Source organism: Mytilus trossulus, chromosome 5 (genome assembly GCF_036588685.1).
Source record: "Mytilus trossulus isolate FHL-02 chromosome 5, PNRI_Mtr1.1.1.hap1, whole genome shotgun sequence".
NCBI classification, from domain to species: Eukaryota; Metazoa; Mollusca; class Bivalvia; order Mytilida; family Mytilidae; genus Mytilus; species Mytilus trossulus.
The window spans coordinates 60,178,475-60,250,563 of record NC_086377.1 but is presented as its reverse complement, the minus strand read 5'-3'; the positions used below and the strand labels follow the sequence as shown (position 1 = coordinate 60,250,563).

At 33.4% G+C, this 72,089-nt stretch overlaps 5 protein-coding genes across 6 annotated transcripts in view; all 5 read right to left on the bottom strand.

Moving 5' to 3' along the window:
• LOC134718993 (uncharacterized) overlaps positions 1 to 5,572 on the bottom strand; it is a 10,171-nt gene extending 4,599 nt beyond the window's left edge. Inside the window, exon 1 of the mRNA XM_063581888.1 lies at positions 5,299 to 5,572. Coding sequence (XP_063437958.1) covers positions 5,299 to 5,388 — 90 coding nt within the window. The 5' untranslated portion in view covers positions 5,389 to 5,572. The remainder of the gene's footprint in view (positions 1 to 5,298) is intronic.
• Positions 5,573 to 11,040: 5,468 nt separating this feature from the next.
• Positions 11,041 to 12,863, bottom strand: LOC134718995 (serine protease inhibitor Cvsi-2-like). The gene is made up of 3 exons (XM_063581891.1): positions 12,810 to 12,863; positions 11,740 to 11,862; positions 11,041 to 11,153 (listed from the first exon to the last, which is right to left on the bottom strand). The coding sequence occupies exons 1-3, from the start codon at positions 12,844 to 12,846 to the stop codon at positions 11,041 to 11,043; spliced, it is 273 nt and encodes a 90-aa protein (XP_063437961.1). The 5' UTR covers positions 12,847 to 12,863.
• A 30,341-nt stretch (positions 12,864 to 43,204) lies between these two features.
• LOC134718133 (zinc finger protein 83-like) lies at positions 43,205 to 43,936 on the bottom strand. The gene has a single exon (XM_063580625.1). It carries the CDS (start codon positions 43,934 to 43,936, stop codon positions 43,205 to 43,207), a length of 732 nt encoding a protein of 243 aa, XP_063436695.1.
• Positions 43,937 to 46,641: 2,705 nt separating this feature from the next.
• Positions 46,642 to 59,273, bottom strand: LOC134718994 (zinc finger protein OZF-like). Of its 2 annotated transcripts, none has more exons than XM_063581889.1 (2): positions 58,995 to 59,273; positions 46,642 to 50,453 (listed from the first exon to the last, which is right to left on the bottom strand). In XM_063581889.1, the coding sequence occupies exon 2, from the start codon at positions 50,418 to 50,420 to the stop codon at positions 49,209 to 49,211; it is 1,212 nt and encodes a 403-aa protein (XP_063437959.1). In that variant the 5' UTR covers positions 50,421 to 50,453; positions 58,995 to 59,273; the 3' UTR covers positions 46,642 to 49,208. The 2 variants fall into 2 exon arrangements, with proteins under 2 accessions (XP_063437959.1, XP_063437960.1); XM_063581890.1 differs by having other exon boundaries at positions 59,128 to 59,273.
• On the bottom strand, positions 56,246 to 62,815 carry LOC134718132 (zinc finger protein 91-like). The gene is made up of 2 exons (XM_063580624.1): positions 62,090 to 62,815; positions 56,246 to 58,327 (listed from the first exon to the last, which is right to left on the bottom strand). The coding sequence occupies exons 1-2, from the start codon at positions 62,789 to 62,791 to the stop codon at positions 56,687 to 56,689; spliced, it is 2,343 nt and encodes a 780-aa protein (XP_063436694.1). The 5' UTR covers positions 62,792 to 62,815; the 3' UTR covers positions 56,246 to 56,686.
• Positions 62,816 to 72,089: the final 9,274 nt, after the last annotated feature.

Sequence of the window (72,089 nt, the reverse complement as noted above, 5' to 3'; positions counted from 1 at the left end):
AAAATATGCTATCAGCTTTGGGAAATTCGTTGCTAGCTACTGGTGTCTGCATGACCATCAATTCATCCATTTAAATTTTCAATTAAAAAAAAATAGTGCGTAATAATTTTGCTTTTGATGCAACTGTTTACTTAAACTAACTAAACTTTTGTTGAAAAAGAACTTTTGACAATAAATTTGAACCGTTATGGACCAACATTTATTTGTCCACGAATTTTCATTAACAATTGAGGACTAATGCGCTTAAAAGTACTATATACATATTTCAAATTTCCAATTTCTTTTTAGAATTAGCCATACATATTTATGATAAAAGTATATTTGATGATGAGGCCCCTCATGGGGGGGGGGGGGGTCCTAGTAATCACATAATCACCATTTTTTTTGCCAATATAATCACATAATCATTAAATATTTGCTTATCTTTAGTAATCAAATAATCATAAACTAAAAATACAGTCCTAGGTAATCAAATAATCATGAAATATTTGGCTTAATAATCAAATAATCATTAAAAAAAAACGGCCAAGTAATCACATAATCAAAAAAACCATGAGGGCCCTCGATGATAGCGTTTTGGTCCCTCAATCCGTATGGGCTGAAATCCCACCAACCTCAAGACTTACCAACCATGCACATGGAACATGTACAGAGGCATTCCACAAAAAATACAACGAATTACAATCAACTGTTTCATTGATCCCATCCTTTAAATAATGTCGGTGTTTAAGGACAATATAGTGAAGTTATAAGCTACTTCATAGTTACATTAGCATTAAATTGAGAAGTACCAATTTGTCCTAAGTAATGCTAACAGCAGCGAAGTCTCAATTTCAAATGTTAAGGTGGTCGGTAAGATATATTCGTTTAGTGACCTAATACGGTATATATTCAATGGGTCAGTAAATTTCATATGGGTGTGAGAGCAAATATACCGTATTAGGTCACTAGCACACTATGTAACTAATATTATTTTTTCAAAGTGTTCTATAAAAAATGACTTAAAATTACTCTAACTCTGCAAGTGTAAACTACCAGTCCCAAGCCCGAATATAGGAGGAGGCAAGACAATTTTTCTTTTAATTTACGCAATCGAATATTTTTGTTTAGGCGCAAATGATTCTAAGTCATTTTAAAACAAGTGGCGCACATGTAGCATTGTATAAAAAAAGTTGTAGCGAATTTGCTTCCGTTTAACTAAAGGTATAATGTTTTTATAAGCTGTGAAAGTGAAAAAAAAGTAGCTCAATAGATATGGATTTTGAATTGATGGCCTGATCGATACCTTAATATGTGAGCATGCTATCCTGTGTGAAAAATGTAATTATAATCAATTTCAACTTCATATAAAAAAGAAGATGTGGTATGAGTGCCCTCCCCCAACCTGGGACAGTGGTATAACAGTAAAACATAAGAACGAACTATAAAATCAGTTGAAAAAGGCTTAACTCATCACATGGATAAAAACACAAATACTACAAATACAAGTGGATGTGGACGGGTACTTGTACATCCTAACAACAAAAAGACACTACGTACTGATCTGAGAGTACTCGCACACTGACAGCTAGTTAAAAGGCACAAGCATCTAGTTAATACAGTGAAACCTGATTAAACCGAACCCTGAATAAACCGGAAACCTGTCTAATCCAAACGTGTTCTGAAGACAAATCATATCACATTTTATGCATTGTGAACCTGATGAAACCGAATACCTGCAAAAACCGAGCAAAATCTCAAGTCCCGAAAGGGTTTGGTTTAGTCAAATTTCACTGTATTTACCGAATACTTATAGTGGGTGTATCATGAGTAATCACATTTCAACTTGTTTATTTGTTTATTTTTTTTCTACTAGTTCAGACAATATTTTCTGAGACTATCGAAGGTAAAAAGACAATAAAACAACGAATATTATATATATAGTATGACGAAAAAATGGAGTTATTTAAAAATCATGGATAAAACAATGTTGTCAACCTGAAAATCAATTAAGGCTATGAATAATTCATAATTATTTGTTTGTCAACAAGTGCAATATAATTGTGTAAACAAATAAATATAAGAACTCCGTACAGTGATCTGTAGTTTTTTCAAACCTTTAACCTTAAGTCGGTGGCGGAAAGTTGTCTCATTGGCAATCATACTTTTTCTTTTTTTCAATGTAGCTTGTAAATTATGAACTTCGTACAGTGACCTGTAGTTTTTTTTAAACCCTTAACCTTTAATCGGCGGCGGATAGTTGTCTCATTGGCAATTATACTACATTTTTTTTCAATATAACTTGTAAATCAAGAACTTTGTCTAACAATGTTAAAAGTTGAAGGTTGGACAAAAAGTTAACTACCGTTGTGTAGTGGAAAATATAATACTGCATTATCCACATTTACACATAAGCAAAAAGTTCAAATTTTGGCAATTTAACCAGAAAAGACAACAATGTACAGAAATATTTCAATTTTTCCTCACATATAATAATTTCTAATTTGTTATAATCAACCATTACCATAATTGTTACTTGTTAAAAGTCCAGTGGCACATATTTCATGTATATACAAAATTTGTTACCTATATAGGTATTTTTTAGAGACAAGTGTCTGTGGCTTGTGTTTTAAATGTATTGCTTGTTCTTGTTTTTTTAGTTTAAACATATTTATTTATAGTGGATTGGGAAACAAGTTTTGCAACTTATATTAATCCCTTTCCACTTTGCGGGTGCGAGTGCTGCCTTGTAGCGGCATTAGACTACTCTTTTTCGAAATCTACAAGGGTGTCTTTAACGTGCAAGATATATGGCTCTCTCTTAACACGGGTTAGCCATTTATCGTCCCCGTCCGACGGACTATCATCGTTTCCTCAAGACCATACTCGCGAATGGTGTGCGGCAAGTATAAAAAAAGTCGGAATCAATCAAAATTGCCTTTGTTCGATACACTCAAGTCAAGGTGTCTGATGTTGAAATAAATCAATCCATGTTGATACATCTTGTGATCAATTTATTTAGCAATCGTCAATGGCAGTCAGCAGGACTTAAGAACATCAGTTGTTCGACCTGTTAGTCAAAAGCGTTTTGTTAAAATATACTTTTTCACTTTTTGGTCTTTTGGAAAATGTTGTTTATGCTATATTTAGACCCCTCTTTAACGAAAGGAGTAGGTCCAGTAAGACCCCTTTTTGACCCCAAAGTATAGCAGTTTTACAAAATTGTTAAAATGTAAACTTTTAGTTATTTATTGGAAAGTAGAATGCTTCTGCTACATAAATATGGGCTGTTTTTGACAATACAATGCACATATATCGGGTAGTAGCATCATTAGGTCATGCTAAATTACTAAAATCTTCACAATTTTAGCATTTTAGTTAAATTTTAGACGGTTTCCGTCTTAAATGAAAGTAGCCGCATTTGTGTTCATTCTTAATATTGAAATGTAAGTTGTATTTGATGATAATACATAACATATATAAAGTTTGAGAATGAACACGGATGCAGCCACATTCATTTTTGACAAAAAACATCTGAAAAGTGAAATTTTTGGCATATTTGATGGATTTTTCATATTTAAGCTTGGATCGGAGCGTTTTTTATGACTAAATCAGTTAAAATCTTCCACATGAACTAATTGAATCAACTGAAATAGACACTTAAGTGTTTAAAAAGGGTCCAAAATCTTTCGTCAGATGAACCTAAAATTTGAGACCAAAATCGGGCCCCCTTACCGGACCTACTCCTTTGTTTTACATGCAAATGTATAAAAATTACGGTTTTTATCCAACGCAATCATAGGTTTGAACGTTGTTTTCAATTTAGACTTGTTTTTTGTTAATTTATATATACATGTATGTAGTTCAACTTGACGGCTGCATTATGGACCGTACGCTGACCTAAAGTTGCAGAAATCTGTGCTGGATAGCTTTGTCTCTATGGTAATCATATTTCATCTTCATATCTTTATTTTGTCAATAAAATAATTAGAAATATGATGCACCATGATAACAAAAAATTATTTAAAGAAAGTTATTTTACAATGTCATTTGGACACGAAAGTTTAAAATTATGAATGATGCTTTTTTACAACTTTGTTCATCCCTGTACTGAGTAAACTTTAAAGTTTGTCCATTTTAGATAGATTTGTTATATATTTGTTTACATGGAAACAAATTTTTTATCTGAATATGATAATTTCATAATATATTTATGTTTCACTTGTCTAGACTATGTCGCTATTTATATACACGTGATTTTATTTTAAAAAAAAACATAACCCGGAAAATATGCTGCCGTTTTGTGTGTATTTGTTGTTCTTTATTTGTGTTCTCATTAGAGACATGTGTCTAAATTCAATAAATATTTTGAACACATGCTGTCGATTGGTTTTTAATTTCTTTAATTGCGGTATGTATTTACGACTATCGGCTTTTCATGTGCTTAAAAGTTAAAAACGAAAGCAAACACACCACATCCCTGAAGAACACCATTTTCATTTTTAGGCTGACTGCTACTTTTATAATGTTCCGGATGACATTATTGATATGATACCAAATTTCTTTGCTAAAAGTTTTAGATTCTGTGTGTTCTTTTTATTCCTATTTATCTTACGATTATAACATCTCATAACTTTATAAAAAGCAATGCAAAAAAAGTTTAAAAAAAACCCGGGCACAATCTTCTATAATGCTGTAAGCGTTTTAATCTATGCACTTTGATAAATCTTGATAATCCGTACGTCGATAAGATTTATCTAGTTTGATTTACCGCTTTCTTCATTCGGAACAATGAACTCTGTGCTTTTCATTAAATTCTAAGTATGTTAAAAATCTACCACTTAATCCTACTGACTCCCAATATTTATGCATTGTTGATAGTTAATTTGAAAATTAGAAAATGCTCGGTAAACCTAAAAATTTCGAGTTGTCAGTGGCTACACATTATTCTTTGCGTGGAAGTTTCTTTATTTAATAAACGATCTTTTGCATTGATTTGATTTATATATTTTGTTTTTGACGAAGTGATCGCTCAGAAGTACTTTTGTATTTTTCAGACAAATCTGGTTGGATGTACCACTGCTTTTTTTGTGCTTTATTCGATAACACAAGATTATAACCAGTATAATATAAATGCTAATAAACTCTCAATTTTTTAGTATATATAATTATTTTTTTGGTTATATGAAATTTTTAGGAAGTTCCTGTTGAATGTTAATTTTGAAAAGCGCTTCATGCAGACGCATGAAATTTATAACGTGTTTTCATTTTTTCGTGTAACGTCTGCTAAATCTGAATCTAAATATAAAAATAACTTACCTTTGCGACATAAAGTGACTGTGAAAACTCACACAACTGGAGTAGAAAAAAACAACAAATTACAAAACCGAAAATATGATTTAAATCCATATCTCTACGTCTTGACCACGGACCAAGTGTTGACCTGACGTCAGATGAGGACAAAATGGACCAGAATGTCCACACTCAGTTCGTGACAAAATGTGTCACCTTCAACAGTCTAACTAGTAATACAGTTTTACCAATTAGCAATAACTCTGGACAGTTTACATTCACTTTGACCCATTTACGTGTACTGTTGTAAAATAATCAAGTGGGCACATGTCGGAAGCCATATAACAAAAGACGCATAAATGACAAATGAGAAAAATATCGAAATATAATTATAACGTCCATCAATGATCATTCCTGTTTTCTTTTTAATATTTGTTTTATTGATCTAATAAGATGGTCTGCATGGGGTCCTTCATTTTTTTATTTAATGTTTTAGAACCATGTTCTCTAATCTCTATCCCTTATATTTTAATACTTCCCTTATTTCTTTAATTTTTGTTTTCTTTTTTCTTTTTTTTTCTATTCTTTATATTTCAATGATTAATTCTTTTTTTATTTTTAATATTTCTTTTATTGTCTGAAAAGGTGGTCTGGATTTGGTCCTTTATTTTTTTGGATCTATTTTCTCTATTCTTTATATCCATGATTTCTCTTTTCATTATTAATATAACTGATTTTGTCTTTTCTTTAATAGTTTTGATTGACATGCATATTCTTTATAATTATTTGAATGCACGTTCCTATTTTATTTTCAACATTTCTTTTAATTGTCTGAATGAGGGTGTAGATAGGGCCCTTTTTTGTATGTTTTTTTTTTAAACTTTTTTTTTTTATCTATTCTTCATTTATTTTGATTGTCGTTCTCTATTCTTTATATCTTAATATTTCTTTTTTCTTTTGGCCTAATAAGAGATTTTAATTGGGTCCTTCCTGTATGTGTTGTTTAATATTTGAAACCATTTTCTTTATTTGAATAAATTGTTATTCTCGTTTTCTTTATTTTAATATTAGTCCATTTTTCTCTATTATGATTTTAGCCCATTTTACTGCTGCAATATTTGCCCATTATTCTTTATACTGTAACCCAAACCAGACCCTCACATTTGTCCATCAGTGACCATTCCTTTTTTTTATTTTTGATATTTCTTTTATTGGTCTTATGACCACTGAATGTACTTCTATCAAAAATTTATGATCAACATATTGAATATTACATACAACTTCTATTTATGCTTAATAATGATGATATTCAATTTTACCCTTCTAAGTATAATTATTATTAAAAAGAAAAAGTGTTATATACTATTCAAATTTGCGCGTTCATGATTAAGTTAAACACAATAAGGTGCATAAAAAGTAAAATCTGAACGGCGCTTTGGGTGCATTCAGTTTAGGTAGTGTTAACTTTCATAAAAAAATAATATAAGGACCTACATACATTATACATGTATGATCTACGGTTCCACAGCCAAACCAATACCAGATGCCAATTCAAAGCCATGTCATGTGGTCTCTGGTAAAGAATTGTCTCATTGACATCTTATTTTTATACATATCTGTGGTTTTGTAAAACTCATTTGGTATATAGACAGATCGATGTGTTTGTTAAGAGGCATTATACATATAATACATGTGTCCATTTTATGAGTTTTAGGTACATGTATGCCGGTTCGATAAGGTGACAGAGGTTATCACAGAGGTCACATTAGTTGTAAATTAATAATAAACTGTAATAATGTTGACAGGAAATCAAATTCAGGTGTTTCCGGTATTAATGCATGTTATATATTTCGTTAGTTACACATACATGTATGTTGACGGTATAATTTGATCTGACCGAGGATACGAATCGATCGTAAGAAAGAAAAACACCGAGGTAAGTGTTCCGAATGTATATTAGATATGCATCGATCTATTTATATATCGTGTTTCTAATATAAAAAAATCGAACTGGTCTGAGCTGGTTTATTTTTATGAGACATCATGCAACAAGCCTCCAAAAACCAAACCGCCAAATGAATGTTAATTAATTTACAGTAACTATTTGTATATCTTGAGGTCATATCTTGCCTTTTCTTATACCTGATTTTTTGGTGTAATTACTCTAATAATTTACTTCAATGAACTTTACATATTTAGAGATCTGAGACTAAATACGTAAGGTGCAGTGCTGTCGGTTTGTTTTACAAATGTTTCGTGGTTATTCGACGATGCAATGAAAGTTATTCAGGAAAAAATTAATCTTCTCTACCATCACAAATAACGTTTTTGCTAGGATGCAAGGAACTTTTTCGCAAGGTTACTTAAAATTTGTCCTATATCTTGAGACCATGATTAAAATTTCTCACAATTAAATTGCGTTCATTTATAAAGTTGGATACTCTTGTTTTTTTTTACTTCTTATCAGATACTCCGTTATTTTTAATTCTCTAGTTTTATCAATATAATGTCAATAATGTTTTGCCAGCTATTTCCTTTATGATTTTATAACGTATAATAACACATTTAGTTTGAATAAGAAAAGTGCAATAATAAAATCTGGGAACAGTATATCTGCATCATTTTTCTTGTAAAAGTCAATACATATGTTCCTGGTTAAAAGTATTAAGAATTTAGAGAAAATCATTCCCAATCAAATTTTCAATTAATTAAAACAAAATCAAGGACGCGACCCTGTAGTTTTTTTTCTACTTTTAATATAAAAAAGAAGATGTGGTATGATTGCCAATGAGACAACTATCCACAAGAGACCAAATGACAAAGAAATTAACAACTATGTGTCAACGTACGACCTTCAACAATGAACAAATCCCAGTACCACATAGTTAGCTATAAAATGCCTCGCAATGACAATGTAAAACAATTCGAACGAGAAAAGTAACGACCTAATATATGCACAAAAAAAATGAACGAAAAACAAATATGTAACACACAAACAAACGACAACCACTGAATTACAGGCTGAGACTTGGGACAGGCACATACATAAGAATATGGCGGGGTTAAAAATGTTAGCGGGATCCTAACTCTCCACTAACCTGGTAAAGTGATATATAAGAGGGACGAAATATACCAAAGGGACAGTCAAACTCATAAATCTGAAACAAACTGACAACGCCATGGCTAAAAATGAAAAAAAAGACAAACAGAAAAACAATAGTACACATGACACATATTAAGTAATAGAAAACTAAAGAATAAACAACACGAACCCCACCAAAAACTATGGGTGATCTCAGGTGCTCCGGAAGGGTAAGCAGATTCTGCTCCACACGTGGCACCCGTCGTGTTGCTTATGTGATTACAAATCCGGTAAATAGTCTTATTCGGTATAACAGTACAACATAAGAACGAACTATAAAAATCAGTTGAAAAAGGCTTAACTCATCAGATGGATAAAATATAAATACTTCAAACACAAGTGGCCGGGTAACTTTTTAAGTTCTGCTATTTATATATACTATTATTTAAAAACAGTAGTTTCAGTATTTGATGAGACTGTTATTAAAGTGAGAGGGTTAGCGCTATAGAACCAGGTTTATGAAATTAATCTCCCATTTTCTACATTTGAAAATGCCTGTACCAAGTCAGGAATATGACAGTTCTTGTCCATTCGTTCTTGATGTGTTTGTTATTTGATTTTGCCATGTGATTATGGACTTTCCGAATTGATTTTCCTCTGAGTTCAGTATTTTTGTGATTTTACTTTTTTCAAAAGCCACTAGTTATCCTAAGTCAGAGAAGCCAACATTCTTAAGGGAGTTTGCTTCTTAGTTTCAAAAAAATAAACTTTTCAAAACACTAGTATATATGAATAGGGTTTCAATAAAGGAATTATAAGAGCCAAAAATTTATAGGTCAATGTGCTTGTTTTCGAGATATTGGCCATTGCAATTTTTGCGGGAAAATGTTCTCTCTTGACTTTTCTTTGCTTTATCATTGACAAGTTTAAGTTGTTAAAAACTTTTAAAAAATAATTAAAATTTTACATATGGCTTATCATAATACATAATCGACCCGGGTCACGAGGGAAGGGCATAACAGTTCATGGTTAAAATATCACAGAGCGTGAAGGTACGATTGTGTTGGAGTCTTTTTCAAGAGGGGAAAATACAGCATAAAGGAGCTGCACCTACAATCAGCCACTGAAGTGAACGTAAATACGAAATTTGAATACTATCTTTAGAGTCTGCTGGCTGAAGAGATGCTTTAAGACTTGAAAAGGAGAGAGATCGGGAACGAAATCTGCTGAAATACCTTTGCAATTAATTTGGGTGCATTGCCATAATATATCACCATACATTGGTGTTTTGCCGATACTAAAGCGACCACTTTTTCGGTAAAATTAGGAAACAGAATACTATTAACTCTGAAATATTCGCAACGTTACTTTTAGAAACTTTCATACTACATTTCGTATTTCGTACAGTTTCGAAGGTTTATTAACATACTGCCATAGCTTCTGGTATATCAAGCTGGACGGTTCAGTGGGCTCTAAACTTTAAGTTTCTTGATTTGGGCCAATGTCCTGAGCGGACATATAGTTGTTTGTTTGAACACCAATCTAGACGTGTTTGTTTACATCCAATACCACCAAACGGCTTTTTTTAGCTTCTTGCAATCAATGTCCTGAGCGGGCATAGATGTTTGTACACACCCAACTAGACGTGTTTGTATATTTATACACTCCATACAACGAAACGACTTTTATAGCATTCTTGTTATCAATGTCCTAAGCGGGCATTGTTGTTTATTGACGCACCAAAATAGACTTGTTTGTGTATTTATAATTCCAATCAAACGGCTGTATACCATTCCTATAATGGAAATGTGTCAATTGAATTCTTAAAGTACTTATTAACATGATTAATGTACGTAAGCGTTTTAACAAAGTAAAACTATAAGAGCATTTGTGTGGCGCTAATACGCTTCCATACTAATCACCGCCATATTTTTGAAATTTTTCGGTGTTTTATACAGGATTTGATAGATAAAAACGAGAAACTGTTGCTTAAATAGTTGTTGTGAAAATCGCGTTATAAGTTACAGTAAATTAAAGATAGACATTTTGAGACGACCATTTTTTTTAGTGTGAACAGTGAAACCTTATTAATCTGCACGGAGCATTCGAATTCATTATGTTTTGATAGGGTTCGTGTAGACTGATACGTATTTCTCAAATCGTTTGTTTTGTTGAATGATGACGGCCATCCCTATTGCGCAGGTTATTGATAACCTTTGTATTAGCTACCATTTTTAGTAAAAAATCCGACTTGAAGTAAAACGATTTTTGAATTGAATATGAATATGATGTTGATCGAATCGAGAATTATATTGAAAACAAAATATATTTTTCATAAAATGGAGAATGGAAATGGAAAATGTGTCAAGGAGACAACAACCCGACCATAGAGCAGACAACAGCCGAAAGCCACAAATGGGTCGATTTTTAATGCAGCTAGAAAATCCCGCACCTGGAGGTGTCTATCAGCTGGCCCCTAAACACGTAAGTATTCTTGTTTAGTGATAATGGACGCCATACTAATTTCCAAATTGTACACAAGAAACTTAAATTAGAATAATACAAGACTAACAAAGGCCAGAGTCTCCTGACTTGGGACAGGCACAAAAATGCGGCGGGGTTAAACATGTCATACTAAACTTCGAAATATACACAAGAAAACAAAAAACATTTACATGGCAATAGTTTTATTGACCATGACCAATAGGATGGTGTAGACAGAGACATTTGTATTCAAAGCAATGTCCATGGCCGCCATTGACGCAGTCATCCTGTTTACAGTCTTCAAAGTCGCTACATGCTGAAATAAAGAACATTAAAAAATATGCTATATCTGTATGTCTAACTTCTGCCAATAAAGGCACACCTCCACTTATTGGGAGTAATAATATGGTTATCCTCCACCAAGAATATATATATACACGGATTATTTATTGAAAAATTAAATTGGCAATAACCCGTGCTTATAAATAATGATACTAAAAGGGACACAGAAAAGCAAAAACAAAAAACAAACTTACAAATCTGATGTTCAAAAGTTGTCGTTTGTTGATGTGGTTCATAGGTGTTTCTTGTTTCTCGTTTTTTATATTTAGATAAGACCGTTGGTTTTCCCATTTGAATGGTTTTACACTTAGGCTAGTAAATTTTTGGGGCCCTTAAGATATTTACAGCTTGTTGTTCGGAGTGAGCCAAGGCTCCGTGTTGAAGACAGTATCGTGACCTAAAATCACGATAATGGTTTACTTTTATAAATTGTGACTTGGATGCAGAGTTGTCTCATTGGCACTCATACCACATTCTCCTACTAATTTCATCCCACATAACAGTCATTCTTATTTACAAAACAAAGACCGAAACCTCATTTATACGTTAAAACAACCTACCATTGCCGAAATATTCCACACAGGCACATGTTCCAAACAAGCAAGTAGTATTATGTGTATGTGCACATCTTGTTGTTTTACAATCTGTCGGAGCACCACAATGCTCACCTGTAACAGTTACAGCTGAAAACAGAAATTATAGAACGTAAATCATTTTGACATGTTCAGAGTTGTTAAGTAATTAATGGTTTTTGTTTATTTGTCATTTGATCAAGTTAAGCTATTTCAATTGACATGTTATAGATCTTTATAAAGTGTCCCCAGTCAGGAATCCCTTAGTTCAGTGGTTCTCGTTTGTTGATGTGGTGTATGAGTGTTTCTCATTTCTCGTTTTTTTATATATATTAGTCCGTTGTTTTTCCTATTTGAATGTTGTTGGTTTTTGTTGTTGTTTTTGTTTTGTAGCCCTTCATAGCTTGTTGTTCGTTGTGAGCAAAGGCTCTGCTTTGGAGGCCGTATTTTGACCGATAATGGTTAACTTTTATGAATTGTGACTTGAGTTGAGAGTTGTCTTAATAGATCTATTCTGAGACCACTATACACTGTGAACAAACTAAATTTCGCGAGCGATTTATTTTCGCGACTAGAAAAAGTACGCGAATTTAAATCGTTGCGAATATGTAAAGGTTTAAGCATGGATCTTTCCTTATATAACTACATCAAGTTAATTAGAAAATCGCGAAATTGAATTGCCGCGAAAAGGACTCGAAAAAGCTAAACGTGAAATAAAGTATCCGCGAAAATAAGTTGATTTACAGTATATAGTCTCAGCTCTATTGAACATTTGATAAGCTGGCTGTTGACAGTAAGCAAGTATGAATTTCAACATCAGCTCAAATGTTTTTAAAAAAGAACAGCCTAATACGAATTGTGGGATTCCTAGCCCCCTTATTTTAACGTTTGCAAAATGGTGAATTCAGTTATTCAACACTTGTTAACCCATTTTGCGTCATTAAATAAAATAAGATTTTTTAGTTTTACATTATCATTTGCAACACTAATACAATGTACATTCAATTTTATATGTTATAATTTTGATGTGTATGTACTCTGCCGTTTAGAAAACTTACCAAATAAACTGCACAATAAAATTATTTTGATGTCCATTTTGTCTTTGTCTGAAGTGTATTGAACTTTACTGATAAGTTTTGAAATGTGTTTCAAGGGCACAAGATTGAAATTTTCTCTTGGAGATAGTGTCTTATTTTAGAAGTTTAATCTTTAAGGCTAAACGGTGCAGTATTGTCTTGATTTAAACATGCGCGGAATTGTTGTTTAACGGGGTGTTTCAAATAATAAGGAGCTTGAGGAGGACCTTATTTTGACAATACCATTTACCTACAAAAGATCATTTTTCTTTCTCATTTAGACTGTAACATGAAGTGTATTATATTTGTAAAAAAAAAATACTTGAGATCTACATGTATAGTACCTACTTTTTGCGTTTTAATGGCAATAATTTCTTTAAATGTATAACTTATTTAGTGTAATAATGAGGATATACAGACAGTTGTGTAGCTTGCGCAATGATTATTTGGGATGCACAATGCAGCTTCAGATCCAGTATTTTGAAAAGAAACGTTTAACCGATCATGCATTATTTAACTCTTTGACGCTAACGTAGCAATTTCTTAACATTAGTCAAAGCTTTCAAAGATGGCTGATTCTCCATAGGGAGCAACAATTTAACGTCAAGAGGATGGGCGGAGTGATTATGTTTTTTTGTTTGAGTCAAACACATTTATTTACCTTTTCAGGTGTAACACCACTAATTCAGGCCCGGCCAGAAAGCACATACCAGAAAGTAGTACATATTTAACACAAAATAGTTCCTACGCATGAGTGTAACTTTCAAAATATGTAGAATATTTAGGTATTTTTGGTATCAAATGAAAGCTGAAGTTTTGAATATGAAAAAAACTGCACTAAATTTTAAAAAGAGGGTACATTTTGTCTGTTTGTCAGATCTGAAGTACCTGTTTTGGTACATCTGAAGTTCCGGGAACCAGTTCTTTCTTATATGCCATGCAAGGTATGTTGATTTTTTTCAGTACAAGACACCATAAAGTGTTGCTTTGAAATGCAATGATTGCCACTTTATTTGAACTTAAAATAAAAGAGGTGTGCCTGCTTGAAACGGAGGAATTTAACATAGAAAGCAATGGGACCACGAATTAGTGGTGTACTTCCTTCAACGCTATTAATCAAACTATTTTGTTTAAAATCTAACACTATAAAGTATGAAAAAACTTGGATTCATTTTTTTTTGGTCCTCTGCTTGAACAAAATATTTTCCCGACAATTTGGGAATCAGGGGCCGGTTTCTCTGAACGAGTAAATTCTTTGAACACGCAATTAACAAATTATTTATTATTTTAAAGAACTGACAAAATCTATGGATTTTTCTTTCTTTCCCCTGATCATGATATGAAGAAATACGTTATATGTAGTGTTAGAATATTTGTTCAGCGAAAAACTATACCCACTCTTTTTCAGAGTTAGATCTTCCCTTATTTCCCAATTATTGACAGTGATTTGAGATACTGACTAAGAAGTCATTTAGAGTTATCCCTCTTGGTATAGTATTAAAAACATAGTTTACATTTATCATATTTTATGTAGATGTACACATGACAAAAAAAAGTCATATTATTGTTTGTAAATTGGACAATACTGTTGCTTTTTAAAGAGTTAAACTTTACAATGATTCATCTTCGCTAGGCTGAGAGAAGGGGACTGGTCGCAACCCTTGGCGAGCGAAGATGACATATATTGTGCTTTTCTACATTGAATAATTGCTTCCCGCCTTTATAATGATCAGTAAGTGAATGTATGATGTATGTTACATGGTATGTCAGTCGAACAAGGTCAGTAAGGGAACGACCCTTTAACTTATAAAAGGAGATACATGTACATGCTTTTTTTTCCATTGAGATTTTTTTCTGTTTCATGGAAGCATCAAATTATTTATGTTTTAATTGAAGCTCAGAAAACTAAACATGAAATTCAAAGGTAAATAATTGTTTTTTTAGAGGTTAGAAATCAGAATATTTTTGTTATATAAAAAGCATAACACATCCATCCATTCAGTGTAATCCCTCTGGTATCTTTCGTCCCTCTTTTTCTCCTTCTTTAAATAGAATAATTACATAAAATTTATTTCACCAATTCAAAAGTCATATTCAACACCTAAGAAATTTACTGACTAAATGAAATATAAAGTTAAAGTCAAAGTAATAATATTATACTGATTGCTTTTCATACATGAAATATATCCTTGTTGTTTGAAAACACTACTTCTCGAATACACTCGTATGTATATATATATTTTTTACATTATTTACACGAGATCACTTCAGGGATTATTGTGCCCTATACACACTTGTGATCTACTCGCACACAAAATCCTTAAATTGTGCTGGTGATTGTACTACTCTTCCAGACTGTGTTATTATCTGTGTTTCTTTCGCATTTTCGACTTCTGAATAATTATACCCCCGCTTTAAAAAAAAAGGGGGGGGGGGGGTAATACTGTTTTACCTCTGTCTGTCTTTCCGTCAGTTCGTCTGTCCGTCCGCATTTTCTCAGAAACTACAATACAAGGATTTCTGAAATTTGGTTTCAGGGTTTATCTAAGTCAGCTATACCGTGTGATGTGTTTTCAGATTGATCACTTGACAACTTCCTGTTTACCGAACACTTGTATGATTTTTAAAACACATGATAGCCAAGTTGAAAATTTTCGTCACTTTTTTTCTCAGGAACTACAATACAAGGATTTCTGAAATTTGGTTTCAGGATTTATATAAGTCAGATATACCGTGTGATGCGTTTTCAGATTCATCACTCGACAACTTCCTGTTTACCGAACACTTGCATATTTTAACACTATTAATATTATCCACTTGCGGCGGGGTATCATCAGTGAGCAGTAGCTCGCAGTTTCACTTGTTTTCACAATGGTCTTGATTGGGTTTTTTTTCTCCTTGTTCAAATTCGTAATTGTCTCTTTTAATTTCTGTGTGTTCATTATTATCATCTTCTAGTGTGTGTATAAGTTGGCGACGATTTTTACGTATGGTTCGTGCTCCAACATCAACTTCGTACGATCTGATTGTCCCTTTCTTCCACTCGTTTGTTGAATTTTGATGGTTGTATTCTTACGGTTTCTCCTTTTTTAACGTTGGCGAATCGTTTGCTCTTTGATTGTAATAGAGCTGTTGCTTTTGTTTTTGTTTCGTTAATTCTATTTGTACCTTATTCGGGACAACCACTGTCGGTCTCAGAATACTTATATCAATTCACACGAAATACCAAGTATTTCATTGTCAAAAGTAGGAATTGATCTAATGAAATTTCAAAGTAAGAATTATCTAGTGATAGTAGACTTAAAAACTTTAAAAATGCGATTCTTATGGTGGTATTTTTCTGAATAGGCAATGGAGTTATAGGCGGCATAGGCAAATGAAGTGATAGGCGGATCCAGGGGGGGGGGGGGGGGCTGGGTGGGGAAAATGTGGTTGATTATATAGGGAATCATTGAAGCATGACTGGAGCCCCCCCTTAGGTCAGTCAGCCCCCCTTAGGAAAAGTTCTGGATCCGCCACTGAATGGAGCTACCATATAATTTTAGGCGGGCTAGGAAGAAAAATATTGTTCTGCATTTCTTTTAGTTGTACTCTCTGTCAAGCCTTTTTATTTTCCCACCTACTCGGTCTTACTCTCCCCATACAACTAAATTTTATATGGAAGCTTCCTTAGATTTGAACGAAATGTACAAGTCTTGCTTCTGTTGTTAACAATTAACATCGAAGTATATATAATAAAGTATGGCCTTGAAATTAAACCGAAGTTACAGGACAAAGGTTTTACATCATACGGAACTATAGGTATTTATAACTAACGATTGGAAATCTAGAACCAACAAAAAAAACGATGTATTCTTTATTATATCTGTAGCGATATCGTTGTCAAACATAACTTTAACGCTTTAATATATATATCTAAGGATTCTAAAATAGCTCGATCGTACATATAACCAAATACAACAAAACATAATGTACATTTACATGTATGTTCAAAACAATAAACGAATAAAATATGATATACAGTAAAAAACGGCATTGATATGATCGGCAATCACTAAATCACAGTGTCCTTTAATGTTATGTATGCGATGTTTTCTTATGTAAATTTTTGAATAATAATTCATAGAAAAACGTATAACTCATCACTTTTTGGCACACACGGAAAGAATGAATTATTTTGATCGAAGCTCATTTTTCTAAATAATTTAAAGAAAAGGCATAATGCGGGGTTCACACATTGCCGATTATTGCTCCCGTTTGAGATCAGACCACATTACGACACGAAAAGTGAAAAAGTCGGATTAGTATCCTCAATTATCTGGAATGTCCTATCATTGTCTGAACGCAGTCGTTTTAGTTCGTAACAGATTCCTACGGGTCGGGAAGGTTCCGAATAGTTCGGCAAAGCACTCCGACAGTTAGGTGCGTCCCGTAACATTCGGGGCAACTCAGCAGATTTTGTCTAGTCGGATTACTATCGTGGCTATGTCGTGACAGATTCTGCTGTATCGGATCGAATTCCGAACAATGTCTTGTGTATTCTGGACGGTTACCTGTGGAACGGGAATGATTTGGAGTAATTTTTCATAGCTGTTTTTCTGCCGATTGAGTCCAGATTGCATCCAGATCTTGTCGATTGCGAACCGTTTTTTGCCGAAACCGTTCCGAACAGTCCCGTTATTAAGACGAAATTCGTCAATGATACCCATGTCCAAGTCCCGACAATTACAGAATACAATACGACTGAGACCAGACAAAGCCGTTTGCAATGCGATATAGCGGATCAAGATAGGATTACGTTCCGACAGTATCTGATCATCCCGAATATGACGACAGTTTACGAACGGATAACTTCCGTCAGCGTCGGTTCACTGTCTGGTCACTGTCTGATCTTTGTCGGATTACATTCGGTAGAGTCGGGACGCTGTCGTGACAGACTCGGTCGAATTTTACCTGGCGAAAAATAGAAATCGGATTAGAATCTGATTCAGAACGGGATTATCGGGACTAATTTGCTTAGAAACGGTTGAATATCGACGCTTCCTGAACACTATCTGATTGTTGTCGTGATCAAATTATTTGTTTGGCAAATTTTAATTTAAATTTGAATTTCCATCCACGATTCACAGGATCTTGATCAGACTTTTTTTTTTTTTAATCGGGAATGGTCCTGTCAAGGACGGTAGTAAAAATCGTGAATGTGTGACCCCAGCTTAACTAATAATTTTTTGGCACAAAGTCGTGTGATATTCGGGTAATTATACATTGTCGGAGTTTTCCCTTAAGATAAATGTGCAATTATTCGTTTAATAGACACGCTAAGAACATTTTCTTTCGGAATACCATTTTGTAATGAATTTAATTCTCTCTCGTTAAGACGTCTCGTGTCATTATTTCTAAGTCTCGTGTCATTATTTCTAAATCTTGTAATTTATTACACAACTAGTGAATGTCAGGATAGATATTTTAAGATATAATTAGACCGATCTATATGAAAGTGTTGAGATTTGAAAATGTGCGATGCCTAAGGTTAGAAAGGAACAATTTAGAATTGCCTTTTTTTCATTCAAAATCATGATCATCAGTTATTTTAAGCTTGCTGATATTGGAATTTACGTTAATTTACTACAATATAATTCATGTCTAAATATCTAAACTTAAATAATTTTACGCTATGATGCATATTCATTTAGCGCTGACTATCTACTCATTCTTAGAACGAATTTCCTCAATTGTATACGGTAAATTCAGAAATTATTGAAATTTTTGCAGGATGGATATTTCAAGATATAATAAGACCGATCTATATGATAGTATTGAGATTTGAAAATGTGTGTTGTCTAAGGAACAATTTGGAAAGGTCGGCTTGCTCTTTTTTTCACAAAACATCTATCGACTAATACTTAAAGCTTGCTTATATTGGAATTTTTATTTTTTGTTTGTCAATAAAGAATTTTGATAAATGTAGTTAAAAATATTTCCAAATTTCAGTTTTGCGTCATTTTTTAAAAACAATGTAATGTGGTTACAAAATTTAAATATACGACATATATGGACATGTATAACATACATCTAAAATGTGGACGAGTTCCAATGATACTACAGTGAAACCTCACTAAACCGAACCCTTTCGGGACTTGAGATTTTATTCGGTTTTGGCTTATGTTCGGTTTCATAAGGTTCACAATGCATAAATTGTGATATGATTGGTCTTCAGAACAAGTTTGGATTAGACAGGTTTCCGGTTTATTCAGGGTTCGGTTTAATAAGGTTTCACTGTACTTCCAACCAGAGACCAAATGACGTAGAAGTTAACAATTATAGGGTAACGTACAGCCTTCAACAATGATCAAAACTAATGCCACATAGCAAGCTATTAAAGGTCATGAATTTTAAGAACAAAATTAATTCAATTCAATTCAATTCAATATTTTATTTAAGTCTCATCTCTCAATAATATATATTACAACATTACATTAAATGTAAAAATATATAAATATAAAAAGAGAGCCATTCTGTACAGAATTACAAGAGACTATAACATTAAAAATTATATAAAGAATTCATCTATTATAAAACATATTGACATTAACATTATTTACAGTATAAAACATTTCTACGTCTATTTAAAATAAGATTACAGGCTTTGGAACAGCTACGAATCATATAATCATCTGTAAATAAAAAACACTAATTTCTGTTTATCATCAAAAGACATAAAATCACTTTTAAAATGTATTGCTTCATCAAATAAGTTTTTTTTTCTAAAATCGTCATATAAAGGACGCGATAAAATAACATGGTTTTTCATCTTCTTAAATATCCATACAATTATCACAGACTCGATCTTTTAAAATAAATTTTTGAAATGTCCCCGTTTCTATTCTAAGTGGCGCTACACCACATCGGAATTTGGCAAAATAATTTTATTCCCTTATTCCGTTTCAAAACTGTTCTTAAATAGATTATATGTACGAAGTTTGTTACCACCTTTACCAGATAAAGCTTTCTCTGATTGTAAATTGCCTTGCCACTGTTCGACATATTTATTAAACATTTTAGACGTAAAAAGTAAAATCACAAAAATACTGAACTCAGAGGAAAATCAATTAGGAAAGTCCATAATCACATGGCAAAATCAAATAACAAAACGCATCAAAAACGAATGGACAAGAACTGTCATATTCCTGACTTGGTACAGGCATTTTCAAATGTAGAAAATGGTGGATTAAACCTGGTTCTTTAGCGCTAATCCTCTCACTTTAATAACAGTCTCATCAAATTCCGTTATATTTACATGATGCGTTAATTAAACGGGCCCAATTAAACAGTCACAATTAATAAAATAGTCAAAATATGGGTACATCAGTCATCATCGTATATCAATTTTTAAAGGGGACAATTTAACCGAACACCGTGACAAACATCTTCTATCTACGAACACATTAATTGATTTGAGTGTCTGACGTCAGAAAATTTTATACGTCACATAAATTTGTCGTTCACTGTGCGTACAAACAGTTTTAAAATTTACATAGGCAATGTAAGCATACAAGGTTAAAAAATCAAAAGTATGTTAGAATAAATTACAGAAATAGACCGATATTCAAACTAGTCCAAAAGTTATAGGTAGAATTTATGAGAATCCAAAAATAGTTAATACCACTACCACTGTGACGCGTTGAATGATTTTGACGTTTGTGGTTCAACGTATATAGTAATTCATACTAGTAATAGAAATATATCATAATGACATATAATAGACCAATATAATACTGACTGGATCTTTTAAATTACAGAGTCACGTAATAAGAACAGTATTGAGAACTGAGGTACTATCAACATAATCTGTAATGATACACAAATGTTCTGCATTATAATTAGAAAATGTTTTCCTTACATAAAAATTCCAATTTTTTATACACTTATGTTTTTTACTCATAATGTCTGCCCATATGATTTTTTTCTGTTTAAACGATCAGAGCTCATATTGTTCAAACGGCACCATAGTTGAATTAAGCATTGCCATTGTTTTTGAAGGATAGGTATCCACCCCATAGCATCTGCAACTGCAGCATTTGGAGAATATTCACCCACTCCAAGAAAAAACATGCAAGCTCTATTATGGATGGCAGTTTTAAAAGAAAAGTGTTTACAAACCCAAATACCAGCACCATATTCAACAGTTGGAAGCAACAAACTCTCATATAATTTTGAAAAGACATTATGAGTAACACCACCTAAGATTTTGCACTTTTTTATAACAAGGCCAAGTGCTCTATTTGTAGAAGCTGCAACAGCTTTAGCAGTTACATTACAATCTAAAAATTCACTTTTAAAAACTAAACCTAAATATGTATAAGTAGTAGAATATTCAATGATATCATTCTCCCATTTAAATTCAACATGTCACTTATCAACGGAAGGTGTTCTAACAAACATAAAACAGTTTGAACAACAAAACTAATGGACCGGGGTCTGTTTTTTGTATACAAAAGAAAAAGAATAGATAGGAGATACAGTAACATTGAAACGACAGGAACTGAATTTCGGATTTTCCGATCAGGCTCGAATCTAGGATGTGATTAATGCTAGTTGGGGTGCTCCTGACTGCGGAGTTGAAAGGCATACATATATATTTTGACAAACAAAATATCTTTTCAAACGGTCGATTTTGACTATAAATAATAAATAAATATATATTTTATTAAAGTGTCACATATTGATTGACAATATTTACAAATCACAGTATACAATAAAACAATCAATACCCAGTCATAAATTTGACTTATGAGACACTTGTTATATACATTATTAATATAGTTTAACGGTAAAATTCATAAAATTATCATCAAAAAAGTTAAAACGTGTTTATGCGTTTAAAAGCATATATACTTGAGCATAAAATAAAATCCGAAATGAATGTTGTTAAAAAAAGAAGTATGGAAATAAGTTAAAAAGAATAAAATATATATTCTAAGTTTTAAAATAATTTCATCTAAAGATTAACGATTATATATTTAATTATCTTATAAAAAAATTAATCGCAGTGACTTTAAAATCATAAAATAGACTTTTACAACTAGTATGTTATAAGTAATAATTAAGAAAATATTTTTCGTCTCATTAAACTCTTATGTAAACATTTGCTTAAACATTTTTGAATATCAGAACATTTCATTATTTCAACAAGTTTGACATCATCATTTAACATTGAGAAGTTGTCAATATATTTTGAACATTCGAACAACAATTCAAACCTAATGTCATCATATAAGGAACATTGCAAAAGAAAATGTTTTTCAAATTCAACACTATTTAAGGAACAAAATTTACAAAGTCTATTTTCTAAAGCTGTAGGCGGCCTGGTGTACCTGCAGTCTCGATGGCTAACGGGAGCGAGCCGGCGCGGAACAAGGCTAAAGTACGTCTGTACGAGCGTGGTATAATATTTGGAGAACGTATGTCTCGGCAAAATTGTTAGTTTTAAATAACCTGTACGTTCGAAGTTTGTTGCCATTTTGATGTCCACGATCATTGAATAGTTCACTTTGCCATTCGGTATTGTCTAAAACCTTTATTACATTGTCATGTATTCAGATGTTTTAAACAATCGATTTAATCCATTTGGTCTAGACATTGTTATGTTTTCAGATGTTTCAATTAATCGATTTAAACGATTAAGACTAGACATCGTATTGTAGTAGTTCATCAGGATAACAGCGACCAACACTAAACAAAGCAACTAATTAAGTGTCTATGAATAGTTTTACTGTCAACCTGTCTATACTTAAGAACTTACAATAATCTGTAATATGACAAAGCTAGCGTAACTTGTCTATCAAAAAGAATATAATCTGTATTAACGCAATTTTAAATATCATTGTATGAAAATGAACTGTCTGTGTTGTGAAAAACATTATTATCCTTGTCATCCTTACATCAATGCAGCAACCAAGTACAGCAAAACAAGAACATCTCATCAATGCACATGAGAACAAACACAATTATTGCAATAGCTCAGTCTCGTAATTTAATGGCTGTAGAATAACAATATTATTTTAATAGAGCTTCTTTTTCTAAAATCGTTGACGTGCGCCATTTGTAGTATGAAGCAATTCTGCTTTTCATACAAATTGTACTTTGGTAACCATTTTGCATCCAAATAAAACTACAAAAAGAAGAATTCAATTCTTAACAGATGTACTACATACTATTAGCTAATGAAAAAGTAGACAAATTAAACCCCTAAAGGGAAATTATTTGCGAGAACGGTGTCAGTAGGCCTATATGGAGCAAGGACTATAAGAGCATTACGTGTATACCTAGTAACCTTTTGTTATTTGTATATTCTGACCAATAAATAATAACTACCAAACCACTGAAAGGTAGACAAATTAGACAAAACAGTAGACAAATTAGACAAAACAGTAGACAAGTTAGACCCCAAAAGGGAAATTATTAACGGGAACGGTGTTAGCAGGCCTACATATGTCAAGGTCTGTAAGTGCATCATGTGTGTACCTCGTGACCTTTTCTAACAGATATACTACCTAACCCCTGAAAGTTGGACAAATTGTGGAAAAAAGAATATTTACGAGAACGTGAGTATATCATTAATGACAGAACGTATATTGTTAACATTTACCATGTTTACGTTAACTCCATTAGGGAACATTTCTGTAGAAAGCCACGTGTTCGTATTTCCCTAGATACAAAGAAATGCGACATTCATTACAAAAAAAATCAACTTTGTTCTGTAGCTAATTTGTCTTGTTTGTTTTGATGATAAGCACAATCTGTTTATAAATCTTTTTACCTAGAGACAATCAATATTATTGACAGGAACTCAGTCCAAAATGTGATATATAGGGTAATTAAAGCTGGGAACAGTACATCAATATAAATTTCCTTGATTTAAGCAATAAATGGTAATCAGGTTGGATTGATTTCCTTTTTTGTACTTTGTACCTTAATTTTTTTTTATTAAAGTAGAAAAAATTATTTTGAAGAGGTCTATTGATTTGTAAACTATTCCGATTGAGGGACTTAATGATGTTCGAGCCTGTGTGCTTTTTTTTCAAGATTTGAGACTCCAATAAGTTAGGACAGATACAGTGTAAAGTAAAAGCCGAGTCAGCCTTTTCCCGCCATTTTTTAAATTTATTTATCAATTTTAAAAATATTTCGAAAGTTCTATCACCTATCAATAGTTTAACCTTATTTTGCTCCTTTTTCAAAGCTTTATGTATAGTCGGCATGTTACATACCAAATAAACATGGAGAGCTTTTCATGATAACCGACAACTAAATTAATCTTCCTAATTTATATACTAGTATATTTTTTTTAATTTTGGCCGACTGCATGTACATCCTTCATACACTGAATAATTGAGCTATTCAGAAATGTCACAAGTTCCCTTTCTTTTCGACTTCCTTGCTTAGTTTATATCATAGATGTATGTTGGTTCGTATTGATGGTGTGTGATATTTGTGGTAACTGGACATAGTTTAATCAATCGGCAATCATCGGGTATATCCGGTAATCTTATAAAAATCCGAACTCGCATTGTGGGTGATGCATGTAAAGCAGAAGACGCTTATCGCGTGATCAAGCTTAAAAGTTTCTTCGTTCAGATTTCAAAGATTACAGTTAACTTTGATTTCTAAAATTGATTGTAATTTGTGAAATAATTTTAAAATAAATTGAATTTCCGACTTTTTAAAATTATGTATAAACACTATTTTTATGTCTTATCAAAACAATATTCGACGGTTTTTTTAATGATGCAGATTGTAAATTTCAGAAAAAACCGGTACTTGAACTTTTTGAAAATGCTAATGGTCTGAATCAACACTGTCCATTTTTATAAATTTTCTGTTTTCAAAACATTGAATTTTTCGAAAAAACTAAGGATTTTCTTACCCCAGGAGTAGATTACCTTAGCCATATTTGTCACAACTTTTTTGGAATTTTGGATCCTCAATGCTCTTCAACTTTGTATTTATTTGGCTTTTTAACTATTTTGATCTGAGCGTCACTGATGAGTCTTATGTAGACGAAACGCGCGTCTGGCGTATAAAATTATAATCCTGGTACTTTTGATAACTATATCCATACATATTTATATAATTTACAATACAATATTGATTGTTTCTCGTGTTTGATTGTTTTATGTTTTTGATCAAAAGAAACGTGTTTTTATAATGGCCTTATTTTTAGCGGATTTATATAGCATTCGACACCCACAACATTGCATAACATTACTATAGGCGTTCTTATAACAATCAAAGGCAAAAATACAAATACAAACGCACATAAAAGAGTATATAAATATAAGTTTATGATTTGAAATTCATGTTTTAAAATATAAAAACACTAAACGTGATCATTAACATGTTTAGAAATTTAATAATCATATATCAATTTCATTTTCCTGTGATGTTTATGCAAACCCAAGATGCAATGAACACTTTTAATATTATAAAACTAACAAATATCTAAATTTATTTATTATTTGAATGGCTTACTTTGGAAAATATGTTTGTTCAATGCATAGACAATTGGTCTGTTTCTGTTTGAAGACATACATTTGAATAACGTACTGTAGAAGTCGGCATATTGTTATTCTTTTACTTTTCTACATTGGCTAGAGGTATAGGGGGAGGGTTGAGATCTCATAAACATGTTTAACTCCGCCACAATTTTGCGCCTGTCCCAAGTCAGGAGCCTCTGGCCTTTGTTAGTCTTGTATGATTTTAAATTTTAGTTTCTTGTGTATAATTCGGAGTTTAGTATGACGTCCATTATCACTGTACTATTATGCATATTTTAGGGGCCAGCCGAATGCCACCTACGGGTGCGGGAATTCTCGCTACATTGACGACCCATTGGTTGCCTTCGGCTGTTGTTTGGTCTATGGTCGGGTGGTTGTCGCTTTGACATATTCACCATTTCTTTTCTCAATTTTATACTTTTGTTTTAGTTATTGATACGCACATTCATCATTTGAAAAACCCTTACACTTAAGGTAGATCATAAGTATATATTTTTTTAGTCAGAATTTTTTCATAATTTGCCAAAATGAAGATTTTACTATACTCTTTTCAAAAATTCAATAAAAAGTATAGGTTACCGTGCTATTTTTCAAGCAATGAGTCGTTGAAATTTGCTAAAATTTGGTAAGTTTGTTCATGAAAAAACAATTCAGTGAGCATAAACAAAATCCTATGAGATAGAATTTTGAAATAAATTGTGAAAGGAAAGGTTTCATAATATGTTTTAAGAAAGTAAAAAGAAAACATGGTGTCACCGAACTTGTTTTCTTGCTACAAGTGAAAAAAAAAATCCCTATTAGTCCAGTATAAATTTTGTACTAAAAGAGTTATCTCCCCTTAAATGGCTCATTTGAACAAAATAATTTTAAAACCAAAAACAATGATATTTGTTAAATTATTTTGTATAATACGATCATTAATTAACAGGTTTTCTTTCTAATACCGATTTTGTACTGTGATTGTACAATCCAAGATGGCGGTATACCATCAATCTACCTTACCCTTCCGAAGCACCTGAGATCACCCCTAGTTTTTGGTGGGGTTCGTGTTGTTTATTCTTAAGTTTTCTATGTTGTGTCATGTGCACTATTGTTTTTCTGTTTTTCTGTTTGTCTTTTTCATTTTTAGCCATGGCGTTGTCAGTTTGTTTTAGATTGATGAGTTTGACTGTCCCTTTGGTATCTTTCGTCCCTCTTTTTTTGCATACATTTAAAACAGACATTAAAATGAGATACTGCGTATTCTTAAATGAGACGACAACAATACGTCAAGTATACACCAAAGACCAAAGCCATCAACAAGTCAACAAACCAGAGTGATTGATTGTTAGTTGCGTAACGTCCATGACAATGGCAAATAGTTCTTGTATGTTCAGGACGAGAAAATTAGCAATAAAGCAAAAGATAGGTATTGTACTTGAGACTGTTCACAAAAAGGGATGATTTCGACTGCCATCGGAAAATAAAGGAACTAGTAGTATATTGGATAGGGACAAACCACATATGGATCTCTCAAAGAGATGCTTAAATCTCTCTCTACCATTCGTCACAAATAGGCTGATTCCGTTTTTGAAAGAAGAGGGGTTTGCCGATTGTCCATCTAAACTAGGCATCAGATTTCAACAAAACAGTGTCTATTTTGATAATTTCTTCCAAAATCATTCTACACCATGTTCTCGAAACAATATCTAGGCATTACGATTACACGACTCGAGGACTACTGATGTGGGTTTTGCCGACTTGCAACAGTCGCATGACCCTGCGCAAGAACAATCTAGGGTTTTCTTCTTCTTATTTTAGATTTCAAATTTATATAATCTTATTTCCTATTCGTGTCGTATTTAAACAGTTTTGAGTTAACCATTATCTAGTTGTTACCGTAATTGTTTTTTTTCCGGCACATTTATTGGACGGGTTTATCTTAAATCAAGGCAATTTCAATCTGCCCCTTAGCTTCAGACATGATCAAGTTATATAACTAAGTTATGTTAAAGTCAATTTATGGAATATATCGGGGTCTAGATGGAGGATTCATCATTTTTTTTTTAATTCTTTTGCAAATTTTTCCTCATTAGCCCTTTATTTTATGGCTATTTGGCAGTATTGGTCAATCATGATCGATCTATTATTAAACCACCACCCAGAACCTAATATGATTATCGTTTATTTTGGTGCATTAAAATAGGCCGCTTGTCTCTTCTTTTTTTTTTTTTTTATATAAAATACTTAAACCTTTTTCTTTTCAAAAGAGTTTTCGAAATAAATCTTGAGGTTTGTTTTTAAGTTCACAGTATTAAAAACCTAGCAACCGGAAGCAGTAAAAAAGGAAAAAAAATGCAGCCATTGTCCTTACGTTGACATTTTCTTGGTGAGATGTTATCTAATTATGGAACCTTTTAGTTTGTTCATTGAAGTGGCAATCTGTTGGTTATAGGTTCTTCGGTGCAATCAATGGTTGTATAAATTTATACTAAACATCACAAATAATGCACCACATCTTACCATATATAACTTAGTTTTGCGATTTCGTGTTTTTGCTAATAAAATATATAAAGCATAATCTTCAACTTAATGTAGAGTCAGATAATTTACATTTTAGTATCGACAAGAGTCAACAATAAAAATCCGAGATGAGTACAGAGGTTGATCCAGGTTGATAGTGGTGAGGTTCCGAGGATTGGAACCCCATCTTTGACGATCATGCTTTTGAATGGGAACATAATTTATGGTTTGATCCCTTTTTAAAATGACTTGATTCTCTCCTTATAAGTAAATTTCAAACTGGATATTATTAAGATTAAGAAACTGATAATCTAACTATTTCGATGTTTTCAGCTGAAAAGACACACATGACTTTATTTTTTCTTAAATAAGATACACATGACTTTATTTTTTCTTAAATTAGTCAACATATATTTTTAAATTATCGATAATTATGTGTTTTTAGATGTATTAACATTATAAAATTCACTGCTTGTGGTGCGTTTTTATTTATGTTAGGTATATTTAGAAACGTCAATAAAATGCATCAAAACAACTTTACAAAAACAACACAAACGTTAACATTGTAGAAAAGATTATTGACATAGCACGATGCATGCATTTAGATAAAAAAAAATATCAATTGTTTCTATTTTAAATATTCAATGGAATTTCAATCTCCCAATATCGTATTTCTATATTTCTGAATTTCAGCATATCGAATTTGACTTTATTTTTCAAGGCTAATGCAATAAGGCAATAGGTCTTACAAAACCTTACGAGATTTGTTCTAGACAACAGTGGCGGATCCAGCCATTTTGAAAAAAAGTGTCGTAAAAAAGGGCAATTCTTACGCACCAAATTCTGTTTGGGTTCCTTTATTTACATACAGACTATACTATCAATTCGTATGATATCAGTAATTTTTGAAGCTTGTTATTTTGAAACTGAGTAGCGAACACTCTTAAGTATGAAGCGACTTCGCGTTTTATACAAATTGTGCTCATAAACATCAATAAAATTTCAAAAAGAAATCGTTTGTATATTATACAAGTATCTTGTCTTAGGAAGAAATAAATCCTACTTTGTAAAGGATCACTCTGTTTCAAACAAAAAATTCTCTGAATCAAGATGCTTGATTTTTATGATTGACAACATATTTGTAACGTTCCGAGGACGTGTTTTTCAACAGACTGTCGACATTCCAAGGGGAACAAACTGTGCCCCTTTACTTACCGACTTATTTCTTTATCATTATGAGGCTGACTTCATGCAGGAACTTCTTAGGAAGAAAGATAAGAAGTTAGCAATATCCTTTAACTCTATTTTCCGCTATATAGATGATGTTCTTTCACTAAATAATTCGAAATTTGGTGACTATGACGAACGCATCTATCCCATTGAACTAGAGATAAAGGATACTTTCCATTTTTAAGTAGCAACATTCCAGCAGCACCTGTAAAGTGCATACGGGGTATATATCTCCCAGTTGATACGATATTCTCTTGCTTGCATTTCCTATCATGATTTTCTTGATAGAGGATTGCTGCTCACAAGGAAGCTTTTAAACCAAGAGTTTCAAATGGTGAAGATGAAATCATCCCTTCGTAAATTTTACGGACGCCATCACGAGTTGGTTGACCGTTATGGAATAACCGTTTCACAAATGATAGCGAATATGTTCCTTACGTCGTAACTACAATCACCTTCCCTTTCATGAATGTGACCTACCAAATTAGACTATTTACCGGATTTGATACCCGGTATCACATAAGCAACACGACGGGTGTCACATTTGGAGCAGGATCGGCTTACCCTTCCAAAGCACCTGAGATCATCCCCAGTTTTTGATTGGGTTCGTGTTGTTTATTCTTTGGTTTTCTATGTTGTATCATGTGTACTATTGTTTGTCTTTTTTTATTTTTAGCCATGGCGTTGTCAGTTTGTTGTAAATTTATGAGTTTGACTGTCCCTTTGGTATATTTCGTCCCTCAATTATAGATACGACCGTTGGTTGTCCTGTTTGAATGGTTTTACACTGGTCTTTTTTGCAATTGTTGATAGCTTGCTGTTCGAAGTGCCATAAGGCTCCGTGTTGAAGAACTTACCTTTATCTTTAAATTTACCAATTGTGATTTGGATGAAGATTATTCTCATTGGCCCTCATACCACATCTTCTTATATCTTTTGACTTCTTAACAGATGTATAACGTAAACCAACGATTAAATAGACAAATTAGACTCTTAAAGGGAAATTATTAACTTGACGGTGTTAGTAGATCTATATGGATCAAGGTCTGTAAGTGCATCACGTGTGCACCAAGTGACCTTTAGTTATTTGTATATTCTAACAAATATGCTACCTAGTAACCACTGAAAGGTAGACAAATTAGTCAAAAACAAAGAATATTAGCGAGAACCTGGTTAAATCATTAATGACAGAACGTATATCTCTTACATTTACGTTAACTCCATTAGGAAACAATTCTGTAGAAAGCCTCGTTTTAGTATTTCCCTAGATACAAAGAAATACGACAGTCATTACAGGAAAATCAACTTTGTTCTGTAGCTAATTTATCTTGTTTGTTTTGATGATAAGCACAATCTGTTTATAAATCTTTTTACCTAGAGACAATCATTATTATTGACGGGGAACCAGTCTAGAATGTGATTTATAGCTGGTAATACAAAGCTGGGATCAGTATATCAATTATTATATAATATAAGTTCCTGATTATACATGTAGTAACAAAAGGTAATCAAGTTGAATTGATTTCCTTTTTTGTACTCTGTACCTTAACTTATTTATTAAAGTGTTGAAGATTATTTTGAAGAAGTGTTGATTTGTAAGCTACGTCGAGTGAGGGTCTTTTAAATGATGTTGAGGGTATGTGTCCTTTTTTTAAGATATAATCCATTAAAAATTTGGTAGAAAGTGATTCGAGATGTAAGACTCCAATACTACTTAAGCACATACTTTGTATAAGGTAAAAGTCCGAGTCAGCCTTGTCCAGTCGTTATTCTTTTTTAATCAAATATCTCGAAAATTCCATAACCTATTAATAGTTTAAGTTATTTTGTTCCTTAGCTAAATACTCTTCTTACTTATAGTTTCAGTTTTTAAATTTCACCCGACTACATGTACAACCTTTAACACACTAAAAATCGGAGTTATTTAGAAAGGTGACGATTGCCTTGCTTAGTTATCATAAATGTGTGTTGGTCCGTAGTGATGTGTTTTTTTTTTAAATCGATCGTCAATCCTCGGGTAAATTTCGGCACTCTCCTTAAAATCTGCACTCGGATGGTTGGTGATGCATGTAAAGCAGATGACGCTTATCACGTGACATTATCATCCTGTATTCGTTCAGAGTTCAAAGATTACAGTTATCTTTGATTTCTAAAATTGATTTGAATTTGTGATATTTTTTGAAAATATGTTAATTACTATTTTGATGTCTTATCAAAAGAATGTTCGAATGTTTTCAAATAATGCAGATTTTGAATTTTAGAAAAGACAGAAACACTATAAACTTATGAAAATTGTCATAGTCTAAAGCAACACATGGGATTGTTCAAACATATTTATACAATGTACGATAAAATATTGAGTGTTTTTCATGTTTGATTATTTTCATGTCTTTGAGCAAAAGAACAATTTTATATAATGGCATTATTTTTAGCCGATTTATATAGCATTCGACACCCACATCATTGAATAACATTACTATAGGCGTTCTTATAACAACAATGGGTAACCAAAGGCACAAATACAAACGCACATAAAAGAGTATATAAATATAAGTTTATGATTTGAAATTCACGTTTTAAACATAAAAACACCAAATGTGACCATTAGCATGTAAATAAATTTAATAAATATATCAATTTAATTTTTCTGTAATGTGTATGCACCTTCAAAAAGGAATGAACACTATAACTACTATCAAAATAACAAATGTTCAAATTTATTATACTATTTGAATTGCATACTTTTGACAAGATGTTTGATCGTTGCATGCATAGACAATTTGTCTGTTTTTGTTTGAAGACATAGATTTAAAACAAAGTTAAGTAGCAGTCGGTATAATTTTGTTTTCGCTTTTAATATAGTTATTAATATGTACTCTCATCATAAGATAAATTTGTCCAAAATCGTTCCACACAAAATGCTCGAGAAAACAAAAGCATAACAATTTAGAAAACTTCCCAAAAAAAATCTTCCAATTTTAGATCAAATTTATATATATTAATCCTGTTTCATATTCGTGTCGTATTTAAGGTCAAGTTACAGTAAATGGGCTATGTCACAGATTGAAGTAAAATTTTGCATACAACTCTGGCTCGATGAACTCCAACTAAAAATCGAAAAAATAATGCATTTATCTCATTTATCATTTAAAATATTACTGATTGAATTATTACAAAATTGGTGAGCATTTGTATAGAAAGCACATACAATCTATCTTTCTATACACAAAACAGTAAACCTGGGTTAAAAAAAACAGACATCCCTGGATTTTGTCCCTAAGGTAGAAATTTTATTTGTATAAAATTGAGAATGGAAATGGGGAATGTGTCAAAGAGACAATAACCCGACGAAAGAGCAGACAACAGCCGAAGGCCACCAATGGGCTATCAATACCGCGATAAACTACTGCACCCGCAGGAGTCCTTCAGAAGGCCCCAAAACTGGCAAATATGTTACTAGTTCAGTGATAAAGGTCGCCATACTAAACTCCTAATTACACACAAGACACTCAAATTAAAAATTATACAAGACTAACAAAGGCCAGGTGTCAGTTTCACAAAAAAACTTACGACTAAGATTGATCGTAAGTTATACTGAATATTTCATGACTTACGATCAACTTTAGTCGTAAGTTTTTTTTGTGAAATCAACTCCTGATGCTCCTGACCAGGGACAGATGCAAAACTAAGGCGGGATTAAACATGATTTTTGAGATCTCAACCCTAACCTATACACTTACTATTGAAATAAGGAGTTGAGATATTCGGGATACGTAAAACGCCTCCAGTTAGATATTTGCAGCAATCTCTCTGAGGAGTCCGTAAAGGGTCAGTTTAAATAACAATTACTTTCCCTATCGAACACCATACACTCATTTTATAGCGTCTGTCCTTTATTCTTCATTCTCTCGACTACCTACCATTCAAAAAATTCATAATTAAATAACTGTTTTTTTAAAAAATGCGTCCGGTAAATGTGTGAAATATTTGCACCTGGACGTAGTAGACGCAAGCCATTGTTTTGTAAAACTTTTCGCCTAGGAGAAAATGTCACAAATACCAATTCAAAATGCGTTTTACAAATAGAAATTATTTGGTTCTGAATCGCTAGATTACTACACACTGGCTTCGCTTTAGAAATCCACAAGTTGAAGGTCATAAAGCCTTATGACTCATAAAGCTACAAATACAAAATGTAAACGTACGGTGGACCATAATTTGTTCTCATCGGTCGTCCCACTGTCTATATCACTTTGTTCAGCTCTTAATACTATTCCGTATCATGTCTTTGTGACGTCAAATACGTTGACCCGGCTTTAATAACTTTAACCCGGACATATCAGCGACGTCATAATGTTTGAACCGACGTTAATTACTTTGACCCGAACTTATCAAGTTATCTTTTGTGTGCTGGTGAAACAAGGAAAACACTTCTGGAACACGCAAATATAGCTCGATAAATCGATTATCAGATTATCTGCATATTATTGATATTGTAAAATATCAGCTGCTTGACATCATATGAAGGCTTTTTGATCTCGTTCGCTACGCTTAGCCTCACACGACAAAAAGCTTCATATTATGTCTCGCAGCTGATATTTTACGATATCAACATGCAGATAACCTGATAATCGGTACATATCTCGTAATCTTAACCAAATGACGAGATTTTGACGTCGAGAGTTTTTTAACTGATGAAAAATAACATGAAATTTATAATTGGAGATTTTTCATCAAGATTAAAAATTCTGAAAACAGTTATGATATCGCTACAGGAAATGATGATATCCAATAAATTGTAAGAGCTGACGATTATGCAAAAAATATCAATGGTAAAAGTCCATAAAATGAATTCGGACTTAAAACGTGAAAAATCGAAAAATCAACTTCGGGTCTTATCCGATAGGACAACTAGTAAAGTACATGCAGATATGACATATAGTTAGTAGAGCGTTCCCATGTAATCACAATATTTAAGGGTCTAGAAAGGGTTGACAGATTATAGAATATTTTACAAAGATCAGCGAAAATAAGCTATTAGCTCTTAAGAATGACAAAAATTCTAAAAAAAAAAAAAAAAAAAGATAGCCTGCTTAAATATGAGGCAAAAGGGAAATATTAGAAAAATAATGATAAGTTATTTTTTCAAAAAGCAAATTCTTTTAACTTCTTTCGTTATAAGATGTCACTCATATATTACATAGTGTATTTACTATCAGTTATTGCAAGCTTGGTCGTAAAGACACTTGCAAAATGGTTTAGAAAACCGTCGAGAAGCATTGTTCCAGAAAACAGGACAGCCTACTCAATACGCAACTTTCAGATTATAACAAATCATTCTTGGAAACATTGTCTAAAGCATAGAGTTTACTATGTCACTTAAAACATCGCCATAAATTGAGATCCTTTACCTTCCTGCGTTGATTTATTATAGTTTTCAAAATACTTTTGTCACCAGCTCCCTCCCCCCTCCCCAAACACGGCAAAAAAATCAAGGGAAAACGGTACTATTTATTCTGCCATAGGCGACACTACTAACATTTTCTAAATTTACAAGTTTTTATTATAAAAACCTGGATAAAACAGTTATGTTTGGTGTTAGTACTTTATTACTGTATTCTTAAAATTGAAGCCAAATAGTATCATGACCAATTTCCAACGAAGCTTGTTTATGTTATCCATGCCCACCGTCATTTTGCACCAAATTTATGAAATTTTGGAAGCCTTTTCGAATAATTCTCTAGAAAATATTTCAATAGGTTTAAAATTTGTATTGTAAATTTACACACTGCAGTTATTCATAGATAAATAAAAAAATATATATTGTACCCTTACATCAAATCACGGCTCTCTTAAGTTGACTTCCTTCACCTGTCTTGGGTACACAAAAGGCCAACCTAATGCTGGGAAAATGTAATACTACCGTTTTCCCTCAAACTGTCGGTCCATTCAACTTTATATTTCGGGAGAGGCAAGTTTGACATACAAACGCATATATACTGGTTTTGATTCCACATTCAGGTAATTATTTAAAAATAATAGGTTTAAATATCCAATCTGTACAATTGTTTTATTTGTTTTAAATTCCTGTCATAATAGCAATTTTTGCACAAAGTTTCTGAAATAAAATTCATTGTTCGCCTCCAACAAGGTATATAGCATTCACACGTAAAAGATATGAAATCATGATTTTGTAATTTCTGTTGTTATCCGACACTGTGAATATTAGCCGCAAAGGTTTCCATTTGACATTTGTTGACAGAAAAATTATGTCATTCGGAACAAGATCTGACATTCGGATCAAGATCTTTACGACTTCCTAAAGGATGATTTATCATTTCCGGTTTGATTTATGACGTCGAAAAAGGTCATTATAAAAGTAATTATCTGCAGACATCAAAGTGTCTATTGAAAGCCAAAAGCGGTAAAAATTCCAAAAATGCAATTTTAAGAAATTGTCACTTTGTCTAGTTTTCTTAATTCTGAAATTGAATATTTGCAAATCTGTACTTGTAACAGTAAATCATACTGCATTATTTCGTAAAACAGCGAGAGAAAAAACTATATTTTTTGTTAGATTTGCTTTTTAAATTACGTTACAAAAACTTTCAAAGATACTGGATCCCAAAATGGCCACAGCAGACGCACGTTTTGGTTCATATAAGACGAATCAGTTGGCTGAAAGCACAACAGTTGAATGATTGATTACTAGTAATAAATGTTCAACGTGTCGATCAGTTTTTATAAGTGGACCCGAAGAGAACCTTCTCTAGGTAAACTGTCAAGTCTAGTTGAAGTTCAGAAATGATTCGAACACACCTGCAACATGTGGGATTTCATTGCCTATTTTTATATATAACTGTTGATGTGTTACATATTTTTGTTTCGTTCATTTTTTAGAACATACATAAATAGTAAAATGCTTGGCCTCACTCCCTATGGATTTTACTTACCCTTTATGGATCTGTTAAGAGTCAGTAGCAAACCATGATATGAGGCAGGCATAACCTGTGAATGGGGACGAAGTATGTATGTATATATTTTTTTTACTTCAAACATGTTAATAAAGGATACGGAAATACCGTAACGTTCCCGATTTTGGTTCTGTTGTTAGGGATTTAGCTGTGACGTTCTTTGAATTATGACGTCATATTCAATGTAAACAAAAGAAACCATTTCATCAGGTAACGTTTTTTTTTTCAAATCAAACAATTATCATATTAAAATTTTATTGAGTTCCAATCTTATATTTTACTAGACTGATCAATATATTTTTTTTTAGTCTCATGCAAACAAGACGATTTCTGCGCAAATGCGGGATAACCGGAACAGGAACTAGATCTGAAAAAAAGTTAACGATTTTGAGTTTATTAGTACAATGAAAAATTCGGGAAATTTTCCCAATTTTTTTATTTTTTTTTTATTGATTTTTCTACCGTAATTGGGGACTTCGTCCCCATAATATGAGGCAGGCATAACCTGTGAATGGGGACAAAGTCTACATGCATTATTTTTTTTAATTCAATCATGTTGATAAAAGAAACCGAAATACCGTACGTAACGTTCCCGATTTTGGTTCTGTTGTTAGGGAATTAGCTGTGACGTTCTTTAAGTTATGACGTCATATTCGATGTAAACAAAAGAAACGCTTTCATCAGGTAACGTTTTTTTCATATCAAACAATTATTAAAATTGAATTTGTATTGAGATCCAATGTTATATTTTACTAGACTGTTAAATAAAAAAAAATCAAAGTCGCATGCAAACAAGACAGTTATCTGCGCAAATGCGGGGAAAACCGGAACAGGAAGTAGATCTGAAAAAAAAAGTTAACGATTTTGAGTTCATTAGTACAATGAAAAATTCGGGAAATTTTCCCGATTTTCTTTTTTTTTTTTTTTATTGATTTTTCTACCGTAATTGGGGACTTCGTCCCCATATAACTTATAGAATGTGAAACAAAAATGAAAGGTTCATAATAATATGTAATATAAAGTGCCTTGAGTTCATTCTTAGTGAATGTTAATATGTATAAAACGATGACATTAGAATGTATAATCTGGCCATTTTAATGTTCCGAATGGAACGACAGCGTATTTCTTGAAGCGAATGTTTTCCCCAACGATGACCCTTTTCCCAGCATGCACTTCCTGTTTTTATCTAATTTGAAATTGATCCGAAGGACGCTTTCGGATATTTAAATTCAAATAACATGATCAATAGGTAATGGTTCTTTAGTACGCGAACATTCTCTGCATTATTTATGAAATAGCCTGTAACAATAAAATAACGTAGAGACAATGTAATTCTGTGATTTATCTATTAGACTTCAAATTCATGACATGCTCGTGGCAGGAAACTGTTAGTAATTCTTTTTTAAATTTTAATAATAATAACGTCAAATGTTCTTATTTAACATGTTATGTAATTCTTAACAGCTTCGGGGAAAGAAACTTCAAATTTTACGTTATGATAATTTGTGTACAAAACTATTACACAACTCCATTGTTAGTTAACCGAATGTCCTCCTTTCCCCCAATGTTTTACATAAATCATTATGTGAAATAATACGTTTTTGTAGTAGTTTATGTTTTTCCTTAATTTTGGCCGAAACAGTTATAGATCATATCAATTTCCCATATAGAGTTATCGGTCCTTTCTAACTGCATTGGAGATTGAGATTATATGTAAAACATTTCTTTTAAATCTGTCTTGCATTCTATTATTCATGCATAAGAACCCTCAGTGGCCAAGTAGTCTTGGTTCATCACATGACTTCAATAATTCGAATACAGTGAAACCTGATAAACTGAAACTCTTCGGACTGGAGATTTTGTTCGGTTTTGGCTGATGTTCATATTTATCAGGTTTACAACGTATACAACTTGATATGACGGTGCTTAAGAACGTGTATGGTTTATACAGGTTTTCGGTTTATGCAGGAATAGGTTTTGCCAGGTTTCACTGTATAACATATTGTAGGTGTTTTTGAAACCAATCTTAATGATCTAGCATTTGATTTTAAGGGGGTGGGGCTAGGACGAAATTAAAAAAAAAAGGCAGGACAGATTTTTTTTGCCATGACGTTGTCGTACTTTTTTTTCGATTTATGAGTTTGGTAACTCTCGTTTCTATTTCAGAAAATGATGCAAATAAAAAAGGCAGGAAAAAAAATTTGATTAAAAAAATGAAGGATTAGCAATTTGGCAAAGGATGGACTGATAAATTAAGACATGACCGAATAGAAGGGAAAATAAAAAGGCAGGACAGAAAATACAACTAAAAAAATGCACGACAGAAATTACAATTAAAAAAAAAGGCATGCCATTTTTCATCCGTGGCTCCCTTAAAATCGAATGGTAGCTCCCCTTATTGACCAGGATTGTCAGCTTTCCTGCGGAAGATCGGATGTGTTTGTACATATCGGGCTCTCTATCTTCCTCCAACACTTAATAACATTGAGAATGGAAATGGGGAATGTGTCTACGAGACACCAACTAGACTTTAGAGCAGACGACAGCAGAAGGTCACCGAGGCAATGCAGCGAGAAACTCCTGGCCTTAACAAATATCTATACTAGAACAGTAATAATGGACTTCATACTAAACTAAAATTAAAAATAACGCAAGACTTTTTAAACAAAGGCCAGAGGCTCCTGACTTGTGACAGGCGCAAAAATGCTCTAAAATCTTAAAAATGGCCACCATGATAAAGCCAAGACGGTTAAAAGTAGCATTCAACACCAACATTCAACCAATATCTGACATTCAATATGGAGCCTAGATTTCGTTAACCCGATTAATCCAGTCGTAATATATCGATCACTACAATCACTCCTCTGGTGGACAATGACCGTTAGGAGGCGCTGTAATTATGCCAGTTAAGATTTTATGAAGTTCTATTTAAGACATCGGTTTATAAACGTCTGAGAAATCATAAAAAAAAACCTTCTAGACCGATTTGCTTACTCTTCCGTAGAAGAAGTCTGAGAGACAACTCACGGGTTTTTGGGGGGATTCATGTAGACAAGTCACTTGTTTTCTATAGTTTGTATTTCGTGGAAACATCACCCAGACCCTCTATCATTATACATACAAGTTATTGATTCAAACTTTATTTACATGTAGAAAATACGACATAACCCTATTTACACTACAAACAAAAAAACGATGAAATAGTGTCAACTGTGACAGTTCTTCTTCTGTTCTTCTCCTCGAGATGGTTTCTTCTGTTCTATGTTTTTTTCTTGTGGTGACTTAAATTTCTGTTCTTTTCCTCGCGATTGCAGGTACCGAAGATAAGTTACTCCTGTTCTACTGTTGTAAGTGTCATACTAATATCCCCTTCTGAATACGTTCTTCCTGTTACCAAGTCTTTACTTTAACTTGTGATAAGTGTCTTCTGTTCTACTATTTTCTCCACGCGTTCAGTTTTCATGTCATACGGTTCTTCTCCTCGTTATAAATGTTTTCTGTTCTGTCGTTTCTCCTAGTGTTATGTTGTCTTTGTTCTACTCTTATTCTTATTGTAATATGTTGAAATCTGTTCTGTCGTTTCTCCTAGTGTTATGTTGTCTTTGTTCTACTCTTATTCTTCTTGTAATATGGTGAAATCTGTTCTGTCGTTTCTCCTATGGTTATGTTGTCTTTGTTCTACTCTTATTGTAATATGGTGAATAATGTTCCTCTCCCGATTTAGTTTCGTCCTTTTTTTAAAACTTTGTTTCCCTCGTGATACGATTTCGGGCTATATGTTTTAATGTTCTACTCTTCTCCTCATATCAAGTATTATTTTACTCTTCTCGTGATAAGTTTTTATCCACTCTTCTCCCCGTGATAAACTTCACCCATTCCTCTCCCCGTTATAAGTTTTCATCCATTCTTCTACCTGTGATAAGTTTTATCAATGCTTCTCCCCGTGATAAACTTCATCAATTCTTCTCCCCGTGATAAGTTTTTATCAACTCTTCTCCCCGTGATACATGTAAGTTTCATCAATTCTTCTTCCCGTGATAAGTATTCATCTATTCATCTTCCCGTGATAAGTTTTCATCCATTCTTCTTCCCGTGATAAATTTTCATCCCTTCTTCTCCCCGTGATAAACTTCATCAATTCTTCTCCCCGTGATAAGTTTTTATCAACTCTTCTCCCCGTGATACATGTAAGTTTCATCAATTCTTCTTCCCGTGATAAGTTTTCATCCACTCTTCTCTAGTTCCGTGATAAGTTTTCATTCATTCTTCTTCCCGTGATAAGTTTTCATCCACTCTTCTCCCCGTGATAAGTCTTCATCCACTCTTCTACCGTGATAATTGTCATCAATTCATCCCCGTGAAAAGTTTTCATCCATTCTCCTTCCCGTGATAAGTTTTCATCCACTCTTCTCCTGTGATAAGTTTTCATCCAGTCTTCTCCCGTGATAAGTTCCATCAATTCATCCCCGTGATAAGTTTTCATCCATTCTTCTTCCCGTGATAAGTTTTCATCCACTCTTCTCCCGTGATAAGTTTCTTCAATTCATCCTCGTGAAAAGTTTTCATCCACTCTTCTTGCCGTGATAAGTTTTCATCCATTTTTCTTCCCATGATAAATTTTCATTCATTGTTCCTCCCGTTCTAATTTTTCCTCGTGATACGATTTGGCGCTATATGTTTCAATGTTCTACCCTTCTCCTCATATCATGTATTCTTTTAAGTTTTCATCCATTCTCCTCGTGTTGTCATCAATTTGTTCTCCCTATGTCACGTTTTCTATTGTGTTCTCTTCGTGATACGTTTTGCTATTATATAAAAAGAAGATATGGTATGATTGCCCATGAGACAACTGTCCACAAAAGACCAAAATGACACAAACATTAACAACTATAGGTCACTGTACGGCCTTCAACAATGAACAAAGCCCATACCGCATTGTCAGCTATAAAAGGCTCCGATAAGACAATGTAAAACAATTCAAACGAGAAAACTAACGGCCTTTTTATGTAAAACAATGCACGAAAAACAAATATTTTACACATAAACAAACGACAACCACTGAATTACAGGCTCCTGACTTTGGGACAGGCACATACATAAAAAAATGTGGCGGGGTTAAACATGTTAGCGGGATCCCAACCCTCCCCTAACCTGGGACAGTAGTATAACAGAACAACAAACTATAAGAATCAGTTGAAAAAGGCTTAACTCATCAGATAGACAAAATAAAATACAAGTGGACGTGACCGGGTACTTATACATCCCAACACAAAAAGACACAGTGAACAGATTTGAGAGTACTCGCAGTTATCTAGCAGCTAGTTCAAAGCCACTAACAACTAATAAAAAAAATCATGCCTCTAAGACTAAACACTCAATCCGTACACATCCAACATACAATGGATTTAGTGTAAAGACGTCACGTATGTTTCTTTCTGTAACACGTTTTCTATTGTGTTCTCCCTTGGTAAGTTTTCTATTGTGATCTCCTCATGATAAGTTTTTCTATTGTGTTCTCTCCGTTAAAAGTTTTCTATTGTGTTCTTTCCGTTATAAGTTTTATGTTGTGTTCTCCTCTTGATAAGTTTTCTATTGTGTTCTCCCCTTGATAAGTTTTCTATTGTGTTTTCCCCATGATAAGTTTTTGGTTGTGTTCTCCCCATGATATTTTTTTTATTTCTGTTATCATCGCGAAAACTTTTCTATTGCGTTCTTCTCATGATAAGTTTTCTGTTGCGTTCTCCTCGTGGTAAGTTTTCCATCGTGTTCTCTCCATGACAAGTTGTTTAATGTGTTGTGTCAACATTTTCTAATGTGTCCATTCTCGTGATAAGTTTTCCTTTATGTTCTCCCCATGTTCTCCTCGAGATGAATAATCTACGATCTTGTCTTTGTAATAATCTACTTTTCTTGAGGTCGTAAACAGTGTTTTCCTTGAACACGAACATCGCACATCAACCTTCATATGTTTTCATGGGAATTTGTTTATAGTTTAAAAATATTTATTCATCATCTGTTACTCAATATAAAAATATAATCATACAAAAAACACAATAATAACAGGATTTGGAAACAAGCTATATATAGGTTATATTAATCCGTTTCCTTGAAATATCAACTCCAATTAGCTATTAAATAAATATAGCATGGCATATTACAATGATATGGAACAAGTAGCTACAATGTATATAACTGAAAAAGAAAGGAGACAAAAAAAATATTCTAAAATAATGAAAATAAATTCAAATGAAAATACTGAAATACTATACATTGTTAAGTGAAATGCAACTTTGTGAAAAAAGCGAATTACAATTTATCTTGTAAATCTCTTGCACTTTTGTTGGAATTTTTTTACTTTTCCAAAAATATCTTCATGAATTGGTTTATAACCATGGGACTAAACTATTTTTCCAATGCGTTCAAGTTTTGAGTTTTACTATAATTGTCATATGTACGTTTTCTCGTTTGGTTATCAACTACAAGGCCGAGTAAAGGCTTAATCATATACATCACAGGAACGGGGTTTATCGCCTTGAAGTTCATGTATTCTCATGTGACTCTGCAAATCGCCTAAACCCTTTACCGCATACGTCACAGTCATGGGGTTTTTCACCTGTGTATTGTCATGTGATCATGTAATAAAGAACGAAGGTGAATAAACCCTTCACCGCATTTGTTACAATCATGAGGTTTTTCACCTGTATGTATTCTCATGTGACTTTTTAAATCGCCAAGTCGACTGAACCCTTTACCGCATACGTCACAGTCATGGGGTTTTTCACCTGTGTATTCTCATGTGATCATGTAAAGAACTAAGGTGACTAAACCCTTTACCGCATACGTCACAGTCATGAGGTTTTTCACCTGTATGTATTCTCATGTGACTCTGTAAATCGCCAAGTCGATTGAACCCTTTACCGCATACGTCACAGTCATGAGGTTTTACACCTGTGTGTATTATCATGTGATCCTTCATAGAACGAAGATCACATGATAATACACACAGGTGTAAAAAACCCTTCACCGCATTCGTCACAATCGTGAGGTTTTTCACCTGTATGTATTCTCATGTGACTCTGTAAATCGCCAAGTCGATTGAACCCTTTACCGCTCTTCACCGCCCTTCACCGCATTCGTCACAATCGTGAGGTTTTTCACCTGTATGTATTCTCATGTGACTCTGTAAATCGCCAAGTCGATTGAACCCTTTACCGCATACGTCACAGTCATGAGGTTTTACACCTGTGTGTATTATCATGTGATCCTTCAAAAAACGAAGGTGACTAAACCCTTCACCGCATTCGTCACAATCGTGAGGTTTTTCACCTGTATGTATTCTCATGTGACTCTGTAAATCGCAAAGTCGACTGAACCCTTTAATGCATACGTCACAATCATGAGGTTTTTCACCTGTGTGTATTCTCATGTGATCCTTCAAAGAATGAAGGTGACTAAACCCTTTACCGCATACGTCACAATCATGGAGTTTTTCACCTGTGTGTATTCTCATGTGACTCTGCAAATCACGAAGTCGACGGAACCCTTTTCTACATAAATCACAAACATAAGGGTTTTCACCTGTGTGTGTTCTCATGTGAATCTGTAAAATATGAAGGCCACTAAAACATTTACCACATACATCACAATCATAAGGTTTATCCCCTGTATGTGCTCTCATGTGAATTCGTAAATGACATTGCTGACTAAACCCTTTACCACATACATTGCAGACATGGGGTTTATCACCTGTATGTGTTTTCATGTGCCTCTTTAAATGTCCAAGCTGACCAAACCCTTTATCACATACATTGCAGACATGAGGTTTATCACCTGAATGTGTTAGCATATGAATTTGAAATGACGATTAAGACTATACCGTTTATCACATACATCACATGCATAAGGTTTTTCACCTGTATGTGTGCGCATGTGAAACTGTAAATGTTGCGGCCAAGAAAAACATTTCGTACAAACACTACACGTGTAAGATTTATCTCCAGTGTGTGTTCTCATGTGTCTCTTCAAATAAAGACTTTGACGAAATGCTTTAGCACATACATGACATTTATGCAATTTTTCACTAGTATGTGTTTTCATGTGTCTCGTTAGGTAATTTTTTACAGTGAATTCATGGTTTTGATAAGCAATTCGACAAAGGGTTATAATAAGCGTATATGGAGATTGTCTTTAAGACAATACTCAGGTTAGACCACGGATAGAGCGATAAACTAACCGAAGAGCTTATTGATAAAAAAAGAAGAAAAATACAAAAAAAATAGAAAGAAGAAAAAAGATAAAAAAAACGAAGATATCAACAGGTGTCGTATCCCCATAAGAGAAATCAAATTTGAACTATTCTACATATTACAAAGGAGGAAACATATAGGCTAGGGATACCTGATGAAGATAAGCCTAGGTCTACATGACCATAACCGAAACACCATTTTCTTAGTATATATTCACAATATATACACAGAACAATTCTACTACAATCATGCAATTGTGAATTTCTAGAAAAATATGGAAATAAATGCAGACGAATATATTCCATAACCGGAAATATTTACCATACACTGAGTTTACTAGCTATGAATTACTCTAACTATATGCACATAGGAAATTGATTTAAAAACAAAGGATTATGATAAGATATACTGGATTGGTCCTGGACCCGATTGATTTTAGCAGGAAACTGCTAGTAATTCTTTTTTAAATTTTAATAATAATAACAAATTTTCTTATTTAACATGTTATGTAATTCTTAACAGCTTCGGGGAAAGAAACTTCAAATTTTACGTTATAATTGGTGTACAAAACTATTACACAACTCCATTGTTAGTTAACCGATTGTTAGTTAACCGAATGTCCTCCTTTCCCCCAATGTTTTACATAAATCATTATGTGAGGTAATACGTTTTGTAGTAGTTTATGTTTTCCTTAATTTAGGCCGAAACAGTTAAGGATCATACTAATCTCCCATATAGAGTTATCGGTCCTTACTCTCTGCATTGGAGATTGAGATTATATGTAAAACATTTCTTTTAAACCTGTCTTGCATTCTATTATTCATGCATAAGAACCATCAGTGGCCAAGTAGTCTTGTTTCATCCCATGACTTCAATAATTCGAATACAGTGAAACCTGTTTAAACTGAACCTGTTCGGGACTATTATCGATGCACCAGAGTTATCGTTCTTACAGCCAACAATAACTATGCATATGGAGCGTCTGGATTATCGAGACTACTTCGGGACTTGAGATTTTGTTCGGTTTTGGCTGATGTTCATTTTTATCAGGTTTACAACGTATACAATTTGATATGACGGTGCTTAAGAACGTGTATGGTTTATACAGGTTTTCGGTTTATGCAGGTTTTCGGTTTATGCAGGTTTTCGGTTTATGCAGGTTTTCGGTTTATGCAGGAATAGGTTTTGCCAGATTTCACTGTATAACTCATTGTAGGTGTTTTTGAAACCAATCTTGATGATCTAGCATTTGATTTTAAGGGGGTGGGGCTAGGACAAAACTTTAAAAGAAAAGGCAGGACACATTTTTTTTGCCATGACGTTGTCGTACTTTTTTTTCGAGTTTGGTAACTCTCGTTTCTATTTCAGAAAATGATGCAAATAAAAAAGGCAGGAAAAAAGTTTTGATTAAAAAAACTGAAAGATTAGCAATTTGGCAAAGGATGGACTGATAAATTAAGACATGACCGAATAGAAGGGAAAATAAAAAGGCAGGACAGAAAATACAACTAAAAAAATGCACGACAGAAATTACAACTAAAAAAAAAGTAATGCCATTTTTCATCCGTGGCTCCCTTAAAATCAAATGGTAGCTCCCCTTATTGACCAGGATTGTCAGCTTTCCTGCGGAAGATCGGATGTGTTTGTACATATCGGGCTCTCTATCTTCCTCCAACACTTAATAACATTGAGAATGGAAATGGGGAATGTGTCTACGAGACACCAACTAGACTTTAGAGCAGACGACAGCAGAAGGTCACCGAGTCAATGCAGCGAGAAACTCCTGGCCTCAACAAATATCTATACTAGAACAGTAATAATGGACTTCATACTAAACTAAAATTAAAAATCACGCAAAACTTTTCAAACAAAGGCCAGAGGCTCCTGACTTGGGAAAGGCGCAAAAATGCACTAAAAACTTAAAACTGGCCACCATGATAAAGCCAAGACGGTTAAAAGTAGCATTCAACACCAACATTCAATCAATATCTGACATTCAATATGGAGCCTAGATTTTGTTAACCCGGACGATCCAGTCGTAATATATCGATCACTACAATCACTCCTCTGGTGGACAATGACCGTTAGGAGGCGCTGTAATTATTCTAATTAAGATTTTATGAAGTTCTGTTTAAGACATCGGTTTATAAACGTCTGAGAAATCATAAAAAAAAACCTTCCTAGACCGATTTGCTTACTCTTCCGTAGAAGAAGTCTGAGAGACAACTCACGGTTTTTTTTGGGGGGATTCATGTAGACAAGTCTCTAGTTTTCTAGTTTGTATTTCGTGGAAACATCACCTAGACCCTCTATCATTATACATACAAGTTATTGATTCAAACTTTACTTACATGTAGAAAATACGACATAACCCTATTTACACTACAAACAAAAAAAAACGATGAAATAGTGTCAACTGTGACAGTTCTTCTTCTGTTCTTCTCCTCGAGATGGTTTCCCTGTTCCATGTTTTTTTCTTGTGGTGACTTAAATTTCTGTTCTTTTCCTCGCGATTGCAGGTACCGAAGATAAGTTACTCCTGTTCTACTGTTGTAAGTGTCATACTATACTAATATCCCCTTCTGAATACGTTTTTCCTGTTACCAAGTCTTTACTTTAACTTGTGATAAGTGTCTCCTGTTCTACTATTTTCTCCACGCGTTCAGTTTTCATGTCATACGGTTTTTCTCCTCGTGATAAATGTTTTCTGTTCTGTCGTTTCTCCTAGTGTTATGTTGTCTGTCTTACTCTTATTCTTATTGTAATATGGTGAATGATGTTCTTCTCATTTAGTTTCGTCCTTTTTTTAAAACTTTGTTTCCCTCGTGATTTATATGTTTTAATGTTCTACTCTTCTCCTCATATCAAGTATTATTTAACTCTTCCAGTGATAAGTTTTAATCCATTCTTTTTCACGTGATAAGTTTTCATCCATTCTTCTCCCCGTGATAAGATTTCATCCATTCTTCTTCCCGTGATAAGTTTTCATCCATTCTTCTCCCCGTGATAAGATTTCATCCATTCTTCTTCCAATCCCGTGCTAAGTTTTCATCCTCTCTTCTTTCCGTAATAAATTTTCATCCATTCATCTTCCCGTGATAAATTTTCATTCATTCTTCTTCCCGTGATTAGTTTTCATCCATTCATCTTCCCGTGATAAGTTTTCATCCATTCTTCTTCCCGGGACAAGTTTAAATCCATTCATATTCCCGTGATAAGTTTTCATCCATCCTTCTTCCCGCGCTAAGTTTTCGTCCATTCTTTTTTCCGTGATAAGTTTTCATCTATTCGTCTTCCCGTGATAAGTTTAAATCCATTCTTCTTCCCGTGACAAGCTTAAATCCATTCATCTTCCCGTGATAAGTTTTCATCCATTCTTCTTCCCGTGATTAGTTATTATTCATTCTTCTTCCCGTGATAAGTTTAAATCCATTCTTCTTCCCGTGACAAGTTTAAATCCATTCATCTTCACGTGATAAGTTTTCATCCTTTCATTTTCCCGTGATAAGATTTTATCAATTCTTCTTCCCGTTATAAGTTTTCATCCATTCTCCTCCCCGTGATAAGTTTTCTATTGTGTTCTCTTCGTGCTAAGTTTTCATATTTTTTTCTCATTATGGCACCTTTATTTTATTGTGTTCCCTACGTGATACGTTTTTCTATTATCATGATTATGTTCTCCCAATGGTAAGTTTTCTATTTAGTTCTCCCATGATAAGTTTTCTGTTGAGTTCTCCTCATGATAAGTTTTCTATTGTGTTCTCCCCATGCTAAGTTTTCTATTGTGTTCTCCCTGTGGTACGTTTTCTATTTGATCTCCCATGGTAAGTTTTCTATTGTGTTCTCCCTGTAGTACGTTTTCTATGTGATCTCCCATGGTAAGTTTTCTATTGTGTTCTCCCTGTGGCAGGTTTTCAATGTGATCTCCCATGGTAAGTTTTCTATTGTGTTCTCCCTGTGGCAGTTTTTCAATGTGATCTCCCATGGTAAGTTTTCTATTGTGATATCCCCGTGAAAAGTTTTATATTATGATCTCCCTGTGGCACGTTTTCTATTGTGTTCTCCCATGATACGTTTTCTATTGTGTTCTTTAATTTTCTCCCCGTGATATGTTTTTCTATTGTGTTCTCTCCATAATAGGTTTTCTGTTGTATTCTTCCCGTGACACGTTTTCTATTGTGTTCTACAATAAGATTTCTATTGTTTTCTTGCAGTGAAAAGTTTTCTATAATAGTCCCCCTGTGATATATTTTCTATTGTGTTCTTCCATGATAAGTTTTATGTTGTGTTCTCCCCGTGATAGTATTATATTATGTTTTCCCATAATAATTTTTCTTGGTTGCGTTCCCCCATGATAAGTTTTTCATTTTTGTTATCATCGTGAAAATTTTTATGTTATGTTTTCTCCATGATAAGTTTTTTTGTCGTGTTCTACCCGTGATAAGTTTTCTGTTATGTTTTCCCCATGATAAGTTTTTTGGTTGCGTTCCCCCATGATAAGTATTTTTGTTGCGTTCCCCCATGATAAGTTTTCATTTTTGTTATCATCGTGAAAAGTTTTCTATTGTGTTCTCCCCATGACAAGTTTTATATTATGTTATCCTCATGATAAGTTTTCTATTGTTATTTCCCTGTGATAAGGTTTCTGTTGTGATCTCCCCATGATTCTGTAAATTTTCAATTGTTCTCCCTGTGAAACGCTTTCTAATGTGTTCTCATCGTGATAAATATTCTATTATGATCGCCCCATACCAAGATTTCTATTTTGTTCTCCTCGTGAAAAGTTGTCTGTTGTATCCTCCCCTGTCTTCTTTTCAAGATAAAACTACAAGGCCAGGTAAAGGCTTTATCATAAACATCACAGAAACGGAGTTAATCACCTGTGTGTATTCTCATGTGACTCTGTAAATCGCCAGGTCGACTGAATCCTTTACCGCATACGTCACACTCATGAGGTTTTTCACCTGTGTGTATTCTCATGTGATCCTCTAAAGAATGAAGGTGACTGAACCGTTTACCGCATACGTCACACTCATGGGGTTTTTCGCCTGTGTGTGTTCTCATGTGAGTCTGTAAAATATGAAGGCGACTAAAACCTTTACCACATACATCACAGTTATGGGGTTTATCCCCTGTATGTGTTCTCATGTGAAATCGTATACTACTATGCTGACTAAACCCTTTACCACATACATTGCAGACATGGGGTTTATCAACTGTATGTGTGTTCATATGAGTTTGCAAATGACGATTAAGACTAAACCGTTTATCACATACATTGCAGACATGGGGTTTATCACCTGTATGTGTGTTCATATGAGTTTGCAAATTACGATTAAGACTAAACCGTTTATCACATACATCACATGCATGAGGTTTATCACCTGAATGTGTTAGCATATGAATTTGCAAATTATGATTAAGACTAAACCGTTTATCACATACATTACATGCATAAGGTTTATCACCTGTATGTGTGCGCATGTGATACTGTAAATGTTGCAGCCAAGAAAAACTTTTCGTACAAATACTACACGTATAAGATTTATCTCCAGTATGTGTTCTGATGTGTCTCTTCAAATAAAGACTTTGACGAAATGCTTTAGCACATACCTCACATTTATGCAATTTTTCACTAGTATGTGTTTTCATGTGTCTCGTTAGGTAATTTTTTACAGTAAATTCTTTGGAACAAAATGTGCATTTATAACATTGTGAACCAGTACATGAATGTATTTTCATGTGATACGTTAGGTAACTTCTTCGAGTAAATTCTTTCTCACAAACTTCGCATTTATGGCATTGTTCACCAGTATGTGTTCTCATGTGACTCTTTAGGTAATTTTTTTGAGTAAATTCTTTAGCACATACATCACATTTATGACATTGTTTACCAGTATGGGTTTTCATGTGCCTCTTTAAGTAAATACTTCGAGTAAATTCTTCAGAACAAACATCACATTTATGACATTCAACAACAGTATGTGTTTCCATGTGATGATCATCATCATGTTGTCTAGTAGCTGTCTCTGTGGTATAAGTTTGATTAATCACTGTATCCTCCACCATATTCATCTTTTTCATAAACGTTATCTTCAGAATGCGTCTTGTGTGACTCTATAAGGAAAAAGAGGACAAAAGGTTAATGACAAAACCAGGAATAAGTCCTATACAAAAAGTTTGTGTAAAATACCGGCTTGTAAAATTATCTACTCTATGAAAAGCTATACTAGATGTCTAAACCAATAATTCATTTGCCAATTACTGATTTGATTCTGTTATTACACTTTTTAAATAAATTAAGTTACAATATTAATAACTTCTATCTACTTGTATGTCTCTGTATGTCTGTATCTATCTCGTTAAGGTGGTACCCAACACTTCAACTAAAATTAATTTGGCTCGTTTAATTTTCTTAAAATTATGACAGAGTATTTACTTTGACCCTTTGACAAAAGTATAAAAATTTCAAAAAATTTGAACCAACCGTTTTATCAGAAAAATGACACTGGTTATATAGCAGTTTGACAAACACTTATTTTGATCATTGAGAAGCTTAATATTCCCTTTAACAACACAACATAATCAAAACGTTTAGCTGATTTTGCAGAGTTATCTCCCTGCAGTGTTAGGTACCACCTTAAATTGTGTCCTCATCTTCTCCTTCATCGGCGAAAGATTCGAACAGTTACAGTATTATGACTCCTATAGTCTATATATCTGCTCGTGTTTCCATGTTCTATGCATGTTCACAACCAATATTTATACACTATATTGTAAAATACAATATTCAATAACATGTTAAATTTGTATTAATACTCTCAATAAAATAAAATCACCTTCAACCATAACGGCTTTCACTTTAAAAAATACTTGAATAACTAAGTTTAATTCAGTTCAATATGTACACTATTCAATACTAGCTTCTAGCAATACTATGATAATGACATTTCATAACCCGTAGCCATGACAGCTTTCACATTAATTATTATAAGATTATTAAAAAAAAACGATTAAGCAATTAAATTTCATATTGAATATAAGTCGTTTGTTCTCATAAATTAAGGAAACAATTGATGAAATATTACTTTAGTGTAGTTTTCACATGGATATGAATCATATTTTTAATAGATAATATTTTAGATATTATATATTTTTCATAAAAAAAATTATAAAAAAATTATATTTAACTGATGATGTGCTACATATTTTTATTTCGTTCATTTTTTAGAACAGAAATAAATAGTAAAATTTTTTATGCTTGGCCTCACTCCCTATGGATTTTACTAGCCCTTTATGGGCCGTAAAGGGTAGGAAGCAAACCACATAACTTATAGAATGCGAAACAAAAATGAAAGATGCTTTGTTCATAATAACTCGCAAGCTCGTGCAATATAAAATTCTACTCGGGACAATATTCCCCATTATTGTTTAGCAAAATGATATTCCCCACAGAACGTAACCAAAAGTTAGCGTGCAATAAATCTTCAAAATTCATGACGTCATCAATGTTTAAATCTTAGTTTAAACCAATTTTTACTTTCAAATATTATATTGCTATACAATTAAAGGGTTATTGCATGAATATTGGTGAATATTGTCCCTCGTAGAACATATATTGCAATCGCAAGCTCGTGCAATATAAAATTCTACTCGGGACAATATTCCCCAATATTCATGCAATAACCCTATGAAATTGCACTAGTTCAATAAATCTTCAAAGTTTTTTCATGTTCTGATGGAACGACAGCGTAATTCTAGAAGCTAATGTTTTTTTTTCCAACGATGATGAGATTCCCTATTAAGTATGCACTTCCAGTGTTTGTAAATTTTGTAATTAATCTTAAAATCTTTCAAAGACGCTTTCATATATTTGAATTTAAATACCATGATCAATAGTTATAGGTTCTTTAGAACGCGAACATGTTTCTGCATTGTTTATGAAATAGCCTGTAACAATGAAATAAAGAAAAAAAAAGTACCATTCTGTGATGTATCTATCAGACTTTCTATTCATGACATACTTACATTCAGCATCTTTTAAAATTTTAACAAATTGTATTATATATATAACACTTGTATAAAAACTTTAAGCAGCTCGGGGAAAGAAACTACAAATTTTAAGTTATAATTTGTGTCCAAAACTATTACACAACTCATTTGTTAACCGAATTCCTCCTTTTATTTTAAACATTTTACGACTTTTACCTGAAACAGATTGAAAATAATCTATATATCATAAAAGCTTAGGACGTATTTATGAAAATGGCTGACACAAACGTTCTGATGATTTTAAGAGTTATTTCCCTTAACCTAGGTCTACCACCTTAATAGACCAGGATTGTCAGATTTTCTGCGAAAGGTTGGATGATCTCTCTGGGTTTTGAACTTTCCATCTCCTTCCAACACTTAACTTGAAGTGGCAACCATGATAAAGCCAAGATTGCTGAAAGATGCATTAAACACTAGCAATCAATCAATTATCTGACATACGATATAGAGCCTCGATATGGAGCCTAGACTTTCTAGATCGATTTGGTTATTCTTCCTTAGAAGCAGTTTGAGAGATCACTCACGGTTTGTGGTGGAATTCGTGTTGACAAGTCACTAGTTTGTATTTTGTGGAAACATCACCAAGACCCTCTATTATTATATATAGATATAGAAAGATGTGGTGTGAGTGCCAATGAGACAACTCTTCATCCAAATAACAACTAAAAAAAAGTAAACTATTACATGTACAAATAATTAATTCAAAACTTTATTTACATGCAGAGAACACGACATAACCCATTTTACACTACACAAAGTAAAAACAGATGAAATAGTGTTAACTATGACAGTTCTTCCCCTGTTCTTCTTTTTTACGTTTTGTTTTCTCATGATGAATTTCTCCTGTTCTTTTTCGTGCGATTTTATTGTGCCGGCGATAAATTTCCCCTGTTCAACTGTGTTCTCCTCGTTGTAAGTGTCTCATGTTATACTGTTATCCCCTTCGATATACGTTTTTCCTGTCACATATTAATCAACTTGTGACAAGTGTCTCCTGTTCTACTATTTTCTCCACGTGTTCACTTTCCTTGTCATACGGTTTCTTCTCCTCGTGATAAATGTTTCCTGCTCTGTCGTTTCTGCTAGTGATAAGAATTCTTTGTTCTACTCTTATTCTAATTGTAATATGTTGAAAGCTGTTCTTCTCCGATGATTAAGTTTCGTTTTATACAACTATTTTTCCTCGTGATACGATTTCGTTCTATATGATTTAATATGCTACTTTTCTTCTCATAAAAAGTATTCTTTAACTCATTCAGTGATAATTTTTCATCAATTCTTCTCCGGGTCCCCGTGATAATATTTCATCCATCCTTATCCCCGTGATAAGTTTTCATCCATCCTTCTCCCCGTGATAAGTTTTCATCTATTCTTCTCCCCGTGATAAGTTTTCCACCATTTGTCTTCCCGTGATAAGTTTTCATCTATTGTTCTCCCCGTGATAAGTTTTCCACCATTTGTCTTCCCGTGATAAGTTTTCATCTATTCTTCTCCCCGTGATAAGTTTTCATCCATTCTTCTTTCCGTGATAAGTTATTATCCATTTTTCTTCCCGTGATAGTTTAAATCCATTCTTCTTCTCGTGACAAGTTTAAATCCATTCATCTTCCCGTGATAAGTTTTCATCCATTCTTCTTTCCGTGATAAGTTTTCATCCATTCTTCTTTCCGTTATAAGTTTTCATCATTTGTTCTCCCTGTGACACGTTTTCTATTGTGTTCTCTTCGTGCTAAGTTTTCATATTTTTTTCTTATTATGGCACCTTTTCTATTTTATTCCCTTCGTGATACGTTTATATATTACGCTCTCCCTGTGAAACTTTTCTATTTCGTTCTCCCGTGGTAAGTTTTCTATAGTGTTCTCCTCATGATAAGTTTTTTATTATGTTCTCACTACAGCGCGTGTTCAATGTGATCTCCAATGATAAGTTTTTTCTATTGTTTTCTTCCCGTGATATGTTTTTCTATTGTGTTCTCTCCATAATAAGTTTACTGTTGTATTCTTCCTATGACACTTTTTCTATTGTGTTCTATAATAAGGTTTCTAATGTGTTCTTGCCGTGAAAAGTTTTCTATAATAGTTCCCCTGTGACATATTTTTTATTGTGTTCTTCCATGATAAGTTTTCTGTTGTGTTCTCCACATGATAAGTTTTCTATTATGTTTTCCCCATGATAAGTTTTTGGTTGTGTTCTCCCCATGATATTTTTTATTTCTGTTATCATCGCGAAAACTTTTCTATTGCGTTCTTCCCATGATAAGTTTTCTATTATGTTATCCTCGTAATAAGTTTTCTGATGTAACCTTTTCATGATAAGTTTTCTGTTGCGTTCTCCTCGTGGTAAGTTTTCCATCGTGTTCTCTCCATGACAAGTTGTTTAATGTGTTGTGTCAACGTTTTCTAATGTGTCCTTCTCGTGATAAGTTTTGCTTTAAGTTCTCCCCATCTCCTCGAGATAAATAATCTACGATCTTGTCTTTGTAATAATCTACTTTTCTTAAGGTCGTAAACAGTGTTTTCCTTGAACACGAACATCGCACATCAACCTTCATATGTTTTCATGGGAATTTGTTTAAGAAATAATTCATGGAAGCCATAGATTATTGGAAATTTACACATGGCCTGGGCCGTGATATTCGAATTTTATCCTGAGCGTTAGCGAGGGATAAAATCAACGAATATCACGGCCCAGGCCATGTGTAAATTTCCAATAATCTATGGCTTGCATGAATTATTTCGATTCTAATAGGACAAATACGATCATTAAAAAAACTGAAGCGAGGGTGGGTAAATCTGTGTGTATGGCTGTTCTTTTTTACTCCCTGTTAGATAAAGCTCATCATTTTAATAGATCCGTAGCGTGCACGGATTATTTCGTGAACAACCGCTGAAAAAAATATGTTTCATTCTCAAAACCAACAATTGTCATGTTGATTTATATGTTTTTCCCGTGGGCTACCGTCAAATCCAAAGTTGACATTTCGTAACCAATGAGCCGCCATGTTGACTTGCTGAAATCAGTACATATGCGAATAATGCAATAGAATAGAAAATCAAACATAACCTACCTTGATAATCAATTTTAATACAATTGTAAACGACATATCAATAGTTAACGTAACAGAAAACGTTCAACTCTAGAGTTTTCATTTGTATGACGTCATGTTTTGAAAGTGACTTCAATGCGCCAAAAACATTAATAGACTTTCGCGGAATTTTATTTAATTTTTATTTTGTTGGTTTCTCTGAGCTCTTATGCATTACTTCTTTTTATTGTGTATCCGAATAAGAATAAAAGTGATTTTGTCTTTTCTGAATTGCAATTTTTAAAACAATTAAATCGACAAAGGGTTTGCAAATAGGTTTCAATACATGTGGATTTACGTGGGAAGTATATTGTAACAGCCATTATTATGTACACCACGGAGTCTGCGCTAAGTATAGATATATCGAGAATTTGATCACAGTGTTGTTTACAAAGCGAAAGAAGCACGTCATATTAGAATTATAGTTTAAAAATATTTATTCATCATCTGTTACTCAATATAAAAATATAATCATACAAAAAACACAATAATAACAGGATTTGGAAACAAGCTATATATAGGTTATATTAATCCGTTTCCTTGAAATATCAACTCCAATTAACTATTAAATAAATATAGCATGGCATATTACAATGATATGGAACAAGTAGCTACAATGTATATATCTGAAAAAGAAAGGAGACAAAAAAATTATTCTAAAATAATGAAAATAAATTCAAATGAAAATACTGAAATACTATAATACATTGTTAAGTGAAATGCAACTTTGTGAAAAAAGCGTATTACAATTTATCTTGTAAATCTCTTGCACTTTTGTTGGAATTTTTTTACTTTTCCAAAAATATCTTCATGAATTTGTTTATAACCATGGGACTAAACTATTTTTCCAATGCGTTCAAGTTTTGAGTTTTACTATAATTGTCATATGTACGTTTTCTCGTTTGGTTATCAACTACAAGGCCGAGTAAAGGCTTTATCATATACATCACAGGAACGGGGTTTATCGCCTTGAAGTTCATGTATTCTCATGTGACTCTGCAAATCGCCTAAACCCTTTACCGCATACGTCACAGTCATGGGGTTTTTCACCTGGGTATTGTCATGTGATCATGTAAAGAACGAAGGTGACTAAACCCTTCACCGCATTTGTTACAATCATGAGGTTTTTCACCTGTATGTATTCTCATGTGACTCTGTAAATCGCCAAGTCGACTGAAGCCTTTACCGCATACGTCGCAGTCATGGGGTTTTTCACCTGTGTATTCTCATGTGATCATGTAAAGAACTAAGGTGACTAAACCCTTTACCGCATACGTCACAGTCATGAGGTTTTTCACCTGTATGTATTCTCATGTGACTCTGTAAATCGCCAAGTCGATTGAATCCTTTACCGCATACGTCACAGTCATGAGGTTTTACACCTGTGTGTATTATCATGTGATCCTTCAAAGAACGAAGGTGACTAAACCCTTCACCGCATTCGTCACAATCGTGAGGTTTTTCACCTGTATGTATTCTCATGTGACTCTGTAAATCGCAAAGTCGACTGAACCCTTTACCGCATACGTCACAATCATGAGGTTTTTCACCTGTGTGTATTCTCATGTGATCCTTCAAAGAATGAAGGTGACTAAACCCTTTACCGCATACGTCACAATCATGGGGTTTTTCACCTGTGTGTATTCTCATGTGACTCTGCAAATCACGAAGTCGACGGAACCCTTTTCTACATAAATCACAAACATAAGGGTTTTCACCTGTGTGTGTTCTCATGTGAATCTGTAAAATATGAAGGCCACTAAAACATTTACCACATACATCACAATCATAAGGTTTATCCCCTGTATGTGTTCTCATGTGACGTCGTAAATGACATTGCTGACTAAACCCTTTACCACATACATTGCAGACATGGGGTTTATCACCTGTATGTGTTTTCATGTGCCTCTTTAAATGTCCAAGCTGACCAAACCCTTTATCACATACATTGCAGACATGAGGTTTATCACCTGAATGTGTTAGCATATGAATTTGCAAATTACGATTAAGACTATACCGTTTATCACATACATCACATGCATAAGGTTTTTCACCTGTATGTGTGCGCATGTGAAACTGTAAATGTTGCGGCCAAGAAAAACATTTCGTACAAACACTACACGTGTAAGATTTATCTCCAGTATGTGTTCTCATGTGTCTCTTCAAATAAAGACTTTGACGAAATGCTTTAGCACATACATGACATTTATGCAATTTTTCACTAGTATGTGTTTTCATGTGTCTCGTTAGGTAATTTTTTACAGTGAATTCTTTGGCACAAACTGCGCATTTATAACATTGTGAACCAGTACATGAATGTATTTTCATGTGATACGTTAGGTAACATCTTCGAGTAAATTCTTTCTCACAAACTGAGCATTTATGGCATTGTTCACCAGTGTGTGTTCTCATGTGACTCTTTAGGTAATTTCTTTGAGTAAATTCTTTAGCACATACATCACATTTATGACATTGTTCTCCAGTATTTGTTTTCATGTGTCCCTTTAAGTTAAAACTTTGACTAAATGCTTTAGCACACACATCAGATTTATGCGATTTTTCACTAGTATGTGTTTTCAGGTGAATCTTGAGGTAATTTTTGTTGGTAAATTCTTTAGCACACACATCACATTTATGGCATTGTTCACCAGTATGTATTTTCATGTGACTCGATAGGTAATTTTCTTTGGTAAATTCTTTAGCACAAACATCACATTTATGACATTCAACAACAGTAGAATCATCCTGTTGTCCAATACCCGTCTCTGAGGAATCATTTTGATTAATCACCTTATCCTGCACCATATTCATCCTAATTTTAAACGTTATCTTCAGAATGTGTCTTCTCCGAATCTGTAAGGAACACGAGGAAAATGGTTAATGGCAAAAGCAGGAACCAGTCCTATACAAATGTACACACTTTTTATGGGTAAAGAAAATGGCGTGTGAAGTTATTCACTCTATCAAAATCTAGTCTACAAGTCTGAAACAAATACTATAAAGTCTTAAATATATAATATAGTTTGCACCTTTCTTGAAATAATATGAAGCAATGACCCCTTAAATAAAAAAAGACTCAAAACTAACAGATTAAATTTGACCGCTGATCCATGATAATGTGGTCAAGGTCAGATGATACCTGTCAGCCAGACATGCACACCTCACAGTCCTTCCATATGTGTGTTAGTAACCTTATAAATTCGATATATATATATATATATATATGGGGTCCGTAAATTCCAATGGGGTAACAGCGAAGCTGATAGTTCCTGGAGTACCAACTGCAATTATCTACTAGCTTTATACCTTTTTGGAACACGCTTAAAATTCCAACGAAAAAATCCACGGAATCGATTGATAAGTACCAATATTTTGAAATTATTTAAAAAAAAATCATCAAAAAACGTTGTTTTTTTTTTAAATTTGTCTTAAGACAAAGAACTATTATCCGCAATTTAATATAAGGTACTCCTTCTTCGGTGGAAGATTTGTTTTTCATTTCCAATATGATGATTCCTACCTTTGTACAGAATAGTGTCTACACCTGCGTTTATTGTCTCTGTATGTCTGTATCTATCTATCTCTTATATGTTGTGTCTGTATCCTCCTTTATTAGAGGAAGATTCGTTTAGTTACAATATTGTGACTCCTACCTGGCTTAGTATCTATCTGCTCGTGTCTTCATATTTTATATTCACGACCCATAGTTACGCACTATATTGAAGAAAAAAACAATACTCAATAAAATGTCAAATTTGTATTAATACTCTCAATAAAATAAAATGAATAATTATTGTACAAATGTATAGCCTAGAGCCATAACGGCCTTCACTTTAATTCATATAAAAAATAATTACTGAGTTCGATTTAGTTCAATATGTAGACTAATCAATACTCATTTCTAGCAATACTCTCATTCTGACATTGCATATCCTGCAGCCATGACAACTTGCACATTAATTATCATGAAATTAAGTAATTACATTTCATTTTTTGTTTAAAAGCCTCAGTCACACTGTCACGTTTTATTTCGTTTTATAATTTTATGTTTCAATTACGTTTTGAATAAAAATGTTCCGTTATTTTGAAAGGTATGTTTTACTAAGTTTGTGCTACGTTCATATCACGTTTTGCTACAATGTACGCATTAGTACGTTTCCACCATGCATTGGTACTTTTGATACGTAGTAAGCGCGTCTTGTTTCGTTCCGCTAGACTTAAGTTTCTACTTATAACGGAAAAAAAAACAGAAAGTATTTTTCACCAAATTTTCTTTAAGATACTAGCTTTTGATTGTAAACTACATGTAGCTATTGTCTACTTTTTTGTTCAAATCCAGGATAGTTTAAAAAAGTAAAAAACTTTAACCACAGAGGGAATGTTATATTAACTAGAAGAAAAAAACTAAATATGCGGATAACTTTTTATCACTGAATGAATATTTTGGGACGACGACATCAACAACGGATCGCTTTTAGGACAAAAGTCGCAGACTTGATAAAAAACGGGGGATACATGTTTAACATTTCATATTAAGTTAACATCATAGAGAAGTTGACTATTTTTAAATGTCAACTTAAATTACAATATTAATAGATATAGGAAGATGTGTTATGAGTGCCAATGAGACAACTCTCCATCCAAATAACAATTTATAAAAGTAAACCAGTATATTAGGTCAATGTACGGCCTTCAACACGGAGCCTTGGCTCACACCGAACAATCACTATAAAGGGCCCAACAATTACTAGACGTGAAAAACCATCCAAACATAAAACAGTTTTACACTAGTATAAATAATTAGTTGACATACTTTGAAATTTTAACGTGCTAGACCACAAGAAAGACATGCGACCTCAATCGGAACTCATACCACATCTTCCTAAATAATATATGTATAAAAAATAGTCTTACTCCGAGCTTACCAGCCTTTGATCTTACTCCTAATGTCGCGTTCTTAGGTAGCACTCTACAGTTAGGTGTGTAGTTTTGCATTTTGACCCCTGCGGATTTTTTCCAAATGTAAGAGTGCAATAACATTCATTTTTGGATAGCTTAAGATTACAATAACATTTAAAGTGGGTTTATATGAACATCAGATCATCAAGATAATGTTATGTATGCAATATAGGCTGTTTGCTGTATAACAGTCCGTATTATCATATCTGTACCAAACATTGTTTGAACAATTCATGTGATATTGTTTCGAACTTTTTGTTGCACGAGCTTTGTGATTAAACTTTACGGAAAGACGAGTAAAAAGACAACCATTTTTTATTCGTTCTTTAGGTAGATTAATGTCACCTATAACAGGCATTCATATAGGGAATCACCGACATGACTGGAGCGACCCCTATTCGCCCTTTATGAATTCAAAGGACTGTGGGTAATCTCATTGTTTGTACACCAAATTGAAAATAACGTTACGTCATTGGATGAATTTCCAATGTTTAACCAATCACAACGTTTTTGTGTACGTTTTTGAAAATATAACATAAGACTTCATTAGATTTAGAACAGACGAATTAGTTGGTAAGTGCAACCCCCCTTTTTAGTAAAGTTTCTAGGTTAGCCACCGAGTAGTAGTTCATGTAGTTCATGAAGATCTTGATGTGGTAAAAAGAGAAGGAAATACTAAGACGTTACGCACGGTATTGCGTCGATACCGTTTTATCAACCAGGCCACCCTAATAAACAGCTATTCTATAAAATCGTAACAGTTAAGTTATACAAAACGTATATCCATAGACTAGACAGGTAGATACTATTCCGAAAACCCAACTACAAATTGTTTTATCATATTTTACTATAGTCTAAAATAGGACAACAAATCAACAAAACGTCAAAAATATGAGTGCCAGACGTAACATTGGGGCCATATAGATTTCTAAAATATACATCTATTCGCCGACTGAATCTTATATAGTGAAACCTTACTTAACTGATTCCTGATAAACCGAAAAAAACCTGTTTAAACCAAACATGTACGTAAGCATCGTTATATCAAATGATATGCATTGTGACTCTGATAAAACCGAACATCGGCCAAAACCAAACAAAGTAATAAATACCGAATAGGTTTAAACAGGTTTCACTGTACAGATTTTATGTTTTCGATATAAACACTGATTCAAATATCAAAAGTTGATTTCTAATCAACACAGAGACAAGTAGCTCTTGTATCACAACCGACAGTTCGAGGGCTGTATAATCGTTCAATGTCGTTAAAATCTCCCATCATCATTTTACAACATCAGACATCACGGTCATCAATCGGCACTTCTCGTGTGATTCCGCTACTCTCCGTCTATCATAGATGAGGTACGGAATCAGTCGAGTTGTGAAGAATGGCACAGTTATGGGATTTGTTATCTGTTTTTTTCTTCTTATCATGTGTGTATAAAAATTACTGAGCTTTATAATCCAGTCACCATTAACATCATTCTCATAAGGTTTATCACATGTATGTGTTCTCGTGTGTATCTGTAAGTCACGAAGCTAAATATAGCCTTTATCACATACATCACATTTATAAGGTTAATCAACTGTATGTATGCTTGTGTGATTCTGTAAATCACGACGCTGAAGATAGCCTTTACCACACCCATCTTATTTAAAAGGTTTCTCCCCTGTATGTATTCTCATGTGATTTTGTACATGACCACGCTGACCAAACCCTTTTCCACATACATCACATTTATGAGGTTTATCACCTGTGTGTGTTCTCATATGTATCTGTAAAGAATAAAGGCGACTAAACCCTTTACCGCATACATCATAGTCATGGGGTTTATCACCTGTATGTGTTCTCATGTGTCTTTTTAAATTACCTAACTGACTAAACCGTTTACCACACACATCACACTCGTGAGGTTTATCACCTGTATGTGTTTTCATGTGACTCTGTAATTCATGACGCTGCCTAAACCTTTTACCACATACATCACAGTCATGCAGTTTATCAGCTGTATGTGTTCTCAAGTGTCTCTGTAAATTCTCAAACCGACTAAACCCTCTACCACATATATCACAGTCATGGGGTTTATCACCTGCGTGAATTCTCATATGTCTCTGTAAATGACCTAACTGTCTAAACCGTTTACTACATACATCACACTCATGAGGTTTATTACCTGAGTGAATTCTCATGTGTCTCTGTAAATCACACAAATGACTAAACCCTTTACCGCATACATTACAATCATTGTTTTTTTCACCTGTGTGTACTTTCATGTGAATCTGTAAACAGCTAGGCTTAAAAAATATTTTAGCACATATATCACATTTATAAGGCTTATCTCCAGTATGTGTTTTCATGTGTCTTTTTAGATTACTTTCTGCAATAAAACGTCACATTTATGAAGTGTATCCCTATACTGTGTTTCATTTTGTATGTGTACGGCACCATTAATCACTAGATCCTCCACCACATTACTCACTAGATCCTCCACACCATTACTCACTAGATCCTCCACACAATTACTCACTAGATCCTCCTCGCCATTACTCACTATATCCTCCACACCATTACTCACTAAATCTTCCATATCATTACTCATTAGATCCTCCATTTTATAACTCACTTGATCCTCCACTTCATTACTCGCTAGATTCTCCACCTCATCCATGCTATTGATTAGGCTATCTCCTGTATATGTCCTGTATGACTGTAAGAAAAAAAAAGAATGTTAAGTCTTAAAATACTGACACCTTCCTGCAAATGACAGTGGTGTTATAATGATTATAAGAAAGCATAAAAGCAGTAGAACAGGGTAGCGCACTAGGTTTATGGTATTTGGTCAAGGTAGAGACGTAGAGCGTTCCTGGCTTAGAAGGAGACAAGACAAAAAGGCGGGATTAAACATGTTTTGTGAGAGCTCATATACTTCTAGTCAATGAAGAATAAACAAACACACGACAATACACACAGTAGAATTCAGTTGTAAAGTGGTACGAGTCCAATGTCAGAAATGTGAATGGCTTTTCTTAACAAACCGCAGTATTATTATGCATTATTGTCCCCAAGTCAGTAGCCTCTTTTTTAATTTTTCATTTTAACATTTCTCTAAATTTCAACACTTGAATAAATAGGTTCTGTGACGTGGGGACTACAACCCTAAAACATAACCTTTTCACCAAACAACTCTCTCTCTAGTACATATTGTCCTTAACCAAATAACAAAGACATAGCTGCTCTACTAATCAATCATAAAGAAAATACCAAAGACTTAGTGCTCTATCCAGCTCTACGGGTATTTTGGCCAGATACCAAGTGCTCTACCCAGCTCTACTGATATCTTGGTCAGATACCAAGTGCTCTACCCAGCTCTACTGATATCTTGGTCAGATACCAAGTGCTCTACCCAGCTCTACTGATATCTTGGTCAGATACCAAGTGCTCTACCCAGCTCTATGGGTATCTTGGCCAGATACCAAGTGCTCTACCCAGCTCTACGGGTATCTTGGCCAAATACCAAGTGCTCTACTAGCTCTACGGCTCTACTTTGGTCAATACCAAAGACCTAGTGCTCTATCCAGCTCTACAGATATCTTGACTAAATAACAAGTGCTCTGCACTGCTTTTACGGCTCTACTTTGGTCAATACCAAAGACCTAGTGCTCTACCCAGCTCTACGGATATCTTGACTAAATACCAAGTGCTCTTCACTGCTATACGACTCTACATTGGCCAAATACCAAAGAGCTAGTGTTTTACGGCTCTGTCACGACTTTATATCAAATACCCTGTTCTCTACGGCTCTGTCTCTGCCTTATATCAAATACCTAGTGCTCTACGGCACTGTCTCGACCAAATACCAAGAACCTAGTGCTATAGGGCTCTGTCTCTACCAGATACCAGAGACCTTGTGCTCTACCCTGCTCTCCGGCTCTACTGTTTTCTTATTATCGTTATAACGCTACCAACTAAATACAAGATCTTTATTTTACATAAAGTGATTTTGGTGTAACGTACTGTTCATTTCTTAATCTGCATGTTTGAGAAAAATTCTGCTTAAATAATATTTCTGACATGTATAAGTAATAGATATTTCTTACTGCTGCATATCTAATTAATTTTCTTATTCATTTTTTGCATATATATATGATCATAACCAATCAGTCAAATGTCAATAAACTCATCATAGATATCAGGAATAAATTTAGTATATACGCCAGACGCGCGTTTCGTCTTCAAAAGACTCATCAGTGACGCTCGAATCCAAAAAAGTAAAAAAAAAGCCAAATAATAAACAAAGTTGAAGAGCATTGAGGACTAAAATTCCTAAAAGTTTAGCCAAATACAGCTAAGGTAATCTGATCAAAATTAAATGTAAATTATTTACTGATACATGTATCATGAAGATTCATTTTACTATTAAAATAATGACTCCTTCCTGTATATTATATCTACATGTATCTCTGTGTGTCTGCAGTTTGTGTTCTCCTTAATAGGAGGGAGATGCGTTTTACAGTCACAATTGTGATCCCTACTAGTCTCGATTACCCAGACGCATATTTAAATACTTTGAAAAATTAAGCGGCTGGATGATCGAGACTAGATCCGGTATTCCCTACCTGCCGTCTGTGTATATACCTCTTTGTGTCTGCAGTGTATGTTCTCCGTTCATTTAACAGTCACAATTATATGATTCGTTCCTGCCGTCCCTGTACTAGTACCTATTTTTTTTGTGTCTTGAAGTTTCACATTCACTATCAATGTTTATATTAAAAATTGCAAAAACACAGTTCTAATAATACTCAACTTACATGACATATTTGTAGCAGTGCTCTAATTAAAATGTCATAACATGACCTGTAGCCATACATGATGGTCTCAGGTAAAAAAAAATTACACAGAGGGTCAAATTTGTGTTTAAGGTGGCTTGGGCCTATCAGAAGTGCTGTTTTATTCCTTAAAGAAATTGAATCAAATAAATAAAAAAAAATGGGGGGCCAAGGACCATTTAAGCTCAACATTTTACTTTTATACATGACTTGTTTGTGAAAGGGACACTTTTTAAATGAAATTATCATTGGGAAAATAGAGGTGTTGACATAATTTTATCGTAATATCTAAAAAAAACTTCCTATGACACTTGGTCACAAATTTACTGTAATGTTAAAAGCTGAAATGAAGCTTCAAAGAATGAACAAATAAAAACATAGGTCACCGATAAGGAAAATACAAATGTATGCCTTAAAACCCAAATTTTGGGCGGGAAATGGTAAAAATGGGTGCAATGTCATTTTTGACTGTTTTGAAGGCTATAGCACATTCTAAAATTGAACGGGGTGGGGTGACTACATGGACTTCCCTTTCATTTCAATTGTTTTGTTTTATTGTCCCATTCAAGAATATATATAGTTAAGGGGTAGGGATCTGCGGATCGTTTTTAAGATATTAATAGCATATTGATTTCTCAAATTGAAGGGGGTTGGGATGAATCCCCAGTGATTTACTCTATATTTCATGCGTTTTGTTTTATTGTGCTTTGATCATTTATAAAGACTGTGCGTGTCTATCACTTACAGTTTTCCAAGTTATATTCATTGGGAAATTTTAGAAAATAAAATCCTATAGGATTCTATAGTAATTTAAACCCCTCCCTTCTGCCCCCTAAAAAAAAATACCCTTAATAGACCCCATCGCACAAGCAAAAGATTGATGGCTCACCTAGACATATACGTCAAACATTTTATGAAACCCTAAGTAAATCTGACAAGCGGTTTTGGATAAAAGCTGCGGACAAGTTCATTTTTAAAGTGTCGGAAGAAGAGGAAGAAGAGGAGGAAGATCAAGAATGATAAGAACTGAGCAAAAATAATAAGTCTCCAAACTTTGTTTGGGAGGCTTAAACAAATTAAGGATCCCTCTTTAGACCCTCATACAATGTATGCGTAAGTGATAAGATATGGCGAATTATAAGAATTATTCCTATAATCCATTCTCTCCATTTAATTATATGTTTAAACAATTTCATGATATCAATCAATAGTTTACATTAATTTTAATGAGTTTTTCTTTGGTTCCATTAACCTTTCAACTTTTCCGTTTTTTTTTATTTTTAACATACAAAATAAAGCATTATGTATTTTTGATTTGTCATAGCTTCATGTAATTTAATTAAAAGCTGTAAAATTTTGTCCTGTATTCACTATGTTTTCTAATTTATCCTGACATTTATTTACTTAAATTGTCATCCTACTTTTTTTCAAAGTGATTCGTCCTATTCTCACTTTTTTTTTTTAAACTCAAACTCCTGTCCTCCCTATATTTTTTTTTAACTCAAACTCCTGTCCTGCCTATTTTCAATGTTCACCCTAGCCCTCCCATACAAAACAAAAAGTAGCTCCCTAAGTCGCCAACATGTAACAGTGACTATAGTTAACAAAAAAAAAATGAAATGAACGTATTCACATAATATTATTTATCTATATGAATTGAAGGCGCAATTACTACATAAATACATCGTCTACCAAAACCAATAACAACAACAATATACCCACTCCAATCAATCGGCAATTCTCGGGAGAATCCGTTACTCTCTTTCGGAAGGTACGGAATCCACCGATTTGTTACGAATGCCCTTCCAATTAGTGCCCAGGATTATTTATTACGTAAACCCTATCCAGGGGCCTCTGTACAATGTTTCCTGTGCTTCTGATTATGTGAAATTATTGTAAATGACTCAAGAGTACCAATCTCCCGAGTTATCGTTCTTTGCTCTCATGGGAGATTGCAAGAGTACAAGACCTTAAGTCGGTTTTGAAATTGATTATTTAAACATCCCCTGGCCAGTATTTAAAGGTATATGAACTGTAAACTTTGAATTTGACCTTTATCTGTTCATAATACTGCTAGTGTATCCAGGAGCCAACTACTCTTCTATGTTTCCAAACATTTAGCCAGGGGATTTGGACAGCCCCTACACTTGCTGTAAAATACTAGTATTAACTAATTTTAATTCCGAGAGTTAGATTCCATTTTGACTGTTAAAGTCAAAGAATGAGGACCAAATTCATCCCCTTCAGACATGATCCAGTGATTTTGCTAGCGCTCGTCACTTTCGTAATTTATGAAACGGTTTTCAAATCAATTTCGTCACCTGGAGACCAATTGACAATACCCGGATGAGGGTAAATTCGCTACTCTTCTTCTATTTACGGAAACTGCCCGAGTTGTGACGAGTGACATAGAACAATCCTGGCGTCAGATATCACAGACATCCAAAATGTTAGATAAAAAGATAGTTCATTCTCATAAAACCATGCAATTACAAAGGTTACAGAGATTTTCAAAATTAGAAATGCATAAAATTTCGGATGAGATAACATATAAAGGAATATACATGTATAATATTGAGAATGGGAATTGGAAATGTGTCCAAGAGACAACAACCCGACCATAGCGCAGACAACAACCGATGGTCCGTTAAAAACAGTAAACGTCTACTGGGTCAGTGATTATGGACGTCATACTAAACTCCAAATTATACACAAGAAAATGAAACTAAAAATCATACAAGACTCACAAAAGCCAGGTGCACCTGACTTAGAACAGGCGCAAAATGCAACGGGGTTAAGCATGTTCTTTTGAGATATCTTTATATCTAACCAATGTAGAAAAAAAACCGCACACCAGTACTCGCAGTAAAAATTAGTTTAAGAGCAGTCCGAGTCCGATGTCAGAAGAGGGCACAAAAGAAAATAAACAAAATGACAATAATACTTAAATAACAAAGCACAACAAGCAGTTACTGACATGCCAGTTCCAGACCTCAATAATAAACTCAAATTATGAATGTTTTCATCATATATTAATATCTGCACAATTCCTCCCGTTAGGGGGTTAGTATTGTACCATCATACACCATATTAAAACGACCCGTTTCACGACAACAACTGGTTTTAAAATAAATATATATATATACTTATGATAAGGTCAACTCATATATATACTTATGATACAGTCAACTCATATATATACTTATGATACAGTCAAATAAATAAACTCATCATAGATACCAGTACTAAATTAAGTATATACACCAGACGCAAAGGATCATCAGTGACGCTCGAATCCAAAAAAGTTAAAAAGGCCAAATAATGTACGAAGTTGAAGAGCATTGAGAACCAAAATTCCTAAATTCCAAAATTCCCTTAGAGTTATATAAAGAATTTGCATACACTTGCACTTGCATCTACATCTCAACTTTGAACTCTTTAACGAAGTACAAGTATAGCAATATAGGGATCATTTCAAGACCTTTCCTCAGTCAAAAAGTAGATAGTACATAAGAAACATATTTTTTTTATAATGAAACATTTTATAATTATTTGTCCTGGATAAAAACCATAAATTGTATTTTTCTTGCCAAAAACGTCATCTGTTTTGTTCTGTTTGAGAAAATCCCTCCTTCTAAAGAGCACTTCGCACAATGACGAATAACATCTATAAAATATTGCATTGATGAACTGTTCACTATTGAAAGAATGATCCAATTATATCGTAAATTATAGTAAAATGTATCAGTATTGAGTATTAAGCATATTATTAACATTCTACTGATTTCATTATAAAGACATTACAATAGATTTGATTAATTCACGGCCTATTTAAAACAAATCTGTTTTTTCTGACGTCACTAAACGTTGAAATGATCAAAGTGCAGAGAAATTCTAAATATGTTTTACAATCATAAAACATGCATTTTTTAAATTTGTTTTGGAAGCGCGGCGACAATGCGTAGTAAATGATTCTTTTGTCAAATTAGTTATTGAAGTTACCTTTTATACTGGAAAAAATAATAATTATACACTGTACTTCCAAAAATAAAAGTAATAAATTATTGTTACAGTAGCAAAGAAAATGAACCACAAGATGCTAATTCCCAATTGACAAAAAAAAACCCAATAAAACAAACAATGACATCTAAAAACTCAAATGTGTATTTTTTGTATTTCAAAGTTTAAAAATTGCTGAACTTTTTTTACTCATCTTATACTTGAATACGAGAAATTCACTCTATGACGTTTATCAAAAGAAATTGCTATATTTGATCGTTTAACCGGAAAACGAAAGTATTGACTGAGAAAAAAGAAAGAGATCGTGTAATAAATGTGTTTAGACGGCGTAAAATAATTTGAAACCAATTATTTATTCGTTCGGAAATTATAACTTCTCGTTCGGAAGCTAAGAAGATCCGATTTTTCACTTCATAATAGGTCTGTCAACACTCAATAAATTGCCGATGATATAATTTAGCACCAGTTTATTTCCTTTCGAATGCTATTTGCTGATGTTGAAGTATGTATCCTATTTTTCTGTTGGTTTTCAGAACGAGGCAAATCTGACACCGAGAAAAGATAGAGGATCTAGATGTGGGTTCTAGAAAAGAGAAAAGTTGCATCTTAAAAAGGTACGAAATAAAAGGCAAACTTATAATTTAAAACAGAATTATGAAAAAAACAGGGGGATAAAGTATGGCGAATAGTGGACCAAAAATATATATTGATAAATAACATACACGAAAATGTCAGAAAAATGAATTACAGTAATGCAGACCATGCATACATACAGACCCTCAGAATAAGACGTATGGTTTTTTAATGAACCAGACATTCAGACGTGAAAACAATATCAATAACACAGTTTTACTTAAAAACAGAACTGGTTTGTAAATTGGTCGAAATAATAATTAATTATTCATAATTTACATGGATATTTTTCATGGAAATCAGAGACGTTTTGTTTATTAATGGAGTTTGTTTTGATTTTGAGAATATTGCATAACCATAATGAAAAATAAACAGTTGGTGTGTTAGTTTCTTTGAAAGATATCACTTTTTTAGAGGATCTGGAGGGGAGGCCTACGATTCTGTATTTTTTTCTTTGGTTTATTTTTTTCTATTCATTATATCTTTTCCCTTTATACAATTAATAACCGCCTCCTCCGCCAAATTGAAAAAAAATCTTGTCTATTTTCTGCAGTTATTGCCCATTAATCTCTATTCTCAAAACCCCATTCGGACCCTTAAATTACCACGCGGCAGTTTTTTTTTCAATGCGTATATGAAATGTTTTGATTCTCCACTAAGACATAAGATTGGTTTCAGGTTGACAAATATTGAGTATGACTTATTTCCCCTGGTTGCTATTTTGGAGGGGTAAAAATTATCTAATTTACTCAATCGGCAATCTTCGGGTGACTCCGCTACTATCCTTCTATCCGGAATCGGCCGAGTTGTGACGAGTGCTAATTGACTATCCAGCTTGTTACATGCTGTACAAGCAAATTTTGTACGAGACCCATACAAAATTACTTGTGCAAGGCTTAAAAAACTTATAAAGCTAATTGATATGTATTAGAAGTTGAGTTTGGCTGTTTTTTAAAGGAATTTCGGAATGTAGATATCCAAGGGAAGTAACTGTTGCTATCGATTCCAAGGGCTTAGTGTCGTCTTAAATATATAGATATCGTTTTGAAATTAAGCTGGTAAAATGATTCTTTAATTTGTGCTTGTCTATTTTGATCTATAAACGATACCATTTCCAATGATTGCCATTTTTTTTTCTTACTTTTGTTATTAAAATAAAATTTATAATCAACATTTACCATGGGTATAGCATTTGATTACGTTTCTTTTAGGAAATTGTAAACCCACCAATAATTTCAATTTAAACATGTTTACAGAGCTTCTATCAACTGATATTATAATTTCCCTTCAGCCACTGATAATTTCAATTTAAACATGTTTATAGAAATTTTATTAACAATGATTTCGATTCAAACAGCCTCTGATAATTTAAAGATGTTGAAATAGATTTTATCAAGAATCATTTCGCTTCTACAGCTACTGATTAATGCATGTTCAAGCAAATTCTATTGACACTATTTTGTTGAGAATCAACATTTCAACTGAATGATAGTCAGAAACATGCATCTATCGTTTAACTTTGTCTTAAGTAAGATAGAAGCTCAAACACTGCTTTGACATGTATACAAATGTCTATGGTCCGAGACCACAATTATATCGTAGTGCATTTCTTTAAGAACATAAATGAAAATAAAAAAAATCCCACCTGCGCATTTTCAAAGAACTTTTACAGTGTGTTGTACTACTTTTGGGACAAATTATATCAAAATTATAGAAAACTTTATCGTCTCTAACTCAAAATATGGACAATTTTATGTTCAGGGCGTCTTGAAATCTTTTGACAGCTTCCGAAGTGCTAATTTTAAACCTTTTTCAGCTGGACCAAATCACTACTTTCCTTTAAACTTCTGAACCCAAATTTGTTTACAGTGTAATTTTACCCCCTACTTGCAATTTGAGGCATTACACATGGAGAACTAAATTTTGAAGGGGTATACAAATTAATGGCAAGTAACCCACTGTCAACACTAAGGACTATATTTGTGAACAACGACCATTTCATTTAAACTAACGACCATTTCATTTAAACTCTGTTGGATAGCTTTCTCATTGGCAATCATTCCACATCTCCTTATTTTCATAATGAAAATCAAGGGACGACAATGGTGGTCTCGGACCATATATGCTTTTTTGAAATACAATATAAATACAGTAAAGTATATCATGTTCACTATTC

What these genes read in the sequence shown, in the direction of transcription:
- LOC134718995 (XM_063581891.1), bottom strand. Translation starts at nt 12,846, where the DNA reads ATGGACATCAAAATAATTTTATTGTGCAGTTTATTTG. An exon ending in TTTATTGTGCAGTTTATTTG is followed by an intron (nt 11,863 to 12,809) that starts GTAAGTTTTCTA and finishes TTCTGTTTTCAG; the next exon opens with CTGTAACTGTTACAGGTGAG. An exon ending in TGTGGAATATTTCGGCAATG is followed by an intron (nt 11,154 to 11,739) that starts GTAGGTTGTTTT and finishes TCTTTATTTCAG; the next exon opens with CATGTAGCGACTTTGAAGAC.
- LOC134718132 (XM_063580624.1), bottom strand. Translation starts at nt 62,791, where the DNA reads ATGAAAACACATACTGGAGATAAGCCTTATAAATGTGATATATGTGCT. An exon ending in ATACAGGGGAGAAACCTTTT is followed by an intron (nt 58,328 to 62,089) that starts AAATAAGATGGG and finishes TGTTCCTTACAG; the next exon opens with ATTCGGAGAAGACACATTCT.
- LOC134718994 (XM_063581889.1), bottom strand. Translation starts at nt 50,420, where the DNA reads ATGAAAAAGATGAATATGGTGGAGGATACAGTGATTAATCAAACTTAT.
- LOC134718133 (XM_063580625.1), bottom strand. Translation starts at nt 43,936, where the DNA reads ATGCTAACACATTCAGGTGATAAACCTCATGTCTGCAATGTATGTGAT.